Here is a 72,089-nt window from a genome sequence, read left to right as displayed (position 1 = left end):
ATGTCATTTTTACATAATCATTCATGCGAATGCGCTAAGTCCGAATTAGATTTGTTTGCCTTACCATCAACGCAAACAAGTATAGAAAATGGGCAGTGGGTACATTATAAACCTATTTCTTCTCTTAGTGATGATGGTCCTATTGAATTTCAAGTACCAGGTTCAGGTGATGACTATATTGATCTTTCACACACTTTACTGCATGTCAAAGCTAAGATATTGAATCAAGATGGTACTAACATCAAGTCAGCAGAAACTCACGTAGCTCCAGTTAATAATTGGTTACATTCACTTTTCAACCAATTGGATATTTATTTAAATCAAAAACTAGTCTCACCGCCTAATAACACATATGCATACCGTGCGTATATGGAGACTCTACTAAATTATGGACCAGCAGCAAAACAGTCTCATCTCACATGTGGGTTATGGTACGAAGACACTTCAGGTCATATGAATGGAACCGATGCAAATAATAAAGGGTGGACTAAAAGACAAGAATTTATTAAAGACAGCAAAGAAGTTGAAATGATAGGACACCTGCACGGTGACATTTTCAACCAAGAAAAGTTTTTAATAAATGGTGTCGAAGTTCGTGTTAAATTAGTACGATCCAAGGAGTCGTTCAATCTCATGTGTAATCAGGATAAAAAACTTAAAGTACTTATAATGGATGCAAGTTTGATAATTAGAAGAACAAAAATCAATCCAAGCGTTTTACTTGCACATCAAAAAGTTTTAGCTTCAACAACTGCTAAGTATCCCATCACAAGAGCAGAAGTTAAAGTACTGACAATACCATCAGGTGTACAAGGCAAATCACTTGATAATATTTTCCTTGGTCAAGTCCCAAAAGGTGCATCATAGGCTTTGTTGATAATGCAGCCTTTAATGGAAGTTTAAAAAGTAATCCTTTTAATTTTCATCATCACGATATGAACTTATTTAGTTTATATGTAGATGGACATCAAGTTCCTTCAAAAACATTACAACCATCTTTCAGTAGCGGCTTAATGGTTTCAACATATCACACCTTGTTTTCTGGAACGGGTATTCATTTTCTTAATGAAGGAAATTCAATCAGTAGAGCAGACTACGGAAATGGTTACTGTTTGATGTGTTTCGATTTAACACCTGATTTATCAGCAAGTTCGACTTCTCATTGGAATCTTGTTAGACACGGCAGTGTACGATTAGAAGTTCGATTTGAAAGTGCTCTTGCTACGACTGTTAATTGCATTGTTTACGCAGAGTTTGATAATATAATTGAAATAAACAAACACCGAGATGTTAGTGTAGATTATAATAGTTAGTTCTTAGTTATATATATTATATTTATAAAACATCAGTTCATTAGTTCCTAAACCTTGATAGTGAATTCATCTGTGCATTAAATAAGTACCTATTATATAATGAATACCAAGGAAATTAAAATATGTATGAAAAAAATTTGTCCTAATATTGAGTCGCACGTTTATCCAGCTAACAGAATACCTGTTTTCATGGATCTACCAGTTTATATCATAAGCAATTTAGACCCTGATTTTAAGCCTGGTTCACATTGGGTAGCCATACATATTGACATTCATGGTAATGGTGAATATTTCGACTCTTTTGGTAGAAAGCCTTCTGGTTATCATAAATTATTTTTAAAAAGAAATTCAAAGAAATGGTTATATAATCATGTATCTGTTCAAAATCATTTCACCTCAGTTTGCGGTGAATATTGTTTAGTTTATATTTATTTTAAATTTAATGGTAAAACAATGTTTGATATTTTAAGCTATTTTTTAAATAATACAATATACAATGATTGGGTTGTAAAGAATATGTTTAGAAAAATATTTTTGTGTAATAAATAAGTTTTTTACCAAACAATGTCTTTCATATTATTTTTCCCCCCTATGTTTTATTACAAGTACACAATCTGGGTATTGAAAGTATGTAAAATAAAATAAAATGCAAACAAAAATATTTAATCGTTTATTTAAAATAAAGGTTTTGTGTTACAATCACTTAATATCTAATTACATATACACACACACACACACACACACACACACACATATTTGAAGATAGTTCTATATTACATCACCCCCGTGTTTTCCCCCCACTCCGATATCCAATCATCATATACTACAGGCGATGAACATCGTATGGCACTGTCTAATACAAATGTATCATATGATAAGGGCTCATATGCCTCATCAGTTATTAATATAAGTGTGCTATCCATGTCTATAGCATCTCGTTCTTTCTCCTCCTCGTCTTCTTCCTCCTCCTCCCAGGTCATTAATAAAGGATTGCCGATTAATAGGGGTGGTGATGGCGAAGCCGGAGAATATGGTTTGAAGTTTGAATGTTTCAGTTCAACTTGTTCACAAATTTCAATCAACTCTTCATCATGATATGAGTCCTGCAGGTCCATGTTGATATCACTATATTTCACGGGTAAATGAAGCGAGTGTTGATGGAAATGCGGGTCGAACTCTGTATTAACGAGGTCGGATATATCCTCACAGCGTTCGTAAAGCTCACTGTCATATGAGTCCTGCAGGTCCATGTTGATATCACTATATTTCACGGGTAAATGAAGCGAGTGTTGATGGAAATGCGGTATGGGTTCGCTCAGCATTGTCCGGCTATATATAGTCCCAAAATCGTTTGTGGGGAGCGTTGTTCGTTGGTGGGGAGATGATACGTGGGCGGAGTTGGGGGTGATTTATGGCTTTGTCTCTATGAAATATTTTTTACAGTCGTTTTGAGTTGCAATATGTTTAGTTATATTATAAACTAAATCATGAGTGTTACAATAAAAGTCATCGTCTTCGGTCTGCGTGTAATATTTGATTCTCGTATTTGCATGTTTCCAGTGTTGGTCGTTTGGAACACCCCGCAACTTTTTCATATCGTAGACGTCAATTTTTATGAGATGAGTGACCTTAGAAACGTCGGCTATGCGAGAAGCTATATAATTTGTCCCTCCATTTGCCAATTGAGCGACAGTAGATGAATATTCTAAAGCTTGCTTCTTTTTGGGCTTTTCGAAAAATATATCAATATTGTTGGTTCGTTTCTGGGTTCGAATTTTAAGTGGCTTTGTAACTTCAGTTTCATTATCACTCAAATTGTCATAATAATAATTTTTCATTGTGTATTCAAGAGAGTTCTCGTTCGATATCTAAAACAAAAATAAACATTTGTAAGAGATCGGATAGCAAGGGACACATGTAGATACGTAATATTTATATATAAATATAAAAAAGTCAGTTATAGTTAAGCTTACCTCCATTGTAGTTCGCTACAAGTTCTTAACAGCTTTTAAAATAGACACTAATGATGAATAATACTAGTATCACAATAGTTTGCACCACTTTAAATATACTTGTATCAATTGACACTATTTCAAACAAACCCATATGATGGACTGACGGTCCCATCGATTTGAGCCGTGCTTTTATTAGTGAACACACACATATACACTTTATACATATACGTCGCGGATAGCACAAAAAACCTACATTCTAATAAAACAGACATCCGTGCGTTGTATGGTAGAACATGTTGCAACGTGTTTGCGTCTACCAGACCAATTTTTTAAATGTTTTATAGTTAATGACAAAACTATTTATAAAAAAGAGACACCTGTCCGTTGTAAAGACACGACACGTTGCAACGAGTTTTGTATCAACCAGACCAGGTTTTTTAAAATATTTTGTAATTAAAAACAACAAAAAATAGACACAAAAAAACAGATCCTATGCGTTTGTCCCATTTCAACGTTATTACTATCCACCTGTGCGCTAAAAAGTGTCTTTAATTTATTGTTTTGTAATTCTCACGACCCTTGTCTCATAAGTCCTAATCTTTATTGCGTGGGAGCATACCTACATCGCAAAAACTTTTATAAATCGTTTCCAAAGAAATGATTCCCATGTCTATTATAGATAAAAAAACAGTCACACACCTGCTTAAAAATTATTACGCTCACAGGGATGTAATTTATGACCCTAAGTAAAAACCAATATCAGCCGGTGTAGAAGCAGGTAAGGTTTGAATAAATACTACCCAAAAAAAAAAATGTACCCGCCCATGTAGCCGTGGGAAGGGCGTCGATTAACGCAGAATCCGTTATTATATAAGCTAAGGTTTGAACAAAAAACTACCAAAAAAAACATACCTGCCCGCGTAGCCGTGGGACGGGCGCTAATATACGCAGAAGCCGTTATTGCATATAAGGAATCCTTAAGGCACAAAATTTTTAAAAATTTCCCCGCTTATGTAGCCGCGGAGTGTTCGAGAAACCGTTATATACCTACTACTCATAACTATATGTTTTCTTTTTGAATAGACGAGATTTTTTTTTTCATACATAATAATTCAGCACGCAATGTAATACGTCCACATCAATTAGTGTACCTACCTAATTGTCATTACGACATGACGTTTATGTTATGTGAAATTAAGTTTGACGGCGTACATTGCCGCTTGGTCAGATTAAAAAAATTACCTACTCTTAAGTAATAACACTTTTTAACAAAATAATTATCCTATACGGTTCGTTTAATCAGATACTATAACTGGATACATTATTCGCCCGTATGGAATCCACACGCGGTATACAATATCCGACTACTTTGAAAAAATCTCGTATCTCACGCTGCTTCTCAAAGTTAAAACGCAGCGAGCATACATTCCATACATACTAGGGTTTGCAAAAACCGGTTAACTTTAAAAACCGGTTAATAACCGAACCTATACCTTCAAAACCGGTTAACCGGTTTTTAACCGGTTTTGCGAATTTTTAGTAAATCACCGTACTACGCAATAATATTACCATACCTTCAAGAATTCTGTTGTTTATGATATCGTAGCAGGTATTACTTGCACGATGAAGATCATTTTTATCCTGTTTTTGGAAATTTTGCAAAATGCAAAAGACGCCATAAAGGACTTGAGTGCCCATAGTGTATATTATGGCGCTCAAAACTGTCGTGACTTTACTGTGATAATCACTTTAAGAACTAAATATTTGTCAGTTATGCGTTTTCTAAGCATGTCGCGGAGGTGTACAGCTCCCAGAGACACTAGTAATACAAGGATTTACGTAAGAAAACCAAGATCTTAATTTTCCCTTTATTTTAAAAATATAATTTAAAATATACAGTAGAGTCCGGTTATAACGACGCCCAAGGGACCGCTGAGATTACGTCATACTAACTGAACGCCGTACAAAACGAATTTCATTTCGGTTTAAAGATATGTAATTTTTTAGTATGCGTGCTTGCTCATCACCGGCAAATTACTGTCGTATATCGTAATAATAAATAGTCGCATTCCTTGAACCTCGATTTACGTAACTAATATGACAATCGATTTTTTTAATTATGTAAAACTAGTTTATACGCAATCGAAAAATAAAAAGTGGGTTCTATTTAGCTTATAAGATTAGACCCGAGGCGAACCAATTGTTAAAATTATTAAAACCAACGCTCCAAAAAGTCACATGGCCACAATCTCATCTTGCTACTTGTAGGCAAAGCAGGGGGTCATGCTTGGGGCGGAAATAGCTTTGTTTCCTCAACTTACTAGTAAAAACGTTGTCGCTCGTCGTTGTAACCGGACTTGACGGACGGAATTTGCGTAAAATTACGTCGTAAAAAGCGGTTGGTCGTTAAAACCGGAGTCGTAATAAACTGATGTACTTTCATAATATCACATATGAAAATCAAACAAATACCTGTGCTTCCGTTATTCGGTTATTGTAAGCGGCTGGACGTTGGGTACATGCGGAGTCGTAATACTAACCGGACTCTACTGTATAAATTATATATTTGAGTGGACTCGGGACTATTGTTTAATCTTCACGTTTAATTAGATTATAAAATCATGATTATACTATAACTTCTTTAAGAAATTCAGTGCAGGTGCATAATGTTGTCAATGAAAAGTAATATGTAGGTCAATGAAATTATGCATAAGATATAGTTTTTATGGGCCCTCCTAGTGTATAATCAGCTTCTTCTTATTAAGACTGACTGACTGACTGAATATTTCAGCAGTAGGTAATATATCGATAAGTAGTTCCATAGCAAGAGCACCGGTGCTTTTTGTCTTGTCGATCCGATAGTGAAGGCAACGACTACTCTCCTCCGTCGCTATCTGGATTAGGAACGCCTGTAACGATTGAATTCTTATTAACCTGAAGGCTAATTCGACCGTATATTTTAACTTCTAAATGATTTAATGTTGCTACAAGCGCACGTACATTTCACTCATTCTTTTTCATCGATGTATTGGTGTGAGCGAGAAGGGCGAACGAATGAAAACAAAATCATACAATTATGAAATCAGAAAGTTATTTCGCATTGGCTTTTGGAGCGAACCAGATTTCCTTATGGAATTGATAAGAAACAATTCGATCCATGTTTAAGATAAGACCTCGTTTGTGCAAAGAAAATAAACTCTGAAATTTGTTGTAATGCAGGTTGCTTTGTGAATATCAAAGAATTTGCAATTTGGAGTAGATAGGACGATATCGCTTTATTTCAAATATTGACAATGTTTTTTTTTCTACCCTCTAAAGAAGTGGTAATAATTGTTTCTCCCAAAATACTTTTATATTTAAAAAAGAAAAAAGGTATTTAGAAAATGCTTCTGCAAATGTCATTATAAAATGTAACAATCTGAAATAAATTAGCTTATTTTATTATAAAATGTCTTCCGTTACAGCATGGTTTCTAGAGATCAAATCAGTCATTGAATGAGTTTTAAAGTTTAAGATCCACCATTTTACTTCCCCTAACTATTGCGGATGTTAAGTATATTATGCAGAATTCAGTAATACCAACCAACAGAGTTTTGTTTAAAGTACCCTAAAGTATTTGATATATTTTTGCATATAAAGAGATAACCGCGATCAAAGGATTGCTTTCAAAGTGGTTTACCTAGCGAGCATATTTAAGTTTTCATGAAGTGAGGAAATGGGAAATAAATTGGATTTGTATAACTTTCTTAGAGCAACATAAGGAAATATTTATTTTGAGTTTCACGGCGATTATAAGAACTTCATTATTGTTTTAAATTGTCTGGAACAAATAGGTATAAAACTAGCGTAGCAAATGTTAATTGCTCTGCTGAATTCAAATTCATGAATTTGTTAAGCTTTAACACAATCAGCTTCAAAGGTTAGCTGGTAGAGATATGCCTTATTTTTTTTACTTTGCAATAAATGTTAAATATATAAAAATCATTCATATCAATCTTTCAATGTTAGAATGAAAGAAGGGGTTGAAGGTAATCCACACCCTATTAGAGATACGTACCGACGTCGAAGCGGTCTCATAAGTTCCGCTGTTCCTGCAGGGTAGCCCCAGACGAAAGAAGTTGTTACTTTGTTTTTGTTTTTTTTTTACATTGACTGCGCGGGTGCGTAGCCGGTTGCTCGGTCTCGTAACGGGCATAAGGTAATGGCGCCTAATAACGTGGTAATTAAGCAGATTTCAAAAGATACCAAAAAATTAAGGGTATCAAAGCTCATTAACGACCACAAATATTTTTTTTATGGAAGAGTATTTATTGAACTATTAGTTTTGAAGAGTTTTAGGATCATTTTAGTTTATTATATGTCATAAAATGATTATTGAAGCCAACATACCTAAATTTTCTATTACCGTGGTAATGAACAGGTTGCAGTTCTATTAACGCGAATTGAGATTTCATTACCGAGGGTATGAATGACAGTGTTTTTCTGCCATCGGTAAATAGAAACCCATCTCAAAATTCGGAGCTTAATACCGACGGTTGAATATACAAATTATGACAAATACATATACCTATACTATCTTCCTTTATGAATACCCACAGAAGACTCAGTTTCACCTAAGAAATCTGTACTTACGGTACACTAAATGTTATATTTTGATACAAGACTAATATGTCGCTCGGTAATAGATACTTCTATAGGAACCCATTACCGACCCAAACAAATATTGCATGGATCGGTAATAGATTCTTATATATTCTATTACCGAGGATTATCTGATCGTACCATCGGTAATAGGCATAAATTGGAGTATTATAAAATCTAATTCCGACCCATAAAAACAAAGTCATACAGATGTATTTTCATTACAAATCAAAATAAAATATTGCAACCTTATATTTAAACCAAGCTTACATAACTGGTAAGTAAGCATCAGACTTTATGTCAATGTTTAAAAAATTGACAAATTAACGGTTTTCATAGAAACTACGAAATCAGTCATGAAGTTTTTGCTAAAAATTAAGGTTTTGTTGAATAATTTTCATACCGCGTAAATAGTTCTTTGATAGCGTGAATAGATCAAGATTGAAATAACTGTAAGACATTATATAACTGATCACATATACTTAAAATAAAGCAAAAAGAACTAATATCACTACTTTAACTATTACCGTGGTATACCACAGTAATAGAATCTACTCACGAAATGGCGCCTTTCACCGCTGTCTTTTAATTTCCACTTTAAACACATTTCCAGGCTAAACAATACGTAAAAAGTACTCAGAAGTCATGTAGAAAACTATAAACAATAATTTGAAATGCATAACTTTCACCTGTTTGCCATAATTATTACGTAAACTACTAAATGAGATTGGAGTTCACTTAGGTTTAGCGTCACACGTCAGTATGACACAACCTCTTAACAAGCTGAAACTTCACACGTGAACGCATTTCATTTACTGTGCAATTTAGTTTTTAAAAGATCATCATAATTATCAATCTTTCACATTTTTACACTTAAATGTGTTGAAGGTATCCATATTCTATTAGAGATACATATTACATAGGTCGCAGCGGTATCGTAAGTCCCCTGCACAAAGTAGCACCAGACGAATGGACTTTTTTTTTTACATCGGCTGCGCGGCCGGTCGCTCGGTCTCGTAACGGGCATAACAAGCTGAAACTTCACACGTGAACGCATTTTCTAAAATTAAGGGAAAGAGACAAACAAGTACAGTTTATACCTAATGCTTTAAGGACCGTCTTCGACTTTAACTATACCTTTTGTGCAAACTGCCAATATCGGCAGAGAACTTTTGTCTGTTATTTGAATTGTAAATATTAAACTTAGAATAAATCTTATTACATCTTTTGCAGACGCTTCGGCTTCTTAAAACTTAATTAATCTGAGATAGCAGCATTACTTAATTAAAACATTTAGTTCTATTTGGATATAATTATGTAAACATTGTTTACAGTACTCATAAGTCTTCTAACTGAAAAAGCTGCAATAGGTATCTAAGGTGCATTAGGGTAATTACGAAAGTCGTCTAATTTCGAAAGTCGCATAAAAATCACCATTTTCATCATATCAAGATTCCCCTTTAGAAATTACCCGAGCATTTCTGTAATTCGGAATTACCCTAATGCACCTTACATATATCTCCTCTCTTTTTTCAGTCCTTTGTTAATGAGGGCCATGATCACTCGGCTTAGTAGCTCCTGTTATTTTTCTGCATCGATCTAGCTAACAATATAGAAACAAATAAACAATCATGGGGGCTAATCTACCTTAAAACGGCACGGTACAAGGAGCACGCATTAACAGAGGAAAAGTTTCCGACGTTCGACCGAACCCGTCCGCATGTACTCCCGGCCCCGGCTCGAGAGCTACGTATTAGCTCCCGTTAAAGGATTAAGGAGCCAGATTCTCATTTTATAACTTGCTACGGATTTGAACTGGTTTTGACACTAAGGGCCAGTTACTTCAACCACAGTTACAGACTCATCAACGTCACGCAGCAAAAGTCTATGGAAATTCCTATACAAAAAATGTAACGAACGCTAAATTCGGTAACAGACGGTTTGGAGCAACCGACCCAGACGGTTGTCATGGTGTCAAATCAGAGCATCTGATGCATAGTTTCCAATTCATTTCTCATGCTTCAATGTGCTTGGTCGTATCAAAAAAAGATCAAAACTGTAACAAGTTATTGAATTTGAATTGTACTTTCGGTTCAGAGTAAAGTCTTTCGGTTCAAAGTCGTTTCGCAATGCAGGAGACATATGGACATATGTATCTTAATTTGTAACATGATAGTATGTAATTTGAAAATTTAATGCCAGTCGGTTGTCAGTTTACTAATAAAATAACATGGGAAAAAAAGATACACATTTGCGGTACTTAACGTCATTTTATTTTTATGTAAAATATTTACAAAAAAAAATACTTGTAATACGTCTGCGTTTCCCGCACTGGCTGTGGTCGTTTTGAGGGGTCCTTAACTGCTGGCATTTACATTATGGAGATCTTGGAAGAACATGTGGTCCCGTACGATGAGTTTGTTGGACCTGACTTCCAATTTATGCACGTCAACGCCCGTTGCCATACTGCCTTGATAGTGCGGGACTCCCTGCATGAGGTCGGAATGCACCGTAATGGAGTGGCCAGCAACGAGCCCCGACCTGGACCCCATCGAACATCTCTGGGATGAGTTAAAACGGCTTGTTTGGTCGCGGGATCCTGCTCCAGCCACCCTCAACGAGCTGGAAGCCGCAGTTATTGAGGAGTGGGACAACATTCCTCAAAAACGGATCGTAACACTGATCAGGTCCATAACTGATCGCCTGGAAGCTACACGAAGGGCCAGAGGGAGGAAACACTAGGTTTTTTTAGTTTAAAGTCATCTTTTTCGATATTTGTTGTTTTTATTGTTTGATTTTTTTTTAATTTTAACCTGAATGCACGTTGGTTCCTTTTTCCTGAAAATTTTAATTTTTTGTGTAAAATGTCATGAATTTTATGGCATTTTCCAATAGACAGTTAAATGACCTTTCAAATAAGGCCACTAGTCATACTTTTCTTTATTTAATATAAGGGTTATAACCGCTTGAACGGAACCGATTGAGAGGTGCGATTTTTTTGACGTCGAGTGTATCAGTAAAGACAGTCGTTATTGAAAAAAAGGAAATTATTATCTAAAATACTATTCCGAATATTAAGTAAATAAGATAGTGTACACTTTGAACTACTCGCTCACTTTATAGCTGACTGTATCAAAACAAAACCAGTAGGTAAATCTCGTCTACTACAAAGACTCCTTCTCTGCAACATCTGATAGTAGGGTAAAAGTCACTGGTAGGTACCTACATTAAAACATTAACAAAAATACGGGTCAATTGCGAGACTGACTCGTGTCACTTCAGTTTGCTTTGCATTGTTATTTTCAAATTGTTATTTTTTATTTGAATAATTTTACTTCTTAAATTCCAAAAGAGACACAACACAACAAAAAAGACAAGTGTTATAGACCGTTATATTTCATTTTTACTGCTTTAACACAATATCATATTTTGTGTGTGAGCGTGTGAAACGGACACATATAAAAAATATATAACATATTTAACCAATGGACGAACATAATTTTCTAGTAATTAAACAGCTGAATTCAAATTAATGAACTTCCCTTTTAATTATGTTTTAATGGCTTTAAAAATATCAGTCAAATTTACTACAACTGCTCGAATCAATGAACCTATCAACACTATGTTGGAGACCATGTATGTTCCAATACCATAACTTACATACATACACAAATTAATAATTTAAAACTATTCAATTAGGTGTTATAACAGCATATTATTGCAAATATGTACTTAAATAATTAATATAGTTCGATTGAATCACCACGGTTCATTCACTTACATCAGAGGATATAAGATATAACAAAAGGTACGTGTTGTTTATTAACACTTTCGAAACCGGGCTCTACGCGGCGCTACGACATTTTCGCTACATACGGGGAAACCCATGTAATCGGCTACGCTTCTACGAGCGGTGTACCCGACAGTCGGGTTCTTGGTAGCGAAAGTGTTAAAGTAGTAATCATGCATAGTTTGTAGCTACCTATAGTGTTCGTTCACTGATACACTTACCCTATCCTTGATGTTTCGACATGTAGTCTACGCCAGTAAGGCAAGCGCTCGCTTAATTAATTTATCTGTTAATGTTAGCTGTTTAGAGAATTACACACCGAGACGCATTGTTTTCTTGCGGGACGAGCTATTGACGGCCGCCGCCGCACAAACAACCAGGCCAATTCTAGATATTGATATCATTAGGGCGTCTGAAAGATATCATTTAGATATCGTGTATTTCGCTCGTGGTTGCCCTTGGCTATATTGGCATGAGCGAGACGCACGATGTCAGAGCGATATCATTCGGATATCGTTCTAAAGTGGGTGTAGGTTGAGTTGGTGTGAACAGCAGGCTCCGGCATCCGCAGCTAACTAGATCTTTGAGCGCAGTTAGGACTTCGGTTTGATCGTGTTTGCGCGCTGCTCACTAGTTAGACTGCGAATAACGGATAGCTTCTTTGTATTTCAATTCACAACTTTACTAACTAGCTGCCGGTGACTGATTAGCAACTCCAGGGTTCCGAATAACACGCTCTAATTATGACTAACTTTATCAACAGGTTGTAGTTCGTTTTGCTGGCTGGACTTGTAAACAGTTAAGTGCTTGCCAATTTATAAATACAAAACTATACTTTCATGAATATCAATCAAAATACTGATCGACTATTGTATAGCCTATAAATATACTATATTTAGCATACAAATGTTCTGATAAGCTTCCACTTCTTGAAATTATTTTGTACCTAACGTATTTTTACAAATTTTTAGTTCTTATTCTACCTTAATATGAACACATATTATAACTAAGAACATAGTTTAAATCCATTTTTCACCAAGTAAGCTAATAAAACAAAAAATAAATACAAAATAAAACCACATCACAGGCAAATATACCTCGAGTATCTATGTCAAGTGGGTTATTAACATATACATCAAGTCATAATAAAAACCCCTAAAAACACATACAACACACAACTAAATCTAAAATAACCCTTCCTGGCTCGTACCTGGCTCAAAAATTGTTCCCCCTGCGTTTCCCCGCTGAACTACAATGGAGACCTGTTGGACCAGATACGACCCAGAACTAGGATCGCAGACCCTCTGACACAAACGACAACCTAATTCCCTGAAAAAGGAGCGAGCCTCAGAACCCCAAGGCCCCGCTGTCTCAATTGTCACCGGCACAAAGTCATAAGCAGATTCTAACGCGAAATACTTTGCTTTGACGAAAAACCGTTTTCCGTGATCATGATGCATGCAACTGCGTCGAAATATGCTTGACAAAAATCGAAAAGGTAATCACGGTCTATATCCCGGTCAATATAAGTTATTTTTTTTTTACATACCTAAACACTTCTATTTTATATAAGTAAGCACATACCTAATGGTAAAATAAAACTCCACGTTTTACCAAGTGGTCTAATTAAAAAACTCATAAAACAAATAATTTCCTCTTAGCATGATTAATTACCAAGCTATAGGCAGCTGAGTACATAGTCGTGGTCCAGTAGTTATCTGTGGTAATGCAAGTATAAAGATGACATCCTCGGATCCCACGAGGCTCAAATGTACGTTCAAATAGGTTGGAGTGTTCTCACATTCCAAGACAAAGGCAATTTTGTTTAAATAATCTTCGCGATCGGTTTTAGGATCACTCGCCGACGATAGACAGGCACGGGAAAAATATACTTAGATTTATTCCTCGTTTTGCTCAACAAATGCACATCGTGGATACCGTGATCCATCTTTGCAATATTTGCCAATTTGAGTAGCAGCAATTGCCTTTGCAACATATGTGGATCTATCAACGGAGCTTCATTCTGTGCAAGCGCTGATAATGGCGGTACGATGGATTTGCTCAATATAAAGTTTTCCGGAATTCCTTGTCTTGAAACATGTGGAGTACTACTATGACTTAATGGTATGAAACTTTCATTAGTCAAGCTTCTTCCAAAATCTGGTTGGTCTACATCAGGAATTGGTGCTCTTAAGGCACCAGCATCAGTGTGCGGTTTATCATGCAGCTTAGACAATTCTTCTAAATTTTTATGTGACTCTCGTTCAAGTTCATCTTGTTTATCTAAAGTTTTCTCCAAAATCTCTTGGAGTTTGCTAATTTTTTCGTTTAATTTATTAAGCTCTGTGTGCAGTTTTATATTTTCCTCGGAATGCTTAGGCGGTTGTGGTAAACTTTCAAAATTGATTTTGTTTATAAATTCACCTGGTATTGGAAGCTTACTTTGAGGTGTCTGGATTTTCATGCGAGGGGGTGGACCCTTAAGTTTCGGTTTTTCTGTGTTATTACGCAAGACATGTCTTAAACCTGAGAAGTATGGAAGATATTTAATAGTAGTAATGTTTTTCCCTTTGATATTGGGCTTATACGTTGGCAACGGTTTTGTCGTTGTAGTGTGTAAACGAAATTTTATGGGAGGCTTTGGATATTCAGGTGGCTTCTCGTCTTCAATTTCAAAAACTATTTCTTCTTTAAGAACAAGCCCCACACCATGATCCGTCAGGTTCCGAATATTAGAAGGCACTGCTACATTTTTACTCATACCGCGCCTGGTTGGCAGATTTTCAGAGCTCTCTTTATTATTAGGCCACGGTGTTTTTTTACTGTCTCTTAATGGTGATAAATTAGATGGCGGCTCATTATTTTTGCGAACATTGTCGGTATCTGAAGAAGGAACTACATTTTTGCTGTCACTGTCATCTGTTTTGCCATCATTATCAGAATCAAAAGGAAAATTGTTTACGTAAATGATTTTAGAATTTTTATTATTTAAAGCAGGTTCCGTCGAACTTGCAGGCGATTCCTGCCCTTTTGGTTTTTCAGTTGATGGTTCTTGTTCATGATGTGGTTTATGGTTTCGGATAATAATCGTGTCTTCGTTTGGATTTATTGTATGATTTCCCCCATTTCTTGCAATTAGTCCTTCTATCAGTTCATTGAAATTAACTATAGGATTTTTCCTTTGTGCGGTGTTATTTCCTATTGACACACAATCCCTTATGTTTACAATCACTATGAGCGCGATACCAACTGAAAAACACAAGTTAGCTATTATAAATGATTGGTTTTCTTATTTGGCTATTCTTTAAATACATAGAACAATTTCGATATAGTCAGTTTATTAATTAACTCGACTCGAGAATATAGCTCCTCATTTCTATTGTCTCAAGAAATAATTACCTAAGTAAGAGTTGAGCGTTTAATAAATGTAATACTAATTAAATAACACCAATATTTCGTGGCGATTTAACATAAACAGCGTAAAAAGTGAAATAACCACAGTATGTCTACATTGTCTACAGTAGGTACGATATGAATTATCAAAATAAAGTCCACTGATTAATGCTACTTACACACAGTTGGCTCCATAGCTACATTGCCATCGATTTCGGACGATTCGCGCGAATCGCTCTTTATATTGCCTCAATTATTCTCGGCTCCTGATTAATTTGTGTTATCGCTTTAATTCCAACTTCATTAACTTTCATTTGCTGTAAACACTACTAACGCGTCAGACAGAACTAATTGCTATTTTACCGTTTACATAGTGATTATAATGTAATAAGCTATAATGGTGCGGTAATAATGTGACAAAAAAATAAATACTAATGTTTATTTAATGAGTATTTTACAGGCATTTTAAAAATCAAACACTGCCAGACAGACATTTAAGTCACAGGCGCAGTATGTAAAATAAAAAAAGTTTGAAATATTTAAGTACAATTTATTACCTAATGTGTTACCTACAGAGTATTATAACTTAAGGTACAGCGGGGCATTTCTCGACTGGGGGGCAATTGTAACTAATCCATTTTTTCCATTATTACTCTATGATGTTGAGTTCTACATGTATATCCACTGAGCATGCCTACCATATATAACCGGTGGACATATGTCTATATTTTAGGACTGCTGGCAATAAAAAAAAATGCCGACCCTTTTTAAACTAACGTATAATATTCGTGACTAACAACATCATTTAATTATACATACAACTATTTATTAATGAGAAACCACAGTGACGTTAAACATAAGATGGATTAGATACTCCTAACCATGAAAAGAAACTACATAATTGACGGTAAAAATTGATATTTTTAGTATCGGCTAAATTATTATAATAATTCTACTGAATTATAATTAATTACATTATTTATCTCAGAAGGTGGATTAAACTTGTTTCGACACAAAATTTACACGACCTGTATCTATTTCACCAACGAGACAAAATTAAGTTTCATGAGCTGCATTCAACATCGAAACCCAATAACAATTTTAATTTACGCAATAGCAATTTACAAGTGAGTGGACATTGAAAAAAGCAATCTTGGGCGCCGTTAAGTTGGCTGCTGCGGCGGTATCAAGTAAACAGCTCGCTCCTGCCGCATTTCAATCGGCGAGGTATTTGTGTTTTATTGGAGATAGTCGGGGCGTGCGGCGCGGACGGAACCACGGGTGGAACCTTTGTTTTATTGACTCGCTTTATGTACTCGTCAATAGAGTGAGTTATTAATAGAATACAGTATTTAATGTGAATAGTCATAGCTTTGCCATGTCTATCTGCATCGCGCTTGACCCCGCAAAGAGGGGTTTCATAAAAAATAGGCGCCTTCCAATTCTTTCAAAATCCTTATAGTTTTTAAATACTCCATCCAGTAGCGCTTCACAAGTTCACATGTCCAATCATTTATTTTTACTTCATCAAGTCTGTTAAGTTTTCCATTCATTTTACTTTCCAATTTACAATTTTGCGGTTAATATTGCACGACGAATACTTGAAATATATTTTAAATTTATACTTCATGGTCATGATCACATTACCCGTTCTAGTTATTTGTTAGTATACCAGCACAGAATGGAAAATGTTTGTTAACAGTGTTAACCGTTCACAGAATATTGGAGAGGTCCACGTTGACACGTGGTTATTTGTCTACGCGCACGTTGGAATAATTGAGGTGTACATTTTCACTTTGTTCCATTTCCATTTGATTAAAATGGTTGTACCTCACTTGTACACAACCTATTCGGGGTTTACTAAACGATTTGAACGGTTCGCCGGGCTGTGCAACAGCCGCTGACTTTTTGTACCGTTTGTATAAATATGAAATCTGTGATAGTTATCATGACTTGTAGAATTCCATTCAATTCACCATTCAATGTAAAAGTTTACACATCACATTTATGGAGTTTGAGTAAAATATTATTACCCACTATTTCAGTAAAATCACCAACTCCTAAAATGAACCTAGAACTCGCCTTGAAATTAAGCTGATCCTGCTCATAACAAGATCAGATCAAATAAAAATTAACAAATGGATAAAAAGATAATTATGTTGTCCTATCAGATATGTTGGCCTCTAAATAATTGAGGAGGAGGTCGTACCTATCTCTGGTGCATTGAAAAAAAAACAGCATAATTTCATCCTAAGAAGTCAAAGCAAATCAAACTCAAATAAAGTGCAACCTCATAGTTTTGCCGCAATCACGAAATGCATACATCCCATCGTAGATTAAACAGGAGTCAGAAGTACTTTCGGTTTCGTACAATCAAACATAACTTTGCGTTCCAAATTAAAAAGGATAATGTTGGGTAAGTCGGGTAAATTGTACCTATAGCATCCAATAGACCATAAAAAAATATACAATTAACTTTGAGAACCTAACTCTACAAAGCAGGTACAAAGGGTAATACTCCACTTATAGTTGTACAGAGCTTATGCCCAGCAACATTTAGATTTTTAGGCAAGGTCAAAACCTTGCCTAAAAATCTAAATGTTGCTCGGCATAAGCTCGGTGTGTGTGTCTGTCTGTCTGTGAGTCAAAACTCAGCTCGGTATATTGCTTGTTTTGTTAGCAAATGTGGAGAAATAAAACAGCTAATTTCTAATTTTAAAATGGATTCTACAAAACTCATCCAGTGAGGATTTATATTATACGATTCAGTTTAACGTTCAATGTTTTATAAAGGTTAGTTACAGTTTACAGTGCAGTTTTAAATATATTAGCTACTAGGTCCCGCGGGCCGGGTACATTTTATGGGTGTGTAGTAAAATTTTATCGTGTAACAGTAAAGAAGCAATCAGTCTGGTGGATATTGGCCTGCGGGATCCGTAAACACGTGCATCTTTATGCCCGTGCGCAGTTGCCGCGATTATAGGGCGATGCGCATTGCATTAAGTATCTGGTTCGTTTTAAATGTTTGGCGTGTTTTGCTTGAATACTTACTCAATGGCGGTTGGATAGAAAATAAGTAGAGTTAATAGAAACTTAAGTACGTAGTGTAGGTATAAGTATAATTTTATAAAATGAATTAAGATATTATAGGTTTAAGGTATACATACATACGAGCTTCCACTTCATTTTTAATCTTAAGGACTTTATAATGGATTTTAGCATATTTGCTAGGAACTATTTAGTGGTATACATTTATTATGATAAAAATGTTTGTACTAACCGATCCATAAGAGGTCTAATTTTAAATGTAATTAATGCAGGTACGCATGGATTTTAGCTTATTCTTAACCTAGAAGCAACAAGTCACAAAAAACCAAATCGCACTACACAGCACTAATAAACAAGCATCAACCTTCGTGTATAGTCGGGTGAGATATAACAAACATATTAGTATAGCGAGTAAGTCGTGGGCAAACCGCGCGGAGCCGTGCGTGTCGGCGCCGCGGCGCGCGGGATTCCCGGTGCACGCCTGAGATCAGATCATGCTGCGTTTGTTGTCATTTCGGCTGCACTGTGCAAACACCACCAATACATAACGATATTCTGTTTCCATGAGAAATGGGTCAATAGTATTCGTTTTATTATTGCACGCCGAAGCTCAATTTGATTCACGACGCACGTAATTTTCATTACCTACTTGAGTAGACTTACCTAATATGTAGTAATTAGGTAGGTACCTATTTTGTCTTTGTGATAGTTTTATCATTTTTGGTTGAAGTATGACCTACCTAAACTTTTTTTTGTAGCTATTTCTGTCAAGCATACTTTGGCAGCCTTAAAATACCTACATATTTTTTGGTTATGTTATGACATTTTTGATATTTAACTTTTTGATTTTTTACTAAGTGACATTTGTTTTAGAATACCTACAACGAATAACTTCTATTTATCATGTCGCTTTATCTTTATTATTACTTCATAATTCCATATCTAACTTCTGAAAATAATGGAAGTATTTTTGCCCAGTTAATCATAAAACACAGGCTTCATGCTTCCGCGCGAGTTCTAAAAACACTGTAACAATGAACTAACTTATAATAGTGCGGGCTTTGCTATTGGCAGCTAATTTCACTGAGCAAAACAGCGAGAATTCACACTTTTTTTCTGTCGACATATCAACAAATTGCATTTAGGTAGTTGGCTGCAAGTGCTAAGCGTAGTTTTTGGGTTCTGTCGTAGAATGAATACAAATGAACGTACTTAAATAAAAGAAGTTATTGTAAACTACATCTATTTAATAATTTTTCTACTCGTCGACTTTAATCTGTCAATTACGCCACAGACTAAACTATGAGTGCTGACTTTTCAGTGTTGGATAGGTAGTCTTTGACACTTAGTCAACTATAGTATTTTATTACAGTTCACTTAAGTTAACTGCAATAATTTCAAAAATAGAACTTCATACAAGTTCTATACCTATCAGCAGCGGCTGGTCCATACAAGCCGATTCCCACCGGCCGGCCTCAAATTGATTACTATTATAGTAAAGTACCTAATGATATTATAAGGTAGGTTTCTTTTAGCTCAGTGTTGCCTAGCAGAAATTTTCACCAGCCGCCACTGATACCTATACCTATTTGCGATACCTGGCGAATTTTTCTGCATCTGAAACACATTTTTTTTATCTATCTCGTTATAGACCAATCAGAGACAGTTATTACAAACAATTGGTTGCCAGGAAATTCGATGTTGATAGTTGATACAACGGTGAACGACGCTATTAACATTAATTTTAACTTGAATGATGATATTGTTCGTCTATTGATGATGAAGATGATGACTCATAGAAAAAGTATTGTATACTATAGTGATATAATTAAGTTTTTCACTCTTGTACCGTACTATTAGGCCACGAAGCAAGCTTCGTGGCCGAAACATGGTACTCGACAGAAAAGCTCTGTATTATATCACGATTGCATTAATCATCAGTAACTAATTAAAGTTCACATATTTATTTAGTTTTTGTTTGCTTACTATTATTTATTCCCACAATAGTTTCGAATCCAACTCATAGACGAATATAAGTAATTGCCCATTTTAATAAAAAAAAAACAAATAAACAAAATTAGGTCTTAAACAACTTGCTGAAGCTAATGAGAAAGGTAAAATACTGGTTAGCAAATTACAACAACCCGGATCATCCAACTCCAGATCCACAGGTTTTACAAGCACCCTCGCCCTCGGTAGTCAGCAAATACTCGTAAAACAAGCTTAAAAACTTCAAGTCAACTCGCCCGAGTACTAGAAATAAACGGAAATTATTTGGTCGCCGGATGAGACCTTAACTAAGCCTTGACCTAATTCACTAAATACTATCAGCTTTAATTTTATCGGACCATTTATTGTAAGCTTAAAAATTTTGAGAATTCTGCATTATCTACATATATTAGGTATTTAAAATAGGCGAGCTTACTCCATCGTCCTTGCCTTTGGCTGGTCTGTGGCCAAGAGTAAGCTCAGTTATAATTTAAAAAAAAAGTCGTGTAACATTCGCTCAAGCTGCATTCATTACGGCTACATATTACTTACGTTGTAACTCCCTACGTACTTTCACAAACCCAGATACAGAAATAAAGTACCGATCAAATTTAAAACCTTAAAATTCGCCTAGGGCCTAATGCTACAACCGACAAAACAGTCTTGCAGCAGAGCTTTGCATATTAGCAGTCCATCGTGTGATTCGTCGCATCAAGAACTAATGAATAATCAATATTGGGATGCGGAGAGAATCGCGACCGGTTATGTTAACCCTTGTAGCCATCTATTGCTCTCGTTGTTCATTGAGGGCAGAACCTCTGCCTTGAGTTATGACGCTTTAGAATAGGTACGATACTTGATGACCTAAATGTCACGCAAAATGGCATTTTTTGCATGAAAAAGTTAAGAGCACCCCCAACAAACTTTCTATTAAGAGTTAGGTAAGGTTAGTGTCAGGAAGACCGTCTACCCAGAAAGACCGTCTACTGAATATAACTTTTGTATTTATATATCTATCACTTCTTACACCTCCGAAGGTATACCAGTTTTTCATCCTTAATCCATTGACTTCAATAGATATCCCTAGGATGAACACTAGTTAACAAAAAACTTGATTTGTGTTTCGAACTCGACCATCGAGTTCAACAAGGTTACGCAAAAAATTAAAATAAAATAGAAGCAGTCGGAATATTTGTGCATTATGTATGTAACGTAGTAATTTAATAATCGTTCTTCCTGTCTAGTACAATTAATGCTCTTAAAACGCGTTCAATTTATTGTTTTATGTCCTGAAATATGTAACTTCGAAACTGTGCCTAGTCGGAAAGACCGGCATATAAGAATAAGGCACCTTTTTTAGGCTTTTGTGGAAAATAAGTCGAGTTTAAACGGGTGTTGTAGGTTAATTTTAATTATAAGTTTCGGCTTTGCTTTTGTCTGGACCTGAAAAAAGAAGGTTATCCACCTCATTTACGGGACATATGACGGTCTTGCCTTATAAATAGAAAAATGCTGATATGTTGAAAATATCAACGTTATTTGTTTTAATATCTATCACATTACTCCCTGTTATTACAGAATATAACAATGAACATGATTTCGATACTTATTTCCATATGAAATTACGCGACAACGAGCACTAAACGGTCTTTCCGTACTCAGCGCGTGGGGACGGTCAACCCGCCGAGCCTTAAAAAAAGTTATTTTTACCACATAAGTTATCTTTAATTCACCAAAGTATTATAAAAGCTGTGTAGAATATAAAATTTGCTAGGTCATAGGACCATGCGGCTCACTCCAGACTACTTTAATAGTCTAGTTTTATCCACTCAAACTTTATTTGAAATAAAGTATGCCGGTCTTGCCCGCACTGACCTTTTTCTAAAATGGTAAAAAGTCATGGTATGTACTAGGTACTCAAGCGCTGGGTAGGTAAATGTATTGTATGTAACTATCCAATGAGTGTACCCGTACCCGTTATGTAACTGAAGATGTACTTACATGTTACGCCTTGTCTGTCAGCAGGTTATATTCGCTTGCATTCGGTGAGGTATTTATACTTACGTTTGCAAAATGGTGATTAGTGAAGAATGGGTTTATTGGTAAGTATACCTGTAATATGTAGGAATTGTACGGGAACTTTTCGTAATTTCATTAACCCGATTTAACACCTTGGGCGCACGTATGGTGTAAGATTTTATTACGCTCCACCGGAACTCTAAAAACTCCATTCCCGTCTACAAAAGTTTTATAAAATGGAACCGGTTAGTATAAGTATTTTAATTTCCTCAGTAAATGCGAAATTAACTGCTCACACTACGCTATAAAGGTAGCCGGGTATTAAAAGTAGTTGGAGTCGTGCGAAACGTCCCCTAACTTGGCCACGTCGGTCTGCGGCGTAATAAAACCCGTCAGGATCTCATGATATGCATATGTGACGAATATGCTCACAGTACTTATAAACTAGCAGTAAGCTTTAATAAGCTTTATTTTCATTTTGACGTGTCGTGTTGTGTTGTGATTTCTATGGTATACTTGGTACTGATGTACTGTGTTTAAAACCTATTAACTTGTATGTACAAATTGTACATAGGTAATTAAGTATGTCAAATTATACATGTAGGTACATAACCAATGCGATCTCATCCGTAAGGTTTCTTTGGTCGTTTTTATTTTAACATTTTAGTTAGAAAAGTAATTTTCTGCTACGGGCTACGACGCTACGTACCTATGCCGTAGCACGCACTAGCTCATGTTACTCATACATCCCGTTCAGGTGATGAGGATGTACTATCAGCTGCAAAAGTGCATGGAGAAATTATGAATGAATTCATTGATAAATTCGCCATGCATTTTTTCAGCTGATAGTACCTAATACCCTATACAACATTGATTTGTTAGTTTCAAAAAGCTGAACGTACGACACCTAAACAGGGCCAATTTGATAAACCCATTTGCCTTTCACATCAAAATAATATTTACATATGTGATTTACATGATGTCGTGATCATTAATTATTCGCGAATTCGCGAGTACCTACTTGTTCGTTTACTATTGACTTGAGTGAAGCGCTTGATCGAATGAGAATAAAGTGAATTTATGAATTAGTTATTAATTACGTAAATGTGTTAGTATACTGATAATAATGTCCGAGTATAACTGACATGGTGCTGACACTAAAGGTGTGTCCTAATCAGAGCCCCTGGTTTGACCATTTTACCTGGCTATAGATAGTTTTCGTGGAAGTACATGACCAATTTTCTTTATCGTAAATATTACACGATTTCTTCGCAGCATAGTTAATCATTAAATTAAAGGAAAGAAAATACCATTCATTTCAGCGATAAAATAAATCGATTGGGTCGTTTTGGGTTCTTTTCCCACTCTCAGAGCATAAGCACGAGCAGGATAGTACGTGTCCAGGATCGCTGATGTTATATTTTTGGATTCAATCAAAGCAATCGATGAGTTAAACATGATATTGATCATCATCTAATTTATTAAAAGTTATTAAAGTCCATTTAGATATTAGAGTAAACACCTCATGCTCTGTCTTTCTTTTTAATTGCTTAATTGAATATAAGTACGGCTGCTCGTGGCTGCTCAAATAGATACGCAGCCTAAACCCGTAGGATAGTCCGAAGAGCGCCGCTTCAATGAAATCTGGTTTAATAGCCCCGCACGTAAAATATGAAGAATTTTTCTCGCACGCGTTTCTTTATTACACCTTATGACGAATGCCTGGGTGAGACTTGATTAAAATGGGATACATACCTATTTTTATTTCAATTAAAATGAAGCAATTTTAGATATATGTATAAGAAATACAAAGCAAATACTTCATCTTTGTAGTACGTGATTTGCATAGCTGGGCACCGTTAATCAAATAGTTAACTTCGATAATCGTTAATCCGTTACTTAAAAAGTTAACTTCGTTAATCGTTAAAGCGATACATTTCGGTAGATTTAACGGAAGTTAAAGTTAATCGATAATCCGTTAACACGTCATAAAAATAGGACTCCACTGTAGGTATTATGTATTTCTATTTACTAAGTATCCACCAAAAACCATTAAAACCTGTGACGCCAATCGGTAAAAAATCAAAATGTAATAATTACGGTCTCTTCGGGCTTTTACCACCGTTGGTTGGCTAAATCCTAGGTTTTACTTCGGATTGGTAATTATTGGGTCATTCATGCGGTCGCGATCGTGGTGCGTCGGTTCTTCAGATTGAGATTTGAGATGACAACTCGATGCTATGGGCCACGATAGCTTGGTAGAGTAATCTAAGGCCCGCGCCGGACTCTAACTCGATGCGTCGGTTGCGCGATTTTTCTGTCATGCCTGATGATTGCACTCTATTCCCAGGTTAGTGATCGATCTAGCACGCCTAATGAGATTTAGAAGATCTCGAATAACTGATCTAAAGTCGCCAAGTTAACTTCGAATTAACGATTAACGTAACGAGTTAATCCCATATGTTTTGTAATTTCATGTTTTTTTGCCGTACTAAACACAAGCAAGGACTTAAGATGTTCTAATCAGTAATGTGATATTCATTATTTAACTGTAACTATTCTAATAGCAATTTATTAGATACTTTAAATATTGCTGCGCCCTTAGAGAGTTCATATTGTTAGAGAGTTCATATTGTGAACCTAATAAGTTTTGTAATACTTATACATAATTATATTATTTACTTTTGTCTTAACACGCAACAAATACATACTTATTTTTTTTACCTTACTGCTGACCTATATTATAAGTAGGTCATATTACAGTGAACTATGTTACCTAAACATATTTTTCCTTTATTATAATTTACAAATCAAAAATCGTAATGGATGCTCATTTATACTTTTTACAGATTGAAGCCACCGAGGGGGCGACCGCCGCTATCATCCTGTATCTAGCCGTGCTGTTTTACCAATGGAATTAATTTCATAAATAATTGATGGGCCATATTCCGATGTTGAGTGAGCCGATGGAAATGCACTCGGCAAATTGACTGAAAACCGCAGTCAGAATCGGGAAAAGGCTAAATACCGGCTAATGACAGTGCAATTGATGCAGACTTTCTCGTAACCTCAAAGCCCACAACACTTTCGAAATTTGTCGGATATGAAAACATGGCCACTTAATTAAATTAATTACTATGAAGCCGCTCATTTCGATTGAATGTTTATATTGATATTATTGATAAAGGTACCTTTTGAACAGTTAAAATAAATAAGTAGGTAGGTAGTTAATTTATATACATACGTAATAGGTACACCTTTTAAAAACTTACAATGATGAAAAATTAAAAGCATTAAATATTTATAGAAAATAATAATACGTTTATCGTGTTCAGTGCACTCTTAAGTTCTGTCATTAGGTACCTATTTTTTGTTATTAAATATTTACTCAGCGATTGTTTGTATTTACTGCACACGAAGAACCACCATATTCTTATTTCATTACTTCGTACCTACTATTTTTATTTCATAATGTATTTTTAAGCACACGCAGACTGCACAATAAAAACTAAATATGTACCCGGCTACTTTAAATTGACTTCATTAATTATACGGATACAAAAATAATGAAGTACTTATTTCTAACGTTTTTCGCGTCTACTACCAAATAGGTAGGCCATACAGTAATATCTTAAACTAGCTCATTACTACCTAGACCACAATCAAGCGTTCAAAAGTCCACATTGATACGTAGGTCATAACGGCACTTCAGTCCCCGGCTATTTTAAATTGACTTCATTATTCATTGATTTTACGCATACGATTTTTTTTTGCTTCTACTACTAGGCACATGCATAAGTAAATATCTTAAACTACCTCATTACTACACCATAATCAAGCGTCCACATTGATACGAAGGTCTTAAAGGCACTTCAGATCCGCTGTTATTGGAATCTCGACGCATGTGAAAATAACACAGTTCCCGGCTAGTTACGAAGCTCTATTATCGGATTCCCCAGCGTGATCCCATAGCAACGTAATACGCTTCTCATTCCGGCCGGCTAGTACTAAATGAATACTAATTCCGACACAATCAAACTACAATAATCCAAAACTACATTAGCATGTTTATGGGATTGGAACGCGAATGCTCCTTAAATGTATTAGTTTATTCGTAGGCTTTTAGTGCTAAATGTCAAACTTCATGCTAATAATATTATGCTCTACTGAAAAATAACATACCTAGACTATTATTATTTATAAGCTAAAACTATACTACAACATTATGCCCCTTTTAGCACTTAAATAAATAAATAAATATTATAGGACATTCTTGTTACACAGATTGACTGAGGCCCACGGTAAGCTCAAGAAGGCTTGTGATGTGGGTACTCAGACAACGATATATATAATATATAAATACTTATTATACATAGAAAACATCCATGACTCAGGAACAAATATCTGTGCTCATCACACAAATAAATGCCTTTTACCGGGATTCGAACCTGGGACCACGGCGCAGCAGGCAGGGTCACTACCGACTGCGCCAGACCGGTCGTCAAAATCCCTTATGCCCTTAAAATCTATGTAGTAGTTCTTGTTCTCTCACTTTCACTGAGCGTAATTGCCAGCACGGATATCATGATTTTTTTTTAAATTTTACGATAATAAATAACACAAATACAGAACGGCATATGTATTGTTTCTGTGAGTAAATAATAAAAAAAAACCTTTATCTTGGGATAAAAAAACAACGTTCCACTCGTCATGTCGTTTGTTTAACTGGTAGCTTTTGAATATATGGTTGATCCTGGTGGAGAGATGGAAACATTGAAAACGTTATTTAATCACAGTTAAGGCGAGTGAATGAACTAATGATGTCCATTTCAAAAGTTACGTGACCAACGTGTTGATCTCTTCGGAGACAGTTTTCTTTATCGCGTCGTATCTTCACTTACATGTACTTTATTTTTAACATTCTGAAATCATTTATTGACCCCTTATACATAAATAACTCAAGTTAAATCCTAAACTAAAAATATATATGTATTTAAAAATTTATCCTAAAATAAACTATCCCCCTACAGGGTGGAACCGTCAATGCTGGCAGTATTTCCTTGCTGTATAGCAAAAATAATTATTTGATTTATTTGTGCGAGGAATCTGCGAGCAGCTGCCAGTCGATGATCATAGATCGATGGCGTCTATTATTCTTTTAGATAACTCGTTAAATAAAGTCGTCTCTCTCGAACCCCACGGACGAGTCAAGGTCTTCAATTATCAAAATTGAACGAAACTCCCCAATCTCAATATGACAATGGGAAGGCGGGGAAAATCAGGAGCCGACACAGTGTGGTCACCCTACTTGACACATTTGTATGAGAAAAGTTATGTCTGAATATCTTTAAAACCAGACAACGAATATAAAATATTAGATGGTGGATATTTAGTAAAATTTTTTACTAAATGTTGAAGTACTTTCGAGTGTCTGTGGTGCTACAAATCTTAAGATATTTACATTTTTAACTTTCTCAAAACGTGTGGACTGAATGAGCACTTACAAAAATTTATTATAAAAAAACCTGACACGTTAGTGGTTCGTTTTGCATTTTACAAATTCCCATTTCACTTTTACTAAACTATACACATATAATAGCGGTCTAAATCTTATGTTTTTCATCAAAATTCGGCTTTTCAAAAGTGTGAGGATTGAGTGAGCATAAGAAACTATTTGTAAAAAATTAAATACATCACTAGGTGATCTAAAATTTATAGAGGTAAGTTGGCATATTTTTTACTAAATGTTAGTATATAAATATTATATGTTAAATGAATACATTCACTGTTTTCGTTGGTAGTTTGTGAGAACTGAGTGAGCACATGTTAATGACTGTATCTTTTGATTTATCTTTTTACAAATTCAGAGATTCGTTTTACAATTGTTTTAGAACTTTTACTAAATGATCAGCATATTTTTTTTTATTTTCGGAAGGTGCTCACTCAATCCACACGCACACTCAAAATTTTGCAAACTTTATTTCAAAATGAAACAGACTACAAAGGTCCTGAAAGCAGGTCGTAAAAACAAACCCTGCAATCAAGCGGCCAAACCTAGATTACAATAGTGCGATCTGAATACCAATCCAATATGCATAAATCTAGCGAATATTTGGCTCACTGTTTGTTTAGATTTTCCAATCACATCTCTCGTTAATTTGTTTGCACAATTTTGTCGTAATAGACACAATCATTCTATTCAAATTTAAATGTCTAATACAATACTTAGTCATTATCTCTATTTCTCTCATTATACTATTAAGGTACGTAGCGGAAAATAATCTACCTATCATATTTTTTCGTACACATAAATTTGCGAACTTATTTCATAAATTAAAAAAGAAACGGCTATTGCGATGTCGATGAAATTTACAATATACATAGGTAGGTGTGTATGAAAAAGACAATGTGGACAAACAACTCGTATGCCCCAGTTATGCAGGGTAGCCCTGCGGGCCTCAAATAGTAAAATAATGATGTAGTGTAATTTTCATACCGTCGACTTCTGAGATTGATAAATCAATCCATATATGTTATATTGTTAGTAGGATTCGCTATTTTATGTTTTTATAATGAGAAATTCAATATTAGTAACATACATGATTGGTGTGTGTAAATCTCTAATCGTCATAAGGCTCTCGTGGCTGTCCACGGGCCACGTGCAGTGGGTCCTAAGACTCGTAAGTATTCAAATACATATTTTAATGATGGTACAGTGGTTGTTTACTTGATATTAGTAAATCTAATTTTAAGAATTTTCGAATTATTGGTTTCTATATATATGATTATATATTGTATTATGATAGATTTTTTTCCACTACTGTAGGTAGTAAACATTTAACGTGATAATAAAATGACCTTGCATTATTCTTCGCATTGTCGATTAATTTACACTATAAAGTAGTAACTTTATACGAGTTACGTTATAATCAAAAACAATGCCATACTAGACGGTTCCTATCTGTTATAAACGATATCACTTGCGTGTTTAACATCGACGCTGTGGAAATATGATTGCCGAAGAGCAAACAGGAATAATTTTGTAATGTTGAAACTGAACCAACTCGTAAGCGCTGATTGCGGCCGCTTCGACAATTGCGGTGTGGCCTCTGTTTGACAACTATCTCGAGTTGCATGTTTAATTTCATGTAAACTATATTATGGAGGCCTGATTAAAACGATAGTTTTATTGGGAATATGTAGACAGCCGATCGTATGATCCATCAGATCGTAAAGTTTCCATATAATGTTTTGACGATAATCACTGACATGACAAGCGATAGGATGTTCGTTAAGTTGTTTCAGATGGCCTAACCGCAAAGTTGCATGAAAAAGGAGCCACGTACTTACCTACCTAAGTAGTGGAGACTACGCGTAGCTCCATCGACTCGTACATTGAGAACATAAATTTCACATTTGAAGAAATGCCTGACGATCGGCCGCTTCGTTTATATCGTTCAAGCTAATACTGTTTATAGACTGATAAATATCAGTATGTACCTATGATATTTAACTGATGTCAATTAGTGATCGTACATTTAGCTCGTAGGTAATTCAAATTACCTACGCTACGTTCAAATTCTCCCTGTGGTAGACTGTGCTGAGCAAAAGTAGCATTGTATACGTCACTTACTCGTGCAGGTAGATAATTAGTGCTAATAAAGGGGGAACCCTTCGGAAATAGTATTAGCATATAGAATCGTCTGTTGGTGCTCTTGATTGACACGCGAACAATTTGAGAATGATAATAGGCAACGGCAAATAGGTACCTCAGTATTTTAAAATATATTTTTTACACACTCGACCTCTGTATGGGGAGCCCTACCGGCCTAATGAAAAAGTTTCATGTATTTTAGGTGAGGTAACTGAGGTAAGTGCGATTACCATTAATTTTATTTACTTAAATAATTTTGCATAAATCAATATTAGTGATTTTCTAAGTCGTATCAAAACAAGATAAAATCCGTAATAAATTGTTAAATCTGAATCGGACTCCGATAATATGCTCTTGAGATGTGTTCAGTTTTTTTTTGTCAGGAATCAAGTGACCCGGCAATTTTTATTTGATTTAGCTTGAGGTTTTATAGTCGGTATTTTGTTCGTGTTGGTGTGGTGAAAGTTTTTGTGTTTCACTCGGTGGCAAAGTTTGTTTAACCTTCGTGCCTTGAAACCCTCGCAACACTTAAGATTCCAATTTATGAACCAATCGCTACGCTCGCGGTTCAATGTTGGAATCTTTCGCTTGCTCAGGCATCAATATTGGCACGTGCGGTTAAACAACAACTGCCCCCTTGTAAAACAAATAACTATTTCTTTTTCTTTTTACTTACTCGTTTTGTGATTCTATAATAATAATGTATACAAAAACATGGCAATCTACCGGATTTCACGACCGGCCGTCGACATTTTGTATAGGTAACGTTATGACAGTAGTTGATTTCGGCTGCATCGTACAGGAAAAAAGTTGATAAAACCATACGTAGGTACGCGCTTATATGCGGAAGAGTTAGTCGAACATAGTTTACTTTAGCATCAAACCATACATTTTAATTAGATATTGTTCATATGGCTACTTTAGAGCTTAAGTAAAGATAAACTGTTCCATACTTCAAGAGAAGGGACTAGTTAATCTTGGCTATAAGGAAGCACAGAAAGTCTATTGCACGTAACAAGCGGATCCTTTTCATATTATTCATATAAGTAAAAATTGTCGAATGTCCATACTGCGAGAGTGTTGAAGTAAGAATTTAAGAACTTAGTTTCTTTTTTTGGAAAAGATAAACTGATGTTGGACGTGTTTAACTTATATTATTATTGGGAGCCTGTTATCTCCCACTCCTGGGCAAAGGCCTCCCGTGTTTAACTATAAGGGTAAATGTTTTTACAGAGAAATAATCACTAGTAAAATAATGGACGCAGAAACGTACATATAAAGGAAAAGCATGAGTGCGCTGCGTATTAAAGATACACCGTGACGATTGGGTCGCAAAGCGTGTTTTCAAGGCAACCAAAAAATTTAACTGCACCTTCTGCAGTCATAATACGTTGCGCCTTATCTGTAGAACTAGCGTATATTGCGTTTGTCCGGGGGACGTGCGTTCTGTAAACACGTGTTTTAATCAAGCCTGTTGCTTCGCTTCCGTTTGCTGCGGCGCTGCGCTTGCCAAAGAAAAACTTTGCATCTGTTTTATTACGACGGATGCGGATTGGCCTGGGGGGTTAATTTCGACGTCCACGGATTAATTGTTTTAGGTATACATAGTGTGTGGGCAACGCAAACACATGCAAAAATAAAATTCGAAATAGTTGCCTTACAAAGAAATGATGGAGTTTGACAAAATCTACAAACAGGCCTACGGTCCGCCTGATGACCCATTAGAAACTGGTACACTCCTTTTTTTAAAGAACCCCATTTTAGAGAGAATAGAAATTGTGTAACTATTATATATGTGATACTCTGGGATTACGTGCCAAAGCGGACCCCAGGCTCTCATGAGTCGTGGCAAAATGCCGGGAGAACGTTAGGAAGAAGAATATTTTTTCATGTAATTCAAGTGAAATGTGAATGCATCCTACCTACAGTACCTACTCGGTTGACTTCTGAATAAACCAACATAAACATCCACTCAGGCGTGAATGTGCAATGAAACTATAAATATGAATAACAACAATTCACTTACTAAAAAAGTGTCCAATTGTTTACACGAGTTGTTCCCAAATGCCCGTGGCCCGTTGTTCGGGATAATCGAGGTGAACAATTTTACGCCTCGGGCGCCCGGGCCGTACTCACTCGATTAAAGCCGCCCGAACACGGAAATTATCAAACGAAACGCACCGACAAGTCAGCGGGCCGTGAGCGAGCGCCCCTAGCTACATTTATAGTTTTTGTCCAACTCACTCGTATCGAATAAAGATGAAAGTTTGGCGCACTGCACTTTGTACGAGCCAACAACCGTTTTAAGGCAACTCTCGTTTTGAGCATTTTAAACGGGGATTATGTTGAAGTCAGGTGAAATTCCAAATTTAAGGTGTTTAGTACACGCTACTTCAACATTATTTAGATTTATCGTCGTTGCTGCCCACTGCAGAATCTGGGGCCTATCAAAGTAACTAATGCTGAGCTAACTATTTAGGAACTCACAAATTAATCCAAAATCATTCTGAACAGGTAGCCACTTCTGAGGTCGTGAGTTCGAATCTGCCTTCGTTTACAGTTAAAATAACGGAGCAACACTAGTAAATAGCTCTCTTGGATTCAATGCAATAATCCGCATTCACTTCATTTCGTGCCACCCTCTTTTTTCTGTCTTTTCCTGACCATTCGCCAGGTGCCAGGTGTCACACTTTGCTGAGTGCCCCAAACGCACATGTGAGTTGAACCAACTATTACCTAGTGCCTCCAACGCACATATTGTACGAATTTGATGATTACATACAAATTCAGGACTCACATGTGCACCAAAGGCACTAGATGAAAACCGCTAAATACTATGAACGCGTCGAGCGTCTGTGCGTTGAAGGCACTGGGTGAAAGTAACGAAAACGCGTACGTAGGTGCGTTGGTGGCAGTGACCAGGCCTAAAAGTAAATAACAAAACAACAAAAAAAATATCAATGCTCAGTCTCGTGTGTTTTTTATTGCTCTATTTTAGTGGACATTTTCGAAAGCATTTCCTTAAAGAAAGCTGCCAATATTCCGGGTTCACATCTCGGTTCGTAACCCATAAGTTGGCGCATTTTTACGTCTGTAAATTATACTTTTACGATCGAAAATCATTTTTATGTTTTCGGAGGAATTTAATATCACGCCAGCACACAGCTATACTCTGCACATTCGCTCTTTTATTGCGCTGTAATTTTATTGTTTTCTCAATTTTTATTAACTATTAACTAGCTACTTAGGTTGTGGTATAGCCGATCGATAAGCTTTTACTGTATCCTATTTAATACCTAGGTATTTTCTCTACGTCTGTGCATTCGTTTTAAAAGCATTATTATGAGGCTTTGCCGGAGTAACGCAAAAAGATAATATTTCCCGGCATAAAGTTACAAAGAAAAGAGATAATTGCTTAAAGAGTTTCCACAACACACCTACGATTCTGTGGGAATTTTCAAAGGAATTTTATGTAGCCACTCTGATTTTTTTTTGTTTTTAAGCAATCGCTTTAAGCTTTATCGTATAAACAGCTTTCTATTTACGGTATACCTGTTTACGCTAACTTTAGCCCCCCAGGCGCGCCGTGTCATAGTCCAAGTCTATGGGTTAGCGAGTGCAATTAGTGCAAACCATGTTATGTCGAAATAAAGACTGGCACACGCGATGCATTCTCTCTATTTCGGTGACGTAATTGAATTGTATTCGATTAAAAACTTATGCATTTATAGCGCTCACGTTTTACGGTGTATTCACAGGTAACAAGGCCTATACGTACGAGATTTATGGACATTTTCAATCAAATAATATCTAGTAACGAAGGAAATTGGACAAAAATGTGAATATCAACTTACAAGCGAGGTGAACATACAATGGATAAACACAATGCTAATAATTACAGAGTTTATTGTGATACAAAAAGTTTGTCAAATAACCTACCAGCAAAGATAACTCTGCGCAGAGGGCGCCGCGACGCCGAGCCACATTGAGGCCGAGCTGAAGTACTATGTCTTCTTTAAGTTACTATGTCTTCTTTATTCGCTCTTTTAAATTCGCGCCTTATGTGTGACAGGGAAGTGAGGGAAGCAACATATCGTACAGATGTAGTACGAAAAGATTTGCATTCGGATTGTTACGGAAACGTACGAACGTGTCATGCTATTTCACTCAGTCTTAGTACAAGATGTACTGACATTGACTGAACTGGCATGACGAATACGAACGTTTCCGGAAAAATACGAAGGAAACCCTTTTCGCACTACAGCTCTACGTGGTTCGCGGTAGGCCATCTGTAAACAATCCCTTAGCACTCCGGTTTGATGACTTTTCGAAAAACTCTTTAAAAAGCATAATAATATATGCATGGTTTTCTATGGTTTAGAATTTAGAATGTATGGTAGTGCTGTAATCTGATCGCAGAATATTGCCGTAATATTCCTCATTACCAGTATTATCAAAGAGGATCGATTATTAAAGAGAGTTACTGTCAAAGTAAAATGTGTAATTACAGTGCATAGACTGCCATCTCTCGACACAGGTTTAAAACTTTTGAACCTCAGTTTTGACAATTTGGCCCATATTCTTAGCTTGATATCAAAGACCTACATAACTTCGTATAGACCGATAAAGTCTAAGAAAAAAACGTACCCCAAAACCATACAGAAAAAGGTACGGTGAGCTAGATGGCGACACACCTTTGGGGTACGCTCGGCTAGATGGCGCTAATATTAATATTTGACATTTTAAAACATATCGAACATCCCTTAGCAGACCGCATGGCTCTACTAGACTTAGATTTCGATAAATACGGCATTGTGGAAGTAGAGTTACTTACGAAAAATAACGAAGTGTTAAATTTAGATAAACTATACAAAGAAATGCCAGTCAACGATGTCTTGTCAGTCAATGTGCGATTTGGTAACACAGTAAAGAGAATCAACGTTGAAGTTTTTTCTTTACCAATGAAGAAGCCATATTTAGGGGGATATAAAAACATACATACAGGTAAAATAAAATCCATCACCTAAAACAACGCACCCGTTTTCAAAGTTTGTATTAAGTATAGTGCGAAATCTCAGTTGCAGAGACGGTGTAGAATTTACCAATAAATGCTGATTTTTATATTGTTATGATACGACCACTCGGTCGGGCTTATTGGTGCGCGACTACGCACTGTGCGTAGTGTTAAGTCGTTAAATATGTGAAAACCTCAAAACGTGTAAGGTTCTAAAACTGTAATACCGTCCTCTTTGCAAAAAGTTTGTCAAATAACCTACCAGCAAAGATAACTCTGCGCAGAGGGCGCGCGCGACGCCGAGCCACATTGAGGCCGAGCTGAAAAGTACTATGAATAAATTGATCTTTTTGTTCTTTGGTGTGGTGAAAAATTTTGTGTTTCACTCGGTGGCAAAGTACTTTGCCCCCTTGTAAAACAAATAACTATTACTATGTCTTCTTTATTCGCTCTTTTAAATTCGCGCCTTATGTGTGACAGGGAAGTGAGGGAAGCAACATATCGTACAGATGTAGTACGAAAAGATTTGCATTCGGATTGTTACGGAAACGTACGAACGTGTCATGCTATTTCACTCAGTCTTAGTACAAGATGTACTGACATTGACTGAACTGGCATGACGAATACGAACGTTTCCGGAAAAATACGAAGGAAACCCTTTTCGCACTACAGCTCTACGTGGTTCGCGGTAAACAATCCCTTAGCACTCCGGTTTGATGACTTTTCGAAAAACTCTTTAAAAAGCATAATAATATACCTATGCATGTTTTTCTATGGTTTAGAATTTAGAATGTATGGTAGTGCTGTAATCTGATCGCAGAATATTGCCGTAATATTCCTCATTACCAGTATTATCAAAGAGGATCGATTATTAAAGAGAGTTACTGTCAAAGTAAAATGTGTAATCACAGTGCATAGACTGCCATCTCTCGACACAGGCTTAAAACTTTTGAACCTGTTTTGACAATTTGGCCCATATTCTTAGCTTGATATCAAAGACCTATATAACTTCGTATAGACCGATAAAGTCTAAGAAAAAAACGTACCCCAAAACCATACAGAAAAAGGTACGGTGAGCTAGATGGCGACACACCTTTGGGGTACGCTCGGCTAGATGGCGCTAATATTAATATTTGACATTTTAAAACATATCAAGCTAAGAATATGGGCCAAATTGTCAAAACTGAGGTTCAAAAGTTTTAAGCCTGTGTCGAGAGATGGCAGTCTATGCACTGTGATTACACATTTTACTTTATTTATTATTTATTTAATCTTTATTGTACACAAAGAAAGAAAAACTTATAGTACAAAAGGCGGACTTAATGCCAGACAGCATTCTCTACCAGTCTCTACTTTGACAGTAACTCTCTTTAATAATCGATCCTCTTTGCTAATACTAATTTGCTAATAATACTTATTAACGCAACACTATAATCCTTTTTCAGATACTACGTAGTTTGTTGATTTGTTTTTACCTAGCAACCACAGACACTTTAGCCGCCAAAGGAAATAAATATTTCAGAAGCTGTCATGGCAACGGAATTACAGTTTTAGCATTAGTATAATATACACAGATTGTTGATGATTTTACATTACTTATTAAATATTTACTGTTCATAACATGGAATCGAGAAGGAACGTGAATATTTCTCCAAAGGCGGATTGTTTGAAAGGTGTTGTGGCGTGCCAGTGCGAGTTGGGTCGAGAGAAGTTACTCACAGCTCCACCCTATCGACACGCTTACACCAAAACTGATGAAAAATCACGTATATCGACAGCCCCCTGTGCCAGAGAGCTCGAGCTCTTCAAATGTCCCACGACCCAGATACTCGTCACCTTCAAATCCCCCGTTCACCCAAACGAATCGTTCAGCAAGGTCTTCCCAGCGAGCACCCAAGTTAAATTTGTCAAACGCAAATTGGCCAAGTTACTCTCCGTATCAAGTGACAATCTCCTATTAACCAAAAATAGAAATGTACTGAACGACAGCAGCGAATTATCCGACTTGAAGACTGACGCTCTTGGAAATTTAGTTATTGATGTATTAACAAAAGACTCGGAGGAATTCTCTCTTTCATCTATTCCGGTGGAGTATTACGTCTATGAACTTTTGCAAGCAGTTACCCCAAAAAAGCGAATGATACCTTTCATTGCTATTAAATTCAGAGTTCGGAATCAAAATGGAATATTTACCCGATCGTACCATTCTATAATGAAAGTTCACGAAATCAAAAAAATCTGGCAGGGCTATTTCAAACCGATCCGGATAATTTAGTACTGTTGAGAGGGGAACATCCCTTAGCAGACCGCATGGCTCTACTAGACTTAGATTTCGATAAATACGGCATTGTGGAAGTAGAGTTACTTACGAAAAATAACGAAGTGTTAAATTTAGATAAACTATACAAAGAAATGCCAGTCAACGATGTCTTGTCAGTCAATGTGCGATTTGGTAACACAGTAAAGAGAATCAACGTTGAAGTTTTTTCTTTACCAATGAAGAAGCCATATTTAGGGGGATATAAAAACATACATACAGGTAAAATAAAATCCATCACCTAAAACAATGCACCCGTTTTCAAAGTTTGTATTAAGTATAGTGCGAAATCTCAGTTGCAGAGACGGTGTAGAATTTACCAATAAATGCTGATTTTTATATTGTTATGATACGACCACTCGGTCGGGCTTATTGGTGCGCGACTACGCACTGTGCGTAGTGTTAAGTCGTTAAATATGTGAAAACCTCAAAACGTGTAAGGTTCTAAAACTGTAATACCGTCCTCTTTGCACCTAATGTACTGCATTGTTGTTGTTCTCGGTATGTACCTACACTACATACTTATATTTTCAGGACAAATCTATCATCATGCCTACACCCAGACACCACAAAAACCTGAAAAACTACCACCGGAAAAGAAGAACTGTCGAGATACACAAACAGCCGAAGAAAAGGAAAAGATTTATGTAAGTGCATCAAAATTAATATTTATGTATATAAGTAATCACGACAAGTTTCGCCTCTGCGATGCATTTCCGCTACATACGGGGAAAACCATGTTATCAGCGACGACCGTAGCTCAGCTATGTGTTAAGGGTGGTAGAGTGAATAGGCTACTACTGAATTGAAGAGCTCTATCTTAGACGCTGTATAAAAAATGTGAATGAGTAATAATTGAAACCCCAAGACGACGACAGTTCGTAGGTAAATCCTGTATCACACAATCTCTTCGTCAAGAAGAAAAAAGATAAATAAATCAACGGCATTAGATACACATTACAGTCCTAAGGAGAGATTTAAGGACACCGTATCGCCTAATTGCACTGAGTAACAGCTTATACGATAAAAATTATAAATTGTGAGTTCCCTCGACAGCCTTAGCCCTTGCAAACGCATACCTACTGAGAAACTGTTTGTACCTACTATTTACGCTGAAATGCAGTGACTAGTATTTGATACCTAATCTTTACTATTTACCAGACAGTTTTTATTACCTTTTTACAGGACACCAGCTACAGCCGAGCAACACAAATGAACTCGACCCAGGCATACATACCGAACGTGACAGACAGGATCGTGGTGCCCAAGCAGTATGAGACCTACGAGGAAATGCGGGTGCGGCTGAACCACGACCACTACGCTTCGATCATCCAGCGAGCTTTCAGGCATCACCAGTTTAGGCAGAAGGTGGAACGGTGGCTGAGAGTATGCATGTGAGTTTTCGTTAAATACCAACATTTTGCAGCAGTTGAGGTTCCAGTTAGTTCGTAGGTATATCAATTTTTAATTATAATATTTTGTATGTTTAAATACCTTAGATCCAAAAAGCGCTACGACTTTAAAACTCCTTTTCTGAACCTACTGCACCTTAAAAACTTCATTTCGAAGAACCGCAGAAAACGGTACCTAGTATCTACCTGCCTTATTACCTAGGTATTCAGTTTTGCGTGTAATTATCGCCGTCTCGTCATTAGGTACTTTTTAGGATTCCGTACCTCAAAAAGGAAAAACGGAACCCTTATAGGATCACTCGTCGTGTGTCTGTCTGTCCGTCTGTCACAGCCAATTTTCTCCGAAACTACTGAACCGGTTAACTTGAAATTTGGCACACATGTACATAAACCTGTGACCCAAAGACGGACATGTAATTTAAATTAAGAAAATTCAATTATAGGGGCCAATTTTTGGGGGGTAAAAGTGAAAATTAAAAATCAAAGTTTCTAGAATTATAATTGTGTTACAGTACCTATATAAAATGAAAGAGCTTTTTATAAGTATTTCAAAAATATTTTTTTAAATAATTATACAAGGGGGCAAAGTTGTATTTTAACGCCGAGTGGTTTATCGCTGCTTCCAGTAGTTCACAGGTGGTAAATCATCGTTTGACTAGATTCACCTACATTTATCAATTTTAAAGCAGTTAATGACGTCTATTCAAGGTCAACTTCCCATAGAATAAAATTTTTTACGAACGCTTTAACAGGACAGACGGTTTGATGCAACCGGCCGTCTTAGACGCGTCGGGTGACCGGAAGGCTCGGCTTACCTTGCCCAGCGCATCGGCATTGCCGTTCAGCGCGGCAATGCTGCCACTGCCAGCCTTCTGGGCACCCTACCGGTCAGCTCATTTGTAGGGTTTTATTTTATAGGTAGTTTTAGTTTAGTTATAGTTTTATTTATAAGTTCATAGTTAAGTTTTTTTTTTTAGTATGACTATCTATTTATACAAATTAATGTAATTAATTAATTTATGGAATAATTTTTAGTAAAGTAATTTTCAAGTAATTTAAGAAAATAGGCAAAAAATGATCATCCCCCCCTTATCTCCGAAACTACTAAGCGTAAAATTAAAAAAAAATACACGAGATAGTTTTCAATCTATAGATTACAGGAAAACCTATTAGAAATCTACAGTAAAGCGTAAGTCGGACTTAAGGAAAAAAACTCAAATTACGAATTTCACTCACTGCCAAATCAAATGAGTTACCAAATCTCTTGAAATTGTGTGAGCGCGTTTGAATATTACATATAAACTCATTTCTGTTTCGTTTTGTTCAAAATATCGATTATTCGCAAAAATTACTTAAGTTCCTACTAAAAAGGAGGCGCTTAAGCCCTTCTTGTAGTGTACGGGACCCTTGCAACGCGAGTACAACTCGCACTTGGCCGGTGTTTGTTACTACGAGCTATGTACTTAGTATTAGTATTGTCAGACACAATTGACATGCTTACGTAGGTACTAAAACTTACCGATATCCGCATTTTGTGGACAGGGAAAGGATAGCCCGCATGAAAGAGGAAGATCGTTTGGAGCAGGAAGCTATGGAGAGACGTTTGCGCCGCGACCTTATCACCAAAACCTTCCCTAAAACGAGAGAAGATTTCGATCAACTTTACGCAATGGTATGAGTATCATAATACATATCAGAAACATAATTGTGGATTCTAATCTATATCATCCGAGTTGTTTTTACACAAACATTTCATTAAGGGCCACTTGCACCAACGAAAATGGGGTTAACCCACCATTTTTTATATGGAATTTGTCAGATGACAGCCCAGCTGTCAGTTGACATAGTCAGGGTGATTTAATGCAATTAATAAACCACCAACACTTTTATTTGCTTTCAGGTTGACAGATGGAAACACGCTGAGATTTCCAGAATTTCACAGCTGCATTCAAAAGGACCTAAAATTGCTGAATTCACTCTGCTACTGGATAAAGAAGTCGAGCTGCTACGTTGCATCGAATCCTATCGAGTGAAAGTGAAAGAGGACAGTCGAAAGACCAAAGAACAACAGTTTTTGGAAGAAATATCCAAACCTATAGCATGGTACGGTAAGGACGACAAGCTTATAACAATGGAAACAATAGAAATACAAAGGGCTAGAAAACTAAAGGAACTCTACAACTGTTTTCTACGTGAGGATATGGAAATAAAAGAACGCTTGGAGCTTCTCGTAGATATGAAGTATGCTTTGACAGAGTTTCGCCATCCTCTAGCCGAAGAAATCATTACATTACTGGACAGAGAATGCGATCTCGTCGTTAGAAGATGCGAGGACCAACAGCTCGACTTTCTGAGAAGAAGGATTGCAGCTAGCATATTACAATTTATCAAAACGTCTGAACTGAACTCTGGTGTGACAAAATGCAAGGACATCAGAGACTACAGGAAGATGGAAAACACTCGACTACACTACTGCGAGATGTGCAATAAAGTGAAACCTTACTCGGACTTCCCTCTAGACGCAAGAATGAGCTGGTTCCTGACTTGCAAGTCGTGTTCGTGGAAGGACGCACACGAGAGCCTGTGGATCGACATGACGCCGTACAAGTTCATACTGAGAGCCGTTCAGCGCGAAGAGCGGCGCCGCAAGTGCTGGGGATCTTTAGCGTTCGTTCTCCACGAGAAAGATATCTTCTTCATCGTGGAGAAATTGTGGCATTCACATTCGGCAATCAGTGAATGCCGAGACGTGACAGAGTTGAGGCTGTGCCGCTGGAACGTGCACGAGGACTGGTCGCCGTGGAACTGCTTCCTGGTGACGGTGGCGGAGATGAAGGCGCACCTGCGGCTGGAGCGGCCGGAGGAGGTGTACGACGAGGAGTTGGTGCAGAAGGTGTGCACCAAGCACAAGCTGGCGAAGGCCAACTTCGAGCAGATGACGGCCGTCAACAAGCGCTACACGGAGACGGGCACGTGGCAGGCCGTGCGGGCGCCGGCCGTCGCCCGGTTGCCCGCAGTTGAGCCGCTGTAACCTTTTCAACGACGCTTCAAGCGCACAGGTGTTGCGCTCGAAGCGTAACGGTCGATTATATGTAGGTTATCAGAAAGTGCCTTCTGTTAGTTTAATTTAATGCACGATAAAGTAGCACATGGCGTAAAGCCATAGATCAACTAGTAGACAAGTGTTGCACATTCAACCATAAATGAGCGAAATTAGCTAAAATGTGTGATTTGCAATCCGACACTTTCTCGACTTACGATACAAGTCGCGAAATGTCAAGCATAGTCAATCGATTGCTTGCCTTGTATGACACTTGTCTCCCAGTGAAGCTGTGGCTTAACTAGGGTAAGCATCCACCAGAGCTGAACGCAGTATCAGCGAGAATAAAAATACGCAGGGTTTTTTCATATTATTTGATTTTCTTCTCCCACAGTCACTTTTGGTGGAGGTGGATGCCGACCTTTATCAAAATGTTTAGATAATTACCATTAGGGAACTTTTTGAAATCGTTGATCAATCATGGTTAGTTGTTTGTTTTATTCGTTATGCACGTAGTGTAATGTAGTTAGTTTGTTGTCCTCACGGTGCACATTGGGAAAGTGCTAAAAGCTTAAAAATAACTTTGTACTCTATTACCATAGCAAAATTTACAACTCATTTTTCCTTAGGTGAATGTAATGATTGAAAATCAGTGTCCCATTTTACAAAGCTTCCAGTTACAATTTGCAAGTGGACATTTTTTTCAAATACAGCAAGTAGAAGAAGGACTTCACTTATAATTTGTTATTTGTAGCCTCCAAGTGGCGTACACGAAGGGAGGCCTATGCTCAGCAGTGGGCGATTAATGGCTGAAATGATGATGATGATTTGTAGCCTTCTGAAATGGGCCACTACAATCGTAATCATGTAAGGAAAGATGCAAAATAAGGTAATGGTAATAGAAGTAAAAAGAGAAAAATGTCTAGAGGCACTAATGCCGATCCAACAATGCACAGGAGTATCAAAATAAAATCAGCTTATTTAAATTGTCCTTGTTTTAATAATTACACGTAATACTTTATAACATAATTACACATTACATATACAATAATAATTTCTCAAGATATCAAACTCTCGTGGTACTTTAAAACAACATACTATATTCAAAACCCAAATGTGATAAAGGTGATATTTCGTAACGAAATGCACGTTAAAAGCTACTCTTAGACAATACATACACGTGGTCAATAAATTACGTAAATATAATTTAGGCATCTGTACAACAAACAAGTCTCCAATTGTTAAATAAAACGTTACCAAGAGGAGTGATCCCGCCACAGCGGGGTAAATGATTCCAACTCTTACACATGAAATAAAGCTGTCTGATCGCTGACGACAATGCACGTCAGTCGCTTCTTTCGGTGATTGTCTGCCTGAAAATCGGCTATTGTAAAACGTGGACTTTGTACGAGAATTTAAAACCATAAATAATGCAGTCTCAGGCAGACAACCACTGTGAATAACCGGCGGGCAGTCGCAGTACAGAGCGGTTACAGCCCGTTTCAAATTCAGTCGGCGCAATAGAAATACGCATGATTATATACGAACGTCGTACATAATGCTTTAAAATCTCAGCGAAGTAAACATTATAGATCAAGAGCCCAGGCCCGCCAGACCTTCCTCAAATTCTCAAGGATGAAACTTTGGGACAATGTAGAGTTCACATCGGCGTTTAATGTGTGCATATTTTCTAGTTCGGCCCATCGGCCAATTTTTTGCTATCAAGTGATGAAGGTGAAAAAAAAAAGTGCTTACTTTCCTTAAATTCTCAAGGCTGATTTTTATATATGTGTTAGAGCACGTTGTTAGAAATTGGTTATCATCAATGCCAGACCGTTTCCGCCGGCCATAACTTTTACCAGACGCGACAAAGTTGGCAAAAAACGACTCTAACTTACCTCATTTTCTCAAGCCTGATTTTGATATATGATACGCAGGGACCTATAACTAGACCGTTTGTAAGCAGCCAGACCAATCGGATGGACCCAACCATCCGCCAGACCGACTTAAAGTTTCGATATGGGCATTAGTAGAATTAAAATATTCCGGGTCTATAAAAGCTAAAAACTTGAATTTTCTACATTAAGCTACGTGTATATTGTATACTTGACGTAATAAGCGACTTTCAAAAATTTTACTTCTAAGGAAATAAAAAAATGAAAGTTTATATGTGGTGCAAGATTAATTTTAAGCTATGAATTTTATTTACACTGCGTAAGTACATGTGTATTTTATTATAAATATAACTTTTACCAGACGCGACAAAGTTGGCAAAAAACGACTCTAACTTACCTCATTTTCTCAAGCCTGATTTTGATATATGATACGCAGGGACCTGTAACTAGACCGTTTGTAAGCAGCCAGACCAATCGGATGGACCCAACCATCCGCCAGACCGACTTAAAGTTTCGATATGAGCATTAGTAGAATTGAAATATTCCGGGTCTATAAAAGCTAAAAACTTGAATTTTCTACATTAAGCTACGTGTATATTGTATACTTGACGTAATAAGCGACTTTCAAAAATTTTACTTCTAAGGAAATAAAATAAAATTAATATATTAAAAAAAAATATACTTTCTATTTGTAGAGGTTTACAATGTTCATAACTATTCCAAATTTCAAGTTGATAGCATTAGTAGTTCTCGAGATATTTAGGAATGTGACAGACGGACAGACAGACGGACAGAGTCGCACCATAAGGGTTCCTGTTGTACCTTTTTGGTACGGAACCCTAAAAATGAAAGTTTATATTATGTGGTGCAAGATTAATTTTAAGCTATGAATTTTATTTACACTGCGTAAGTACATGTGTATTTTATTATAAATTTAAAGAAGAAAAGTAAATTAAACTTTTTTTTCGGTCGTCGAACAAGGTGGTTTAAAATTAGTTTTAAGATCGATCCTTTTTAATTTGTGGGCGAGGGACTTCACACTATGTATAAAGGCACTATGTGTATGTTGCATTTATTTCCTTAGAAGTAAAATTTTTGAAAGTCGCTTATTACGTCAAGTATACAATATACACGTAGCTTAATGTAGAAAATTCAAGTTTTTAGCTTTTATAGACCCGGAATATTTCAATTCTACTAATGCTCATATCGAAACTTTAAGTCGGTCTGGCGGATGGTTGGGTCCATCCGATTGGTCTGGCTGCTTACAAACGGTCTAGTTACAGGTCCCTGCGTATCATATATCAAAATCAGGCTTGAGAAAATGAGGTAAGTTAGAGTCGTTTTTTGCCAACTTTGTCGCGTCTGGTAAAAGTTATGGCCGGCGGAAACGGTCTGGCATTGATGATAACCAATTTCTAACAACGTGCTCTAACACATATATAAAAATCAGCCTTGAGAATTTAAGGAAAGTAAGCACTTTTTTTTTTCACCTTCATCACTTGATAGCAAAAAATTGGCCGATGGGCCGAACTAGAAAATATGCACACATTAACCGCCGATATGAACTCTACATTGTCCCAAAGTTTCATCCTTGAGAATTTGAGGAAGGTCTGGCGGGCCTGGGCTCTGGGTCTATTACTATACATTGTCGACAGACGAGGCGTAACCGGTCTGGCCTCTGCCCGAGACCGGACATGAACTCAACAAATGTACATTGGCATCAGCTCAACCTCTAAATGTATACCTAACAAAATTCATTTTATAATCAATCATGAATTTTGAGAAATCTCAAAAATAAGGCCGGAAACATCTTGAAAAAGTAAAATGTTACAAATCTAAAAAGATTCGTCACGTCAACGATTTATCATTTATCCCATAAAATGTGCTCCCGTAGTACAAATAAGGATGTGAAAATTAAGTAATCGGTGCGCCTTAGCATTTCGATATTTTATAAAAATATTAATCTAAACATCAAATTTTGGAAAACTCAATTTCCGCTCTAATGTACAATCAGTCAATCGTAAAAAGAAGTCTTTAAAAAACACAAAAATGGAAAAAGATTAATATCATGCATTCACCGTCTTAGTCCTACCCGCTAGTCGATAAAATCCAACATCATAGATCGTCCTACTCATAATTTTAATACCTCTAAGCGAATAATCGTTCTCTCATTCGGGGGCAATAACGACAAGTGTTTGTACATTGTTTTATCCGCGCCGGCGCCGCGAGCGGAGCCGCCGAGCGACGACCGTCCCTCTCTCATTACTTATTATAACCGCGCCTACGCTCACTCGACGGAGACCGCATCACGGGTGACGGTCGGAACTATTTACAATAAGGAATTGTGCCTCGGTAGAACAATACTTTATAAATTTGTAACTCTCTCGGAGTATATTATACAAAAAGTGCGGACACGATATTCACAGAGAGGAGTACGATATCAATATACACTTACTGTACTATTTTTGCACTTTTATATTGCCAGTTCGGTGGCTTAAACTCGGAATATCTCAATTTAATTAAGACTCCATAACCCATACCCGATAGACGTAAACTAACTATACCTTTAACGGTCTGCGAATATGTACACAACGTATCATAGAGGGGAGAGATATCGATACAAAAAGTTGAGGTATAATAGCCGCGTGCATCCACCTATCCTCCCTATTACAAACGGCGTACACTAGTACTAACGGTTCACAACATACAGGCGTCGACGCGCCCATTCACACGAGACGATCGCACGAACCGACGTCAAAAAGTAGGAAACGTTCAATTCGGAACCGCCGACAGAAACGTTTCGCGGGCGACACGCACGTCGGGGGAAAATTAGCTACCCTACAGTAATAAAATCTAATACGGTGGAAATTTAACTAGCCGAGATCCTTAAAATTCGTCAAACGCTTCTAAATCGATCCGACGCGACCGACGCTGGCGCCGACGAAGCGACAGTTAAAATACGGCGAGGAGCCGTCAAAAGGAACACACTAATTCCATTTCCACCCTACAACCGTCACGTAAACTAATAAAACTCAACTTTTTTACAATATTTCACATTACGAGGTACGCCGCACGTTTCAAAGTCGTCGAGCGGGTACGCCGCCGGGTGTCGCCGTCGTTCACGAGGACATGGTGTCGGGGCGCAGGCGGCAGTAGTTGAGGCCGCTGAGCGACATGTCCTGCGGCACGTCGGAGGGCGAGGAGCCGTAGTAGTGCGCGTGCGCGTGCGCGGGGTGCGCGGGGTGCGCGGGGTGCGCGGGCGCGAGCGTGCTGGGGCCCGCCTCGGCGTCGCTGCGCTCCATGAACTTGATGATCAGGTGCGTCGCCTTCACGTGCGCCACTATCATCGCCTCGGCCTGGAAACGTCGAATTAAGTTGCACGATTACCTTATGCTACGCGCTAAGAACGTGACGAGGAAATGCATGTGTGGCGCCTCTGAACACGAAACCCGACTTCCCGGTTCGTTGTTTTATCACAGAGTATCTATCGTCGTAGCGGCTCATTAATATTTCTGTTTTGAGCTTCCGATATTTAACACGCACACACATAATTTTGTAAAAATATTACACGTTAATAAAAAGCTCGTAAAACGTAAGATACTCACGCTGGCGGTCAGCGATAGGAAGTTGTAGTACTTGTTGAGCGTGGGTAACAAGGGCGCGTAGCTGGGCACGCGCTGGCGCACGGCGGCGGCGTGCGCGTCGCTGAGCACGGCCGTGTGGCCCAGCAGCAGCGCCGTGTACGCGCCCACCATCGAGTGCTCCATGTGCGTGCCTGCGCGCGCCAACACTAGGGAACAAGGACAAACTCAGTAAGTAACATAACAATGACTTCAGACACAGTCCGCTCCCCGCAAATGTCTTGTCATCTCCTACAAAATGTCACATGTCGCATCGCACGCCCTGTGAGCTGTGGGATTATAGCCTTAGTACTGGTAGGAAATGCACGAACCGAGAGCTAGTTGCGCTATCGATATGATCAAGGATATGGCAAAAAAATATTAACTTAATTAGCAACCATAGTAAAAAAAACTCATAAACATCATACGAGTATAAATAATAATTTCAATCCTCAATCGCAAACTTGGGAGCTGGATAGACAAATAAATATTCATCTGCATGTGGTACTCACGTTTCGCCACAGTTTCGTCGATGTCATCTTGTTGCTTCTTCTTGTCAGGCTCACCATCAGGTTCCTTTTCGCCATCAAGCAAGGCATCCGTGTTTTCTTCGGCTCTCCTAAAACAAAATAAAATATTTGTCATATAATAAATAATGGCTAATTACTTATTTATTACCGTTATCGAATAACACTCTCAATAATATGGAAATAAATTGACTTCTCCCTTCAGAAACTGCTGAATTGTAGTCTATTGTGATCCAAATTATTACAAGTCAGCTTTGCGGATCATCTATATCGATTTTATTCATCGCGCGATATATATACCTACCTAACTTATCAAAAACTGATATGAACAAGTAACAATAGTCGACAATTTGCATGACCTCGCTCCGAAACTACCGACGTAATGTTCAAGTTGCTCAATAACAATCCAGCATTGTCAGCAACATAGGCTAGTTTCCTACTAGTCAAATCAGCTTCTTTTTAAGAACTGTCAAAACGATTTGCTAAAATGGATTTTTTTTTTTATACTATGAAATACTGAGGAGTGACGTCACGGTCAATTCAATTACTTAATATCTTTCTTTTTGACTTATTAAATAAAAATTATGTTTTCCCCTCACTAGCTCGGAAACACGTGTTTTGTCCTTTAATACCAGTGGGTAAAATGCGCATTTTCCACTAGTGATTAAAGAAGGTTGACCTTGAATAAAGTCAAATTAACTGCTTTAAAATTGATAAAAGTAGGTGAATCTAGTAATAAAGATGATTTACCACCTGTGGCACTACTGCGCAAGCAGTGATAAACGCATTTTTTACGTTGTAGTTTCGGATTACAGTGAGGGGAAAAGTTTCCACTCAAGTAAGGATGTATTTTACTTCTGCCGTGTGTCTAAAAAACTCACAAGTTCAGGATTCTATTCTCGAATGGGGCTTCGCTCGTGGTTCAACTATAGAATCCTTTCACTTGCTCGTTTATCAATTCCACACTCGGCGTTAAAATACAACTTTGCCCCCTTGTATAACAAATAACTATTAAACATAACTACTGTCCATATTTTTCTTCTAATTAGCTGGGTGGTGCTTTATTTCGTGCACTGCATAAAATATTTGATTTTAAGTATAGGAAACTAGCCTATTGTAATTTCAAGATGCAAAATATTGTGTTGGTGACTGTAAAACCCTACAGATATTTAATTTCATGACAAAGCATATTCAAAGATTACCTGGCCAAGTCGACCCGTTTGTAGAAGAGGTCCACGATCAGGTCCAGTGCAGAAACACTGCGGGAGATGATGTCCTCTTCATTGTCCACTCGAATGCGGACATTGAGTAACCGGTTCGCGTTCTCTTCATTGTTCTGGACCAGGTTTATGAGCAACAGCAACACCTGGATAGCACGTAATGTAAGTTACGATTTGTCCGGATAAAGCATTATTTTCAGAATGTACTGCGCAAGAAAAACAAAATAAGGATTATTGAAGAAGAATAGTAATGTACTGTGTGTAGGAGGAACATAGGTACAACTAGGTTATATGTAGGACTAGCTTTTGACAAAAAGCCATCCCTTCAACTATCTCCACTTAAAAAATCACGTCAATTCGTCGCTCCGTTTTGCCGTGAAAGACGGACAAACAAACATTCACATTCACATTTATAATATTAGTATGGACATGAGGAAACCCATATTATCCAGCGCAATTGATAGGTGCGAGGTGCTAGCGCAAAGGAGGGTCGATATAGGTTGAGGATAATATTGGACATAATATATGAATTGGAATAGTTATAGTAAAATGTTCACTTCTATGGTGAGAAATTTACACAAAAATATCCATCGTTATTTTAATATACGATATGATACTCACACAAACACTGAACTCGAAGTTTTTACTATCAGGAATGAAGTTTTCTTGGTTGTTAAGGATGATGAGGCACATTTCCATGACGCCGGGCTGCTCGCCTACCACACGGGCTCCAGGAGACACTGTAAATAACAACATCATTAATAAGGTAAACACAAATAGCGCTATGGGTCTACTATAAAGTGTATGTTCTATTGAATTAGCGTTACAAAAAGTAGAGTCAGTTTTCATATTAGCTGTCGTTATTAATCGGATGCTAAGCAAGCAATTTCTGAGCGCCTTTTACGTAAAAACGAGTGGTAATTTTAAACCACCAATGAAAGGAAACGTTTTACCACCTCTTTCTTGAAAGCACGTCGGCTTACTCACGCTAGGCGAACGTGCTAGTTTGTCGCTCATCCCTTTAATTTCTGAAGAAAATCGACACCGATACCGAACCAGTGTTCACCCAATAGGTACCAAAGTAAAAAGATCGGGCACCTCTCCAGACTTTCGTGTGTTGTTTGTGTTTGGTGTATGTTATTGTTCGCTAAGTGAGGTCTCTTAAGCCCGGGACAGCTGCCGTCTCGCTCTCACAGTACTGACCGTTGCTGGGAGAGAAGGAGTGCGACAGGTTGACGAGCACTTTGACGGCGGGCAGCGCGGCGTCGAGCAGCGCGAGCTGCAGGCGGCCGGTGGCGGCGCGCGCCTCGCTCGCGCAGCGCCGGAACAGCGCGCAGAATGTGCGCGCTGCGCCTAGCGACTCGCCCACTAGGTACAGCTGGTTGTCCTCGTTCTGCTGCGTCACCTGAGGAACGTGGGACATTATTAGTATAAGGACTTAGGATACGCAACGTCGCAAATAATCGGCGGTTCACTCCATGCCCGCAACCACCGATCGTGGCGCATAATGCTACCACATCTCATCAGTGCGTAAAGAATCCGTTCAGTCTTCAATGTCAACTCTCTAAAGACATTTCCACCCCTTGGGAATATAACACCACCGTTGAGATAACTTGCGAATCCTGCGGCGCAGTCCTGGATTATCATACTTCCTGATTATTATAGCTGGAGGATTATATCTGGATTATTTTAGATACATATTACACTCACGTTCTACATCACATTCAGACAGCGGTCAGCTTTCCTCGTCACGTCGATGTCAGACGAGGTCCAGGTATCCATATCCACAGGCGCCTCGAGCCGCACGTATTGTATGGTCTCGCGCGCGAGAACGCAACCCAGACTTACTAGTCCGCTTATATGGTAGTACACTCACGTTCTCCAACACACGCAGACAGCGGTCAGCTTTCCTCAGACATCGACGTCAGCAGGAGTCCAGGTGTCCACGGGCGCCTCAAGCCGCGCGGCGCAGTCTTGTATGGTGCGCACGATGTGGTCGACCCCGCCGAGCACGCGAAGCTCCTCTTTGAACCACTCGCCGGCGCGCTTCGACGTTAACGATAGTAGCGTCTCCATGGCTAAGTGACCCACCTGCAAGAATAACATAGATAAGTCTAAACGTCAATTCAATGGAACGAATGCGTAACTAAAAATATTCATGTGTGTGACAGATTAACCAATATTTCAAGTCAAATACAGGTCGAACGCGATTAATTAACATTACTTTACCTTTTGCGATCTTTGCGACCACGGCCAGTGCAACCTGGCCGAAAAGTTGGGAAAAAATGTAAAATAATGTTAATTAATCGCGTTCGACCTGTATGTGACTTTAAATATATGTACAAAGCGCGAGAACTTAAAGTTTTAGAATAAACAATAGTAAAGTGGCTCTTGACAGTTACGACAATATACTGATATCTACAGGTGTCACTTAAACAATCACAAAAGTTTAATGTGCCCTTTTGGGAATACAGGCGTTAAAGTTGTATGTCCCTAAATAATTATTAGAAAAAAAAAAAAAAAATAAAGCGATGCAAATATATCTCATGAAGACTTACGGTTATGTTATCCAGATCTAAATGCTTGGCTTTCCCTTGGCTCTTGATTTCCGCACACAGCTCCCGCACGCGTTCCTGCGTTTTCGCCAATTGGGCTGACGTGAGCCCGCAGTCATCAAGCGCATTTCTGTACAAAATTGTTTAATTAAATAAATAAATAAATATTGGGGACATCTTACACAGATCAACTTAGCCCTAAACTAAGCAAAGCTTGCACTACGGCTTGCTTATTGTCCCGGATCTGTAAGTTCACATTTTTGACACATTTGTTTTGAAGTATGTTGCGATGTGGCTAAGACTTATTGTTTGCCAAATCTACTGATTAATTTCGAATTGGTTGAATCGATTAGGCCCTATGTACAAGGAGGCGCTTACACAAATATACGATTTCTATCAACTTACTGAAATGTCATTTTAATCGAAATGACAGACTCTGCCACAACACTAGTTTAAAAATAAAAATTAATGATTATATGACATAAGTAAATCCTGCGTGATAAATTAATATCGTAAAATACTCACTAACGAAGATCCGCAAAAATGTAACATGTGTTAGATTATGTTTAAAGTAAGCGAAATATTGTTTTTAAGTACTTGATTTTTTTAAATATTATTACAGGATTTTATTTAAAATTTCATTAGGTTGCGCGAGTTTACGTTTTATGGACGCTGTCATGTGTCAAAAAGAGGTTCTTACAGCTCTGGGATAATAGCAAAGCGACGATATACATAATTAAATAGATAAATACATATTTATATACATAGAAAAAAATCCATGACTCAGGAACAAATATCTGTGCTTCTCACACAAATGCCCTTACCGGGATTCGAACCCAGGACCGCGGCTGAGCAGGTAGGGTCACTACCGACTGAGCCAGACAGGTCGTCAACTGAGTCAGACAGGTCGTCACTGAGTATTAACCCTTAAATGCATATTGTTGCCATTTGGCTACAATGCATGTATTTTTTAATAAACTAGCCAAAATATAAGCTGGACTTTTTTATTTATTTTTCTTAGATCTGTAGGATCATCATCCAGTTTTTTCATACTTTTCCGCCATTTTTTCTTAAATGGTTGGAAATAATGTTTTTATTTAAGAAAAAATGGCGGAATAGTGTGAAAAAACTGGATGATGGTGATTTTTAGTACATGGTTCAGGCAGATTTTTTCAGAGTTAGTAACTATTTTATGTTTAATCATTTTATCATAGGGGTTTCTCAAATAGTGTACCTTTTTAATAGTAGTAAAAGTTTTCTTATAAATTTTACTAGTAATTATATATTTATATAAGTAAGATTTAGCCTATTTTACTTCTAACACTGATTTAGTATTAAAAATCGATGTTAAATATTTTTTTATTATTTTTCCTAAAGCCAAAAACCATTGTCTATCACATTATTAATTTCTAGTTAAAAGAAAAAAATCATGCATTTAAGGGTTAAGTTAAAACGTACAACTCGTACAAACAAAATAAAAACTGTACAGAAAAAGACTGCATGTTTAAACGCATTCGACAACTGACAGTACGTCGACATGAGGGGTACTTATAGACATAACAACGCTAAGGGTCGGTTACACCAAACCGTCCGTTACCGAATTTAGCGTTGGGATTTTTTTTGTATGGGAATTTCTATAGACTGCTGCGTGACGTTGATGTGTCTGTTAACTGTGATTGATGCAACTGGTCCTAACTCTCTTACTGTCAGTAAAGTATTTGAAGGCGTCATCAAATAAGTCTAAATCATTATCTAATGGACCTCTGCAATTTGGAGCATTGATAGAGGAATCTTTACTTACAGAGGGTAGCACTTAAGTAGATATTCATTTTCCAGTATCAATGGGTCACAATAAAATAAGAAGCTTTCTAACACCTAGACATACAGTAACTTACTTATGCGAGACATCAGATTCGAGTAAATTTAACATGAGCTCCAAAGACTCCCGGTCCAGATCCATGTTGAGTCGGTCTTGCGACAGCACAAACATCACCGTCGCCGTGCACAGGCCCAAACTCTGAAAAATAACTTTAATTTGAAATATTGCACATTATTTCCAATTTTCCGTTAATATTTTCGTTTACAAAATGTGAATCTATATTAGTATACATATGTGAATCTAAATTTCTGCAATCTGCCAAGAACCTGTTGTTGTTTAAAAGGCAAAAACACATTTTTATTGACTTCAATCTGATTAGAATCGTTTCAATTAGAATTAGATTCAATTAGTACTAGCCTGTAGTTTAAAGGTGGTATTATACCTGTACAAGATAAGATCACAATGTGTCTTACTTTATGATTTTAAAAACATGATGAACACCTTAAGAAAAATATTATAAGTGTGTAAGGGTGTATGTGGCTAAACCTCAGTATGTCTTTATATTATTTATACATTCCATTATATCAATCAAAAGAAACAATGAAAATACAGCAAAACCAAAACGCTGTAGAAAATCAGACAATTATTCAGAAACTCAGTACAACACGCATACCCGAATCTGTCATGTTAAGTGAGGCCCTAATGGATAGATGGCAGCACTCACATCACGTCGGATAACCAAATCGAACCCTATGTAGGTCAAGTTACAGTTATAATCAAATTGACCTGAGACGCTTCAAGCTACCGTTCCGTAGTAACTGGAGATGTATGTAATAGGGAACTTGACTGTAGTTAAATAGTACATTAATTACATCCACAGACCAATACAACAAGACGGCCCTTACAGGGCGACTCGCGGTCACCAAGCATACGACAAATAAGGTTTATAAAAGTTTGAACGCGTGCGACACCGATCAGTAGCGCCCAAGTATACGACCCGCTAACAGTGTTCGTGTCCGCTCGGGAAAAAATCTTAAATAATCAAATTTGGTTGCAAACAATGGTCTCTTGCAGCATAAAGTGGTGTGGCAAGTCTTCTAACACTTCTACATATAAAAAAGATGGAATATCATTCCACAGTTAAGTCAAATTAATTATTTTGTTGAATATTGTTTATTATCCGCGGAGTTCATTTATACTGGTCAATATGGTTGTACTGAGCGGCGCCGAGGCGCGTCCATCCCTTTTTGCCTAGTTAACAATGCGATATGCTATCCCTTTCACGTAAACGACTAGGGATGGGGCCATGTTAGTTTATGTCTGTTGCGGGAACTTCGTACTACCGTTCGTACCATGTGCTACCATTTTATGAAATATAAAAGAAAGCAGATTTGTAATTGTGAATAATTATCTAGAATCTGTAGTCTGTAGTGTTATTTAGTTGATTGATTAGTTTAGAATATTTAGTTGGTAATTTAACTTAGTAAACGTAAGTAATAATGCACAGTTTAGTTATTAGTTACTAGAATGATTTTTATTGAGGTGCTATCACAATCATCATCCTCCTTGCGTTATCCCGGCATCGGCATTCGCCACGGCTCATGGGAGCCTGGGGTCCGCTTTGGAAACTAATCCCAAGATTTGGCGTAGGCACTAGTATTATGAAAGCGACTGCCATCTGACCTTCCAACCCGTAGGGTAACTAGGCCTTATTATAATTTAATTATAATATTATAATTTGTTGCAAAACAAATTCACCACAGTACTGGTACCGGTACCATTGTCTATAATAGACATGTCATATTCCCATCCCTGCTGCTAATCGTAAAGGCGCGCCATTATTTGAAACGACCAATGGCAGCACCGTGCGCGCCCGCCTCACCCCGCAAGGATTGGTGATTTGCGTCTCGAACAATATCGCTTGCATTAGGCTTCTAGTGGGGTGTTCTGTGATTACATCAGAGGCCGGGAAAATGAGGATTTCCGGCCAAGTGGGTATATACGGCCGAGCGAGCGTGCGAGCGAGGCCGGACAGGGATACGAGGCCGGAAATCCGTTTTCACGCCGAGGCATGTATAGTGCTTTTCTCAAACATACAATGAAATAAAAAAAATGCTCTAAAAGACAATATTTTATAAAAAAAAAAGTTACTTTGCAGGCCTAGGCCTAAAAAATAATATGAAATCGCTTTACAGTCCTCTCGAGTTGTTGCGCCCAAAAAGCGATACTTCCCAGCCCATTTTAAGGAACGTAAAGACAATATTTCATTGCATGTTTGAGAAAATAAAATATTTTATACCATGCACGAAATAAAGCATCAGATAATTATAATAAAATCATGGACAGAAGTTTTTTTTTAATTCAATTTCTATTTAATAAGTCAGGTAGAAATATATAAAGTAACTGAGTTGACCGTGACGTCACTCAATTCGATTTCATATTAATTCCATATTAACAAGTCGTTCAAATTCGTTTTGACACTTCTTAGAAAGAAGCTGTTTTGACTAGGAGGCAAGTAGCCTATTATAGGAAGCATATTTATAGAATTAAAGAGTGCCTCATATTAAATTTATAGATATAGATATAAGAATGGGTTCTTTACATGTTTCTAATGAATTCTTTTTGAGACATTATTGGTAAAAACTTTGCTGTATTTGTCGCTACTTGCGAGTTCTAGGAATGGCCTAATCTTAATACGTTTTACGTGTTTCTAAGGTCAAGTAGTAGCTTGGAGATTCTGCCTCCTTGAATAGGTTGGTCTACGCATAAGCCGGCTCGCGACCAAAATGCTCACACGCGAATGATAATGCGTTCATTTGAGCAGAAATTTAAAAAATTTCTCGCGAGGTGGCTTGTTCTGGATGGCCAGCTGATCATTTACATATCATCATGCCGAGCCGATACTTTACAGAGTTATCAGAAAGACCCTATGGCCATCGTTCGTATGGCTTCGGCAAGACTTTCCGAAGACGACCTTTGTCGCCACATCAGACTGTGGTGGTCAAAAGTTCAAATTGAATGCAACATGTGTCTGCATACCTGGTCATTGGTAGCGTCGTGCAGCGCACTGAAGAACTTCTGCACGGTGCCGTGCGCGCGCAGGTGCATGCGGAACGCGGGCGCCGTGCACTTGCTGGCCAGCGTGATGGCGGACAGGCAGCGCGTCGAAATCGGGTTGTTGTCCTATGGGATTACCACAATGCACAAATATAGGATAAACATGAAAAGACAACACAATGGATGCCCAAAAGCTAGACAGCAGGAGCAGTGTTGATTTGATATGACAACTGATTTTCGACTGACATTTTGTTTTATAGAGCAAGTCAGACCAAACTAACATTTTGAACAGCAACGACCTTCAAATCTTCAAGAAAAGAGTGTACACCCATCTTAAAGGCCGGCAACGCACCTCCAACACCTCTGGTGTTTCGGGTGTCCATGGGCGGCGGTAATCGCTTACCATCAGGCGCCTTGTCTGCTCGTTTGCCTCCTATCCCATAAAAAAAAAAGCTGACCGACGAGGCTGCCATCTTACTGAGCAATAGGCTCGGGCGAGACAAACGTGTACGCATGAGCACGGACGTTTTGCAAAGCGAGGCATTGACTCGCGATATTATAAATTTCATGAAACTTTCACGAAAAATAAAGGGAATTAAAATTGATGAAATGGAAAATACTAAACGCGAGCGAAGCGAGCGCGAAATTTTTTCTTTGTTGTCAGCGTCGGGATGCCCATTTAGGTGTTTTGCCACTACATGCCTTTAGGTTTCCAAGCGGTTTGAAGTTCTCTCATCGTCACGCTTATTATCCTCCTATGCTCCTTTGACTCATACAAAATTGCGACTCCATGTGACGTTATGCGCCATTGGCTTTATGAGGAACTCCGCTTTGGATTGTCGGATCGATACCTAGGATTTGGACAGCGACGTAACTTTGTCTTTGTCGTTTTCACATCGCCCTAGCAAAAGCAAATTATGAATGTTGTATATGGTAACATTGTGGTGCAACTTTCCAGTTAATCTGAATCACAATAACTGAATTTATTCCCGACCCCCTTCGCCATTTTGGAATATGTGGGTAGGGCACGCAATGTAAAAAAAAATCTGGATTTTTCCGCATTTACGATTTTGGGCCGGATAAATTAAGGTCAGCTGGAGCATGAAGATAACTCTGACATCTCTCATTAGCAATCACTGGAATGGAGGCCAGGTACTATACTTGTAATGAAAAGTCTAGTGATAATTTTAGTGATCTTTGCTGTCATGGATGTGGTCAACCCAAGAAATCATATTATTATTTAAATACTTTTTGATTTTTTTTCTCGGTGCCAAGTTTTTCCCTGACCTCCAAATCATTTCCCTGACTTTCCCTGACTTTCCATGACCACTATGAGCTTCCCTGACTTTTCCCTGACTTTCCCTGACTTTCCAGAAAGTGGACACCCTGTGTTAGAACCTTCATTCCTCTTGACGTTTTGTACTGTTAATGTACCAGTTAAATCAGTTAAGGTGGCTCGCCTAGGTTACCCGAAGCTCAGGCTGCGTTAGATGGCGCTAATCTGCAAATTACCAGTCTTATTTTTTTTGTGGAGTCGTACAGGCATTTATATACTTTCAATTATGCTTCGCGAAAATTTAATATTAAAATTAACGTATTACAACAAACATTCAACTTCTCATTGTAACGTTAATCCCCTTAATGTAAATAAATTTACTATTTTACACTATTTTTAAGTACCACTCACACATACAAACAGTGTTTTTGTATTCCTTCTAGTCGATAATTTCACGCGGCGACAGCTTGTTTAAATAGCCTTGCGGTAAATACGTGCCATCGCATGATTTACATGGAAGTACTGGGTTCGAATCCAGGACTTTTTCTCTTTTTTTTTTTAATACTACGTCGGTGGCAAACAAGCATACGGTCCGCCTGATGGAAAGCGGTCACCGTAACCTATGGACGCCTGCAACTCGAAGAGTGTCGCTTGCGCGTTGCCGCCCCATTAGAAACTTGTACACTCCCCTTTGCTGCGTATGCACAGCAAAAAGGAGTGTACAAGTTCAAAGGAGGGTTTGGGTTGCCGACGACTCAAAGGACAATAGACGGAACAAATTAGTTCCGTAAGTCCTCCCGTCGTCAGCACCCCGCACCCTCGTTGAGCTCTGGCAGCCTTACTCACCGGCAGGAACACAACACTATGTGACACTATTTTTTGTTCGTCGAACTCAGAATTTCTAACATAATTATCCTAATCTGATATTTTAAAAAAAATCCAAAAAGTATAGATAAATTTTAGTTTCTAAACTACGATCCGAATGATTATTTTTTTCTAATTGTTTATTTTTGATGGAGCAAGGGTATTCAAATCGCTTTTGAAATCTTAAATTAGTAAATGAAAATGCAATAGTTAACTGAGTAACGTAATGCTTTAAAAACTCAAGTGGACTTTTTTTATCTAAGGAGTGATTTCGATAAAATATTATATTTAGCGAGGGTATTAAAAGTTGTGTTTTATATCTCAACTTAATAAATAGAAAATCAAAATGACAATAAAAAAATCAATATGTTCTCTAAGACAAAATTGATACCTTCGGCTCTCCATTCTTGCTCAGTCAATAAAAAAAACGAAATTTATATCCAAAAAAATACAAAAAGTTTATATAATCCTGGGAATCGAACGCACCTTCACGGCGTGACAGACGATTGTTCCCCAACGACGCCATTACATAACACGCTGTTTCCGACGAAATTGGGCTATACATATATAATTATTTAAATATAAATAATAATGTCAAATCCATACTAATATTACAAATGGGAAAGGGTGTGTGTCTGTTTGTTTGTCCGTCTTTCACGGCAAAACCGGAGCGACGAATTGACGTGATTATTTAAGGGGATTTAGTTGAAGGGATGGAGAGTGACATAGGCTACTTTTTGTCTCTTTCTTACGCGAGCGAAGCCGCGGTCAAAAGCTAGTTTATTATAAATGGGAAAAGCTGGTTACTCTATAATCTGAAGTGGAAGAATTCGTTGTTTCACCAAAGATAATTTGTGTTTGTTTGTTTGTCCGTCTTTCACGGCCAAACGGAGCGACGGATTGACATGTTTTTTAAGTGGAGATAGTTGAAGGGATGGAGAGTGACATATGCTACTTTTGTCTCTTTCTAACGCAAGCGAAGCCGCGGGCTAAAGCTAGTACAGCACGGGAAGCATGGTCGCGCGATAGACGATAAAATATCAGGCCGTCCCTGTCGCACTATTAGTAAGTGCGATTAAAGGGACGGCCAGATGTTTTATCATTTATCGCGCGACCATAATTGCCCGCCTGGATCAGATTGATGATAATTATTATTTGTAACCATTTAGTTAATATTGTCTTCAGTTACCGCGATAGTTACTCATGAAATAAAAACTATGAAAACGGATTAAATCGTGTATAATGAATTTACAATTTATCCCGACGTTTCGAACACTACAGCGTTCGTGGTCTCTGAGCTCAGCGGGTGACTGAGGAAAAATTACAATGTGCAAAAGCTACCCACATACCTACATACATATTCATATATATAACTATTTAGTTGTTGAAGAAAAACATTCACACAACAATAACATAGGTCAACTAGCTCAGTAAATGTAAGGAAGTCAGCACATTACTAATACTAATACTATGCCACACTATGACCTATGTACCTGACCTGACGTGTAATATTTTATTTTATCAACAAAGGCATAATAAAGATTGTAATGTATTTTTGTATGAAAATAAAAAATAGGAAAGAAATATAGTAAGAGTCTTTTTTAATAGAATATTTATTCTATTAAAAAATAAAAATAAAACTTAATAAATCCAAAAAAGTTCAAATTATTAAAAAAGAGCCCGGAATCGAACTCGAGATCTCCTGTTTCATAGTCAATGCATTTGACCGAGACGCCATTTCGATTTACACTAGCAGTGTCGAAATACACGATATGTATCTTTATTGACAAAATGCGTCATTATTTCTGAGTCTGCTTGAGTTAAGTAAACCAATATATAATTACTTGTCAAGAGCCAAGTGTCACTGATGACAATGTCAACTAAAAATGCGCGAAATATGACGGCTCTGTGTCTGTACACAAAATTTGGCACACACATTTTCGTAAAATTAATAAAAAATTCACATGGATTTGTCCATGATTTCTGTATGAAACAATGTATTTCGTTCAATACTGCGACGATGGATAATGTATAGTAGATGTATGCGCATATTTTTATTTAGTTGTAGTGTGCGGTGACTAAATAAATGGTAGATGTTTGGGGTGTAGGGGGGGGTAGCTACGCAGGTTCAGGTGTGCGATGCTGAGCTAGCAATGTCTATTCCCTCAAGTCTATCATACCACGTCCCCGTCGTCCATGACACTGCCGCCGCGGGTCATGGACGAACCCGTCTCACTTGTGGGACGGGTCGTACACCCTGGAAATGCTGGTGGTCGGTCGGGCGTCGCACATTTACATCTACCCCGGACCACCAGTAGCCAAGTATGAAGGCGAGGTCACAACCCGCAAGGACCTGAAAGCCCAAGCGGGTTGTGACAAACATTGGAGCATTCCGTACGACATGGCTAGTAATCTGACCTTGGTCTAATTGCTTGCCACGTCTCAGGGATCTCCCGGTTCCGCTTATGGTGTAGGTGACTTAAGCGGACTACACTCACCTACCTGCGCTTGTCCTGCGCAGTCGAACGCCGTGAGCCAGGATGCAGGAGTCCTGGGGGCCGAGGACTACAGGGGGTCGGGGTTAGTTATCCCCTTTAGACCAATATGCCCTTTTCGGTCTGAATTTCAGGCAAAACGGTTGCCCTGCAGCTGGCCACTGCAGGGTAATGGACACGCGTCCCGTACGGTCGAGGTGGTACGGTCCGCATGGCAAGGGGTGGGGAGGGGCGTCCTCTGGGAGGATGCCAGGGGCTCGGCCATGCTGAGGGGGCAAGGGCACGTGGACGCACTGGGGGAGATGGGATCGTCTCTCCCAGCCACGTGTCTGCAGCTCCTGATGTCGCGCATGAGTCTCACCTCTACACTCCTATACCTCTTGGGTAATCCTGGTGTCCTAAGTGACATCCCCAAAGGTGCGGGCTCCATGGAGGGTGGGAAGCCCGGGAGGTGAAAATTTAATACAAACTAAAAATGGAAAACACAAGATCCACAACCCTTACACTGGAGGGAGACGGCGCGGCTTCGGCTGCACCGGGTACCTCCCAACTACACAACACAACACAAGGAGATGGGGCGGTCTCGACAGCCCCTCCTCCTCAACACGCGCCTATAGGGAGGCTCACGCAACCCAAATAGGCGCTTCCACACACGGCGATGGGACTGTTCCTACAGCACCGCCACACAATACACACCAGGAGGGCGCTACTTCGGCAGCAGCCCCACACACTACACACCGTGGCGGCGCCGCCCCGGCACAGCCGCCACACAAGGGACAGTCCGCACCGGGTGGGAGGGCCTCTGGGAAACCAAAGACCCGTAAGCCCGGGGCGTGGACGCCCAAACACACAGGCTCGACACCACAGCGTGCTCAGCCCCTACTACCAACACCGGGGACATCAACGGGTGCCATTCCGACGGGGGGGAAACCCCCTGGATCGGGAAAGCGCACCCAGCCCCCACTTGTTTCGGCGGGGACATCCACGGGTGCCATTCCGAAGGGGGGGAAACCCCCTGGATCGGGAAAGTGTACCCAGCCCCCACTCGCTTCGGCAGGGACTTCCGCGGGTGCCATTCCTACGGGGAACATACCCTCCGTTATGGAAAAGTGTACCCGCCCCTGCTCCCAACACCGGGGACATCGATGGCTATCGTTCCGATAGGAGGGAAACCCCCAAGCGCGGAACAGACCCCAGCGATGGCACCGGTCCTAGACCCCATCTCCGCCCAACTGGAGGCTGGTTGGACGCTCCACGTGTCCAGGAAGGAAAGGAAGCGGAAACCCGGTAAACGGGAAGTACCTCCTATTCCACAGCCCCCGCCTGCTGCAGCTCCGGCCAGGCCGAAGAAGCTCAGCAGGAAACAGCGGCGGAGACTGAAACAAGGCCTTACGGCCCAAAACGCCCCAGCGCCACAGCAAAGCGCCCCTGGGGAAGGTGAGGCGCAGGCTGCCGGCCGCGCCCCCCCCATGGGTAGAAGGGCAAAAGGAACAAGGACCGAAGGGGGGAGTAACCAGGAGGCCCGTTCATCTGCCAAGAGAGCTCGTCTGGATGAGACCACATCTCCCAGAAACGAGCCCAAGAGGCAGAGGACCGGACCAGGCGGAGTAACCCCCCGAGCGGATTACGCCGAGGCAGTGAAGGCCGACCTGCTGGTGGCGGTGACTAACGCCACCACGGGACACCTGAGCCAAGAGCAGTCGGATGAGGTCCAAAAACAGCTCCTAGGCCTAATGTCTATGGAGGCTAGACAGCCGACAGAAAACCTGCCCGCGGGCCCAATCTTCAGGGGCAAGCCGACCTACGGCGATGGATCCCTAAGGTTGTGGTGCGAGGACCAGGCTACACTGGATTGGCTGAGGCGCAGCGCGGCCACCATCACCCTCGACGACGGGGTGAAAGTGGTAATTAAGCGCCAGAGCGACATACCCAAACGTGTACGCTGCGGCATTCTGTTCCCGGGCGTCTATGATGACTTCGGTGAGGTAGGCCGATTCCTACGCTATCAGAACCCGTGGGCAGAAGTAGACCGCTGGCTTCTCAACCGGCGAGAGGTGCAGGGGACGGAAACGTTCGCTGTCGTCAGTGTGCCGGAGACAGTCGTACAGCCCCTGGTGGAACACGGGCGCCGGCTCGGCTTTATGCTGGGGTCGGTGTACGTGAAGTTCCAAGGACCACGGGGTAAATTCGGGGAGCAACCGCCCTCTAAAACCATCGCCGTCACCAGCGGCGAAGATACCACACCCGCCGAGCCAATGGACATCGCCAAGCCAGTACCCGAGGACGTAGTCCCGGTACAAGAGATGAAGAGTCCGGCGCGTTCCCCAGCGGTCTCGGAGGAGGGCGAGGAAGTACTTCTTCGCAGCTCCTCGGAGAGTGAAGGGGAATGCGCTCAAGGGCTAAAAAAGTTGGCCATTGGCACGGAGGGAGGAGAACCGGTGTCGGGGGAGGAACCGATGTCGGAGGGGAGGGTGAACCGGCCCACGGAGCTCCCTTCGATAAGTGGTAAATTCCTCCAAGCCAACCTCCACCACAGCGAAACGGCAACGGCTCAGATCCGGAAGTGGTTGGAGGACAACACTACAGCCGTAATTCTGATCCAGGAGCCGTGGGTCAGAAGAGGCACCGTCTGCGGTCTCCGCAACCTAGGAGGTAAGCTAACAGTCTACGCGGGCCCGGATAACCCCGGGCCTGCATATACACAACTAATAACATACATGCGCATCCTCTAATGAGCTTCTGTTCTAGAGACCTGTGCGCCATAAAGCTGCACGGGGCGCAAAACTCCAGCCTGAAGGAGATGGTCGTGGCCTCCGTGTACATGCCGGAAGCGGATGACCCACCACCACACGACCTGACAAGGCTAGTCAATTACTGTGAAGAGGAGGGGCTAGAGCTCATCGTGGCAACCGACTCTAACGCACACCACCCCCTATGGGGCATGACAACAGGTAATGAAAGAGGTAAGAAACTTGTCGAGTACCTGTTCACTACAAATCTCAATATTCTCAACACAGGTTCAGAACCTACATTCGTCAATAAACGAAGCAGGACAATTATTGACCTGACACTGGCGACTGAAGAAGCATCGAAATTCATCGCGGGCTGGCATGTGTCAAAGGAGATGTCTTGCTCGGACCACAGGTGGATTCGATTTGATATTCAGGTAGAGACAATCACAACAGTGCCTAGAAGGAATCCACGGAAGACGAACCGTGAACTCTACACACTGCGCCTGAGCACAGCTCTGGCGCAGCAGGGAGATACCCACAAAATAGAGGGCACTGCGGTGATAGAAGAACAGGTAAGCATTTTCACGAACACAATTCTGGAATGCTATCATCAAACATGTCCCCTATCCACCCCACCGGCAACTAAAAGGAACAAAAACAAGAACAACTGGTGGGGGCCTGAACTGGAGAGACTCAGGGGTAAGATGAGGAGGCAATACAACAGAGCTATGAACACGTGCAATGACGAGGACTGGGATAACTACAGGTCCACGAAAGCCACGTACAAAAAACGCCTCAGATACAGAAGCACCAACTCGTGGCGTAAGTTCTGTACAGAAATCGAGAGCACAATGCAGGCTAACAGGGTAAGGAAGGTCCTCTCCAATAACTCCGCCATAACCTTAGGATCCCTGCGAAAGCCGGACAACTCCCTCACCACCTCGCCTGAAGAAGCGGAACTAGTTCTAGTGCGCACACACTTCCCGGATTGTGTGATCTCGCACATGACTAGTTGGGATGAGGTTGAGACCACTCCGACGGAGGACGAGTGGCAACAGACTGACGAGGTAATAAACCCGCAACGCACGCAATGGGCCATTAACAGCTTTGACTCCTTCAAATCACCGGGTAAGGACGAGATCTTCCCTGCTCTGCTTAAGTGGGGCGGGGAAGCACTCACTATAAAGCTAACCAACATCCTACGCGCCTGCTTGGCCCACACGTACGTGCCGAAACAATGGAGAGAGGTCAAAGTCATCTTCATACCAAAACCAGGTAAAAGCGACTACTCGGATCCGAAAGCATTTAGGCCCATCAGCCTAACCTCTTTTTTGCTGAAAACACTGGAGAGGTTGTGCGACAGGTATCTGAGAGAGAGGGTGCTAAACATCGTGCCCCTTCACCCTAATCAACATGCCTACAGCCCTGGCAAATCTACGGAATCAGCACTCCACGCAGTGGTGAGCAAGATTGAAGTAGCGATCAAAAGCAGGTCCATGTGCCTAGGAACCTTCATAGACATAGAAGGGGCCTTCGACAAGACCAGATTCAGCAGCATAACTGCAGCACTAGTGAGACATGGAGTAAGTACAATCATGACCACATGGATAAATAACATGCTGAGCCAAAGGGTCATCACACTCGGGACAGGCGAGGCACAACAAGCACTAGTGGCAAAAGGATGCCCTCAAGGTGGCGTCCTCTCACCACTGTTATGGAATCTAGTGGTGAACGACCTGATCTCCACACTAAACAACAATCACTACTACACGATCGGCTACGCTGACGACATAGTGATACTAACGAGCGGCAACCACACAGGTACAGTATGTGATGTCACACGCTCCGCACTTGCCATCGTGGAACGCTGGTGCGCCGACAACGAACTCACCGTCAATCCTAACAAGACTGAGCTGGTAATGTTCACCAACAAACGCAACTTGGGGAACTTTCGCCTTCCCAGGCTGTTCAATACAGAACTCCAATTATCAACAGAGGTAAAGTATCTAGGGGTAGTACTTGACAATAAACTAAATTGGAGTAACCACCTAAACAGTAAGATAGAAAAAGCTACAGTCGTATTCTGGCAATGCCGTAGAATGATAGGCAGAACCTGGGGACTAACCCCTAATATAACTCTATGGCTTTACCAGGCAGTAATCCGACCAATAATAAGCTACGGTGCTATAGTATGGTGGCCACGCACCAATTTATCCACTGTTGAAGCTAAACTACAACGACTTCAGAGGTTGGCCTGTATGGCGACCACGGGCTGCATGAGAACCACTCCAACCGCGGCCTTGGAAGCCATCCTAGGCCTGCCGCCGCTGCACCTCCACATACAACAAGAAGCGCTAGCTGCGGCGGTACGTCTAAAAAGTCCAATCTCTGGAGACCACCTAGGGTACCTCACACCGAAATCCTCTATGAGGCGATAGGTAAGGCACCGCTAATAGAGGCGGTAACCGATAAGATACCGAAGCAATTCGTCTTCGACAAGAAATACAAAATACAATTACACGAAGAACCCCGTGAAGGACTTAACCCAAGGGAGCTGAGAATCTTCACGGATGGATCAAAAACAAGGTCAGGCACTGGCTCTGGAGTATTCTCAGAGGACCTCAACATACACATCTCGACACCACTAGGTGCCCACAACACAGTCTTCCAGGCAGAATGTATGGGCATCATAATGGCAGCACATGCGATCGTCTCAAGGGAGGTACGTGACTACCCCATCCGTATACTCTCCGATAGTAGGTCAGTACTACAAGCTCTACAAAGTTATACCTTTACTTCAGGGCTAATCTACGAATGTCACAGAACTCTGACAGAGGTATGCACCACCAACAGCGTAACTCTTCAGTGGATTAAAGGACACAGCAACTCGCGAGGTAACGATGGAGCCGACATCCTAGCGCGTAGAGGCTCCGAAATGAAGGTGGCAGGACCGGAGCCCATACTACCATTACCTTATGCTTGGCTTCGAAACATGCTGCGTTACAACACCAAGGTAAAACACCAACAATACTGGTCTAACCTAGGCACCTGCAGACAGGCAAAGGAAGCACTCCCGACAATCACCCCCGGATTGTCAAAAAAGGTGAGGCAACTAAAAAGGCCACAGCTCCGACTTTTAGTGGGGGCCATAACTGGCCATGCCCCTTTCAACAAACACTTATTCACCCTGGGTGTTACAGACAGCCCCCTCTGCAGAGCGTGCACGGAGGCAGAGGAAACAGCCGCTCACGTCATTCTCGAATGTCCAGGGGTGGCAGAATACCGGGCACAACACCTCGGGTCGCCGGGGTGTCTCCCAGAAGTCGTCGGCAACATAAAGGGTCTGCTAGGCTTTCTGGTAGAGCTGGGTTGGCAGGAATAGTGCCGCAACCCATCACGCAAAATAGGCGCAAATTATGACGTCGAGTTGCGGAAACCGAGCCCGCGTATACCTATAACCTATATAACCCTATGGTAGATGTTTTTTGTATGGAAAGCGAGCCACCTTAATAAATTTTATTGATTTTCCAGTCAGAATGTAACTTAAAATAAAAGTGTATGTAGTGTACCTATTGAACTTAGCAACAGGAAAATACATACCTATCCAATAAACTTTAATTGTAACATATCGGTATTCACTTATGCAGCTATAAAAATAATTAGCCTTGCTTTATTTTATAAATAAATATATAATGGTTAAATAAAAGTTCTTTTAAGTACAATTAAAAATACTTATTTTATGTTCAATTTTAAATATGTTGCTTTACCTGTAATGCATCTAGAAGGTAATCCACATCATCATTGAACTCTTGGTACTCTCCTATCTCCTGTATTTGATGTGCTTTCTTTACATTTCTCACTACGGTGTAATACTGTAAAAAAGAGCAATAAATAAACAAACTTGCTTTACTCAAACTGTATGACATTAAATTTCAATTAGGCTGTTATCATACTGGATTGTTCACCACATGTTTGTAAAGCCGCGTATCGACTGCGCGCGGCAAATCATCGAACATTGGCTCGCGCGGCGGCCGCGCAATATGGGGACGGGTCTGCCTCGCGCGGCAGCTTGAACATTGGCGCGCTCGAACGTGCCGCGCGGCGAACCAGTTCGTGTCGGTTTTTGGTGGCGCGGCAAAGGAGCGTCAGTGTGTTGTGCGTGCGCAATTGGGACGGACCTAAATGAATGTTTGGTCACGGATCGCCTGCCGCGCGCCGCTGCCGCGCTATATGAAAATGTTGAGCTTTAAATTGGCTCGCGCACCAAAACGCAGGTTTGGCGCGGTTGAACATGGCTCGCGCGGCAGCCGCCCGCAGTCGATACGCGGCTTTATATTTTCAACAGACTAGGTTAATGACCCAGTATCATTGTACCATAACCCTAAGCCTTTGTTTTGGTCAATGACATAAAGAAAAATATACTATCAATATTTGCTATCTACAATTTACAAATTTATTGTAAACATTACAAGTGACTTTAAACAGTTTAATATTACATTAGAAAATATAGTGATAAAATTAAACACACCTCCTTAGCTTCTTTATGACATCTAACACTGGTATATGGCTTGACAGCTTCAATGGAAGTTGGGTCATCCATGAGGAGGTCTGGTTCCCTATACTTTGTGACCTTTGTGAGCTCTTCGGGCACCTGGCTCGCTGGGTTCCTTACTTCAGTGTTCTCAGGCTGCTCAGGCCGGGGAGTTTCATTTCCTTTCTACAAATTAAAAAATATTTGACAATTACACTGATCAATTATAAACACTTGTTAACAATAAATGTGATGACACACATTATATAGAATTCACTATTACGATAACATCCCTTTGTTTAAATTAAATGGTAAATTTGACCTTGTTATGATGACAGTCTCAAGTTAAGGACAAATTTACATCATGATAACTTTGTAAATTAAAACTTACATCATTAGCCCATTCATGTTTATATAAATGGCGTCTTTTCCTTGCTGGTAGCGGAGATGGATTATCATTGACAAGTGACTTGCTCTTGAATATAGAACCCTTCTTTTTGGTTATAACTAATTTCACACTAGGTTTGTCTTCAACATGGTCATCATCAATGCCATGTGGTGATTTAAATACATCCTCCTGTTGATTCTTTTGAGAATCATCCTCTGAGAATTCGGTTGGACAACTATTATAATCAGAGTCTGTAGCTTGAGTAGCAGGTTGAAAGTGCCTTCCTGTGTCATTTGTATTTGATTCAGGGGCAGTCTCCATTTGTTCGTCTTCTAAAGGCTCTTGCTGATTTTCTTCTTGTTCATGTGTAGGCTCCTGAGACAGCTCAGCTCCATAGTCAGGGCTAGAGTGTTTGTTTTGTAGGGCTTTAGCTTTTTGTTTTTTGTGCTTTACTTCAGTTTTCCCCTCATCTACATTTGAGCCTGACAGTATATCAATCAAATCACTTTTCTCTATATGAGATTCTGCTTTGCTCTCATTCTCTGCTGCAGCAGCCTCTAGCACAGCAGCCTCGTGTTTCTTTCTCCCTCTTCTACCTTCTTTTTTTAGGTCACTGACTGTTTTAACAGTTTGCTTAGTTGAATGGCCAGAAGTCAATTTATCCAAGTAATCATCATTCTCATTGTAGTTAATGACTTGTCTAGCTCGACGGGCCCTTCCACCCTCTGGGGGCTTAGGTTCTGGTGGTGGTTCTGTTGGTAGCACATCTATCCTAGGAGATTTATGTGAAGAGCTAGTGGAATCCAGCTTTGCTAGTTGAGACTCAATATCATCCTCACCACTTGCAGCTTTATTTTTGTCCTTGTCAGTATCATGACCTGGGGAGGCAAGGGTCTTGTAAAGATCATATGTGTCTGAACCAGGCAATGGAGATGTAGGTTTTTTAGCATCATCATCTATACTGGCTTTGTGATGCTTCTTATGAGACTTGTGTTCTTTTTTATCCTTTTTCTTTTCTTTCTTGCTTTCTTGGCTAAGACCACCACATTTGATAGTGATTTTGAGACCTTCATGTTTTGGTGAACATATTGTTTCCATTGATGGGCTCTTTTTATGATCTAATCCAAGATCTGAATGCATGTCCATAGATGAATGCCTGTCAGAACCAGGTGATGTAAAACCTTCATTAGAATCAGTACTGACTATCCTCGATGTACCCTTTGATATTCTTAATACAATAGGAGGTGGTTTTCTTTCTTCATTACCATCTTTGCTTGTTGATGGGCTCACCATTTCTTTACTAGTTGAAGGACTGGCTACTTCAACTTTTGGGGGCACAGGGCTTGAGACTAATGGGCTGGTTTTTGGTGATGATACTCTTGGAGCTAATGATTCATATCTTGAAAACTCAGGTATAGGACTATTGCTTCCATCTTCAGCATAGTTAATAACTTTATCACGATTACGAACCAGGTACCGTGTACTCCTGGGTTGAGCATTTTCACCCTGTGGTTCTGCTTTCTTAGCGGCCTTTGTAGCCACAGAATTTTTTCTAGCCTTAGCCTTTTCTGAGTTACGTCGAGGCAATTCTGGTGATGAAGAATCTCTGTTGTATGCTCTACTTCTCTTAGTAGCTTTCTTTTCCTTGCTATTCGAAGGGTGCTCCGGGGATAATGGAGCTGCAGGTACTGGTGGTGCATATGTAATTTGAGGAACAGGTGGAAAGGGCTCTGCATTGCGTGATTTGAAAAACTTCTTAGGTTTAGGTGGGGGTTGGTCTGTTTCCACCGCAGGCACTGTCAGCGGACTGTTCTGATCTTGGACTGGCTTTTTAAGAGCATTACTGGTGTATGCTGTAAATAATAAGAATATATTCTCATCAAATCATATTATGTTTCATAACCTTAGCCTATTGTTTATATTGAGTTTATTATGTTTATTATGGAATTAGCCACTTTGTATCATATAGTAACACTGACATATAGATATACCCTTCAAAGGAAGTAGAAATCCGCAAATTCTTATCTGAACTTTAACTAGGGGTATGTAATATGAAAGTTTAATAGACAATTTAGGGTCTAATTAAATTTTAGAGTGATGGGCTCAAAAGGCGGCAAAGACGCAGAATGTGTAAAAGCACTTAGTGTATAGAGTATAATCGTTTTTTAAGTTCTATAAATGATCAGGACATCAAATTAATGGATTGTGTGGTAATCCTTACCGTAAGGAGCGCTTCTAATCGACGTAAAGCTTGTGATTCCCCACTTGCCGACCGTGCCCGCTGAGCGAGCGGCTGTTGGGCAGTTACTATTTTCTCTAAACAGGGCACTATCAAGCGGCACGGCCACGCTGCCGCCTCGGCCTCTGCCCCAGCGCGACATACTGATAATTTCATTAATAACGATGACACCTGCACCGTTTCTCCCAAATCAATCACCTCTTCAAATGTCAAAACAGCAAGATACAAAACATGCCGTCCTACTACACGTAATATAACTGACACTCAATACGAAACTACAATCACTTTTAGCCTATTCTTTTACTTTCTCCGATTGATATGAAAACACAATCAGTAAAGATACACCCGCCATTTTTACGGCAGCTAAGTACTTTTCTCACAGAAGGACGCATCGACTGGATGATTTTATAACAAGCGTGGCACGATTATGTAACTATCGTTAGAATTACCGATTTTCTTTGAACATATGAGGTAGATAAATTAACATCGACTAAAACAAATTTTGATTATGACAAATCCGACACAAACTACGATGTTGTCATCTCATAGCACAGACGGCGCCATATTGGAAAACAAGATGAAGTAATAATTCAACCAATAGGGCAATGGCGAAATGAATACAATCCAAACGAAAAACTTTTAGTCTATGTCCCGCTAACCATAGATAATGATGGCGGAGTTAAAGGCCCGGTGACACTTTAAAATTTATTTTGGTATCATAAGTATATTATACATCACTCAAAAAATATCATCATACGAATTTAAAATTAATCATGATTAAAATAAAACCTGTAATATTACCAATTCCGGCGTTTATAGTGACATCTAGGGTAACAAGGCTGAGAGAAGCCCTACCGTACCTGTATCGGCCGGTCAACCAATAGACGGCGAGTTAAAGTTGGTAATATGTAGATGGCGCTAAAACTAAGGTCGGAGGTCGGGGTCTGGATGCACGCGGCGATCGGTGCATAGAGTATATTGAATGGTATGGTATAGTATGGTATAGAGTTATCAGTCAAGATTTTCGAATGCAGCGCCATCTATTATTAAGTTACGACACCTTTTCATGTGATTTTCCATGCCTAAAGGTTCCTTATAGCACATAAAGGATGTAGACCCTTTAAACATGGAACGCCACATATTTATGGCGGGATCTTTATTTAAGTTCGATGTAATCATTCATCAACCAGTCACATTAGGCTTGTGTATGACATGTACTAATACTAATAGTACAAAAGACACGATTCCCTGCACTGTACTAGACCGAACTACTCCCAAATGATTCT

General features: G+C 39.2%; 4 protein-coding genes across 4 annotated transcripts; 2 read left to right on the top strand and 2 right to left on the bottom strand.

Annotated features, from left to right (window-relative positions):
- Positions 1-13,307: 13,307 nt before the first annotated feature.
- On the bottom strand, positions 13,308-15,287 carry LOC125242278. The gene is made up of 2 exons (XM_048151040.1): positions 15,272-15,287; positions 13,308-14,948 (listed from the first exon to the last, which is right to left on the bottom strand). Exons 1-2 carry the CDS (start codon positions 15,285-15,287, stop codon positions 13,525-13,527), a joined length of 1,440 nt encoding a protein of 479 aa, XP_048006997.1. The 3' UTR covers positions 13,308-13,524.
- A 21,150-nt stretch (positions 15,288-36,437) lies between these two features.
- LOC125242276 (IQ and ubiquitin-like domain-containing protein) lies at positions 36,438-41,953 on the top strand. Its single transcript, XM_048151038.1, is given in 6 exon segments — positions 36,438-37,044; positions 37,047-37,355; positions 37,668-37,780; positions 38,319-38,527; positions 40,088-40,217; positions 40,446-41,953. Coding segments are annotated over 6 exon segments (2,499 nt in total). The 3' UTR covers positions 41,577-41,953.
- A 4,380-nt stretch (positions 41,954-46,333) lies between these two features.
- Positions 46,334-71,385, bottom strand: LOC125242275 (protein wings apart-like). The gene is given in 15 exon segments (XM_048151036.1): positions 46,334-46,836; positions 47,086-47,270; positions 47,613-47,719; positions 48,830-48,993; positions 49,469-49,587; positions 50,051-50,252; positions 50,724-50,764; positions 50,767-50,938; positions 51,406-51,532; positions 53,298-53,419; positions 56,261-56,404; positions 67,413-67,517; positions 68,174-68,362; positions 68,568-70,417; positions 70,786-71,385. Coding segments are annotated over 15 exon segments (3,924 nt in total). The 5' UTR covers positions 70,946-71,385; the 3' UTR covers positions 46,334-46,599.
- On the top strand, positions 62,041-67,103 carry LOC125242277. Its single transcript, XM_048151039.1, has 3 exons — positions 62,041-63,565; positions 63,664-63,876; positions 66,846-67,103. The coding sequence occupies exons 1-3, from the start codon at positions 62,059-62,061 to the stop codon at positions 67,025-67,027; spliced, it is 1,902 nt and encodes a 633-aa protein (XP_048006996.1). The 5' UTR covers positions 62,041-62,058; the 3' UTR covers positions 67,028-67,103.
- Positions 71,386-72,089: the final 704 nt, after the last annotated feature.

The sequence above is a fragment of the Leguminivora glycinivorella genome, chromosome 2 (assembly GCF_023078275.1).
Source record: "Leguminivora glycinivorella isolate SPB_JAAS2020 chromosome 2, LegGlyc_1.1, whole genome shotgun sequence".
Classification (NCBI taxonomy): domain Eukaryota; kingdom Metazoa; phylum Arthropoda; class Insecta; order Lepidoptera; family Tortricidae; genus Leguminivora; species Leguminivora glycinivorella.
This window is presented reverse-complemented; position numbering and strand designations above follow the sequence as displayed.

What these genes read in the sequence shown, in the direction of transcription:
- LOC125242277 (XM_048151039.1), top strand. Translation starts at nt 62,059, where the DNA reads ATGGCTATCGTTCCGATAGGAGGGAAACCCCCAAGCGCGGAACAGACC. An exon ending in CGGTCTCCGCAACCTAGGAG is followed by an intron (nt 63,566 to 63,663) that starts GTAAGCTAACAG and finishes TCTGTTCTAGAG; the next exon opens with ACCTGTGCGCCATAAAGCTG. An exon ending in GACAACAGGTAATGAAAGAG is followed by an intron (nt 63,877 to 66,845) that starts GTAAGAAACTTG and finishes TGGGTGTTACAG; the next exon opens with ACAGCCCCCTCTGCAGAGCG.